Source organism: Vicia villosa, unplaced genomic scaffold (genome assembly GCF_029867415.1).
Source record: "Vicia villosa cultivar HV-30 ecotype Madison, WI unplaced genomic scaffold, Vvil1.0 ctg.001416F_1_1, whole genome shotgun sequence".
Lineage (NCBI taxonomy): Eukaryota > Viridiplantae > Streptophyta > Magnoliopsida > Fabales > Fabaceae > Vicia > Vicia villosa.
In genome coordinates, this window is record NW_026705610.1 from 6,816 (window position 1) to 78,904 (window position 72,089).

The 72,089-nt window shown below is 37.3% G+C and overlaps 2 protein-coding genes across 3 annotated transcripts; both read left to right on the forward strand.

Moving 5' to 3' along the window:
• The first annotated feature begins 8,248 nt into the window (after positions 1-8,248).
• LOC131635048 (putative F-box/FBD/LRR-repeat protein At5g56810) lies at positions 8,249-11,974 on the forward strand. Of its 2 annotated transcripts, none has more exons than XM_058905650.1 (5): positions 8,249-8,828; positions 8,946-9,432; positions 9,679-9,831; positions 9,964-10,252; positions 11,603-11,974. In XM_058905650.1, the coding sequence occupies exons 1-4, from the start codon at positions 8,329-8,331 to the stop codon at positions 10,249-10,251; spliced, it is 1,428 nt and encodes a 475-aa protein (XP_058761633.1). In that variant the 5' UTR covers positions 8,249-8,328; the 3' UTR covers position 10,252; positions 11,603-11,974. The 2 variants fall into 2 exon arrangements, with proteins under 2 accessions (XP_058761633.1, XP_058761634.1); XM_058905651.1 differs by having other exon boundaries at positions 9,682-9,831; positions 11,603-11,973.
• A 14,598-nt stretch (positions 11,975-26,572) lies between these two features.
• LOC131635049 (FBD-associated F-box protein At4g10400-like) lies at positions 26,573-30,360 on the forward strand. Its single transcript, XM_058905652.1, has 5 exons — positions 26,573-27,119; positions 27,230-27,644; positions 27,900-28,049; positions 28,178-28,466; positions 30,075-30,360. Exons 1-4 carry the CDS (start codon positions 26,632-26,634, stop codon positions 28,463-28,465), a joined length of 1,341 nt encoding a protein of 446 aa, XP_058761635.1. The 5' UTR covers positions 26,573-26,631; the 3' UTR covers position 28,466; positions 30,075-30,360.
• Positions 30,361-72,089: the final 41,729 nt, after the last annotated feature.

The window sequence follows — 72,089 nt, forward strand, 5'->3', positions numbered from 1 at the left end:
GTGTGCAGATATAAGACTGAATGATCTTCTGATCCATTACTTCTGATATACACAGCTTCTGGAGGTTTACTTCTTTGTTCTGCAGCTTCTGATAGGACACAACTGTATCTGCAGAAATTCTTAAGCTCTTTGTTTCATCAGAAACAAGTTTATCATCAAAACAGATGTTTACTGATTTGTCCACAATTAATGTTTCAATGTTTTGTATATTCTGTAGTATCAAGAATGAAACATCAATGCTTCAGAGACAGACAAAAACAGATGGTTCCAAGACTAATAAACTTTCTTTTCTGAATTCCTACAAACAAAGTTTCTTCAACAGATTTAAGAACCAGAACTTGAAAGACAATCTTTCTTCCTTTCAAGTGTTGAGACCAACTTGAATCCAGGTGTCAAGTCATGTTGAATGTTGTCTTCTTTGTTATCAAGAGAATCTGCAAAAGAAATAATCCTTTTCTTTGGTACCCACATCTTCTTGGGTCCTTTCTTGTTAGATTTTCTCAAGTTCTGATTGAACTTGGGTTTAACATTGTAAGCAATAGGAGGAACAGCATGATAATTCTTAATGTGAGTTTCATGATATTTCCTAGGTTGTGTCACATGCTTCTTAGTGTGTGTAATGTGAAAACTTTGTGCATGTGAGGTGTGCCTAATATCATGTGAGTGGCCATACTTGAACTGATCATACAATGGCTTGTATGTAATTTTCATTTCATCAACAGGTTCAAGTTTGTATAGGGTTTCACCCTCATAACCAATGCCAACTCTTTTGTTTCCAGACACAGCATATATCATAGAAGCTAGCTGACTTCTGCCAATACTTCTAGATAAGAACTTTCTGAAACTTAAATCATATTCTTTCAGAATATGGTTCAGACTAGGAGTGGATTTTTCTGAATCAGAAGGAGATCCAACATTATTGGATAATTTTAAAAGTTTTTCCTTTAATTCAGAATTCTCCAACTCAAGCTTCTTTGTTTCAAATTCAAATCGCTTTTTCAGCTTTTTGTATTTGAGACTGATCTGAGACTTGAGTTCCAGAAGTTCAGTTAGACCGGAAACTAACTCATCTCTAGTAAGTTCAGAAAATACCTCTTCAGAATCTGATTCTGATGTAGATTCTGATCCGTCATCTTCTGTCGCCATCAGCGCACAGTTGGCCTGCTCATCTTCTGAATCATCTTCTGACTCATCCCAGGTTGCCATAAGACCTTTCTTCTTATGAAACTTTTTCTTGGGACTTTCCTTCTGAAGATTTGGACATTCATTCTTGTAGTGTCCAGGCTCATTGCATTCATAGCACATGACCTTCTTCTTGTCAAATCTTCTTTCATCAGAAGATTCTCCACGTTCAAATTTCCTTGAACTTCTGAAGCCTCTGAACTTCCTTTGCTTGGTCTTCCAGAGTTGGTTTAGCCTTCTGGAAATCATGGACAGTTCATCTTCTTCTTCAGATTCTGATTCTTCAGGATCTTCTTCTCTAGCCTGAAAAGCGTTAGTGCATTTCTTGATATTAGATTTTAATGCAATAGACTTACCTTTCTTTTGAGGCTCATTTGCGTCCAGCTCAATCTCATGGCTTCTCAAGGCACTGATAAGCTCTTCCAGAGAAACTTCATTCAGATTCTTCGCAATCTTGAATGCAGTCACCATCGGACCCCATCTTCTGGGTAAGCTTCTGATGATCTTCTTTACATGATCAGCCTTGGTGTATCCTTTGTCAAGAACTCTTAATCCAGCAGTCAGAGTTTGAAATCTCGAAAACATCTTTTCAATGTCTTCATCATCCTCCATCTTGAAGGCTTCATACTTCTGGATTAAGGCAAGTGCTTTTGTCTCCTTGACTTGAGCATTTCCTTCATGAGTCATTTTCAAGGACTCATATATGTCATAGGCCGTTTCCCTGTTAGATATCTTCTCATACTCAGCATGAGAGATAGCATTCAGCAAAACAGTTCTACATTTATGATGATTCCTGAAAAGCTTCTTTTGGTCATCATTCATTTCTTGCCTTGACAGCTTCACGCCTCTGGCATTTACTGGATGTTTGTAACCATCCATCAGAAGATCCCATAGATCACCATCTAGACCCAGAAAGTAACTCTCCAGTTTATCTTTCCAGTATTCAAAGTTTTCACCATCAAATACCGGCGGTCTAGTATAACCATTGTTACCGTTGTATTGCTCAGCAGAGCCAGATGTAGATGCAGGTGTAGGTATAGTCCTTTCACTTTCATCAACCATCTTTTAAATGAAGCGTTTTTCTCTTCCTGAATCTTTTCTAAACACGGTTAAGTGCTTGCACCTTAGAACCGGCGCTCTGATGCCAATTGAAGGATAGAAAAACACTTAGAAAGGGGGGGATTGAATAAGTGTGACTTAAAAACTTGAGCGATAAAAATAAAATGCACAATTATTTTTATCCTGGTTCGCTGTTAACGAAGCTACTCCAGTCCACCCCCGCAGAGATGATTTACCTCAACTGAGGATTTAATCCACTAATCGCACGGATTACAATGGTTTTCCACTTAGCCGCAACTAAGTCTTCCAGAGTCTTCTGATCACAACCTGATCACTCCAGGAACAACTGCTTAGTTCACTCCTAAGACTTTTCTAGAGTCTACTGATCAACACGATCACTCTAGGCTTAGTTCACTCCTAAGACTTTCTGCTCAGCCAACTGCCAAGACTTCCTGCTCAGCCAACTGCCAAGACTTCCTGCTCAGCCAACTGCCAAGACTTCCTGCTCAGCCAACTGCTAAGACTTCCTAGAGTATACTGATCAACTGATCACTCTAGTTCCTTACAACTTAATGTAATCAATTCAAGAGTTTACAAATGCTTCTAAAAAGCGATAATCACAACTGTGATATTTCTCTTACAATTTAAGCTTAATCTCACTAAGATATTACAACAGCAATGTAGTGAGCTTTGATGAAGATGAAGATTCTGAGTTTAGATTTGAACAGCGTTTCAGCAAGTTTGATATGAGTTGTTTTGGTGCAGAATCGTTAACCTTGCTTCTCATCAGAACTTCATATTTATAGGCGTTGAGAAGATGACCGTTGAATGCATTTAATGCTTTGCGTGTTCCGTACAGCTTTGCATTTAATGTTATACGCTTTTGTCAACTACCTCGAGCCTTGTTCACGCTGTGTCTACTGACGTAGCCTTTAGTAGCTTTAACGTTCCTTTTGTCAGTCAGCGTAGTCTGCCACGTGTACTTCCTTCTGATCTGATGTTTGTGAATACGATGTTTGAATATCATCAGAGTCAAACAGCTTGGTGCACAGCATCTTCTGATCTTCTGACCTTGAAGTGCTTCTGAGCGTGATACCATCTTCTGATCTTCAGTGCTTCTGATCTCATGTTCTTCTGATGCTTCCATAGACCCATGTTCTGATTCTGCTTCGACCATCTTCTGATGTCTTGCCAGACCATGTTCTGATGTTGCATGCTGAACCATTTGAGACACATCTTCTGAGCGCTGAATTATGCGTACTCTTTATATATATTTCCTGAAAGGGAAATTGCATTTGGATTAGAGTACCATATTATCTTAAGCAAAATTCATATTATTGTTATCATCAAAACTAAGATAATTGATAAGAACAAATCTTGTTCTAACATATATATATATATATATATATATATATATATATATATATATATATATATATATATATATATATATATATATATATATATATATATATATATATATATATATATGTTCTCTCTTGCTAACATTTTTCTTAGCGTAAAGGTAGTTCATCATCTAGCCAGGCGTCATTCCACATTGATTAAAGGCTGCCATTAAAGTTGAGAAAGCGGTAACGTTATTGTTGTTCACTTCCAAAAATATTATTGATACTATAATATGCTATCAATTAACATGCTTATAGTGACTTCATACATATATCGCTCTTGCTCATTTGACTCTCATGCTATAACTGGCTACCTTTTTATGAATGCTAGCATTTTATCTATGTTTCTCTCGTTACTCTTCTATTTTCGTTGTATCTCTTTTTGATGTTGACAAAGGGGGGGATAGATGCTGAGTGTACGGGGGAGCTGTGTTGAGAGATTGCCTTGTTGAGAGATAGATGCTGGATGTACGGGGGAGCTTTGTTGAGTCTTTATCACTTACCACCAAAGCTTCGACTAATGGTTTGCCATCATCAAAAAGGGGGAGCATGTGAATACAAGATTACACTCAAAGATGTTTTTGATTTATGGCAAACTCAAATAAGCATTCAAACAACAAGGCGGAAGCAGAAAACTCAAAGAAAAGCAAGCATTGATCACTCATGACAGTACAGGTTGATCTATTATACTTTAGGTCGACTCAACACAAGCAGATCAAGAAGAATGCAGAAAACCAGCAGTTAGGTCGACCTACTGTCAACCCAGGTCGACCTAAAATGGAGAAAAATCCACATACTTCTGCTAGGTCGACTCACACATCATCTAGGTCGACCTAAATTGATGAAATTTACATACCAGTCTGCTAGGTCGACCTACACAACGACTAGGTCGACCTAATCTGAGAAAATATCCCCAGAATGCATTTGAAGAGGATTCTGGTCGACCTACTCCTTAAACAGGTCGACCTAACTGGGACCAAAATTCTGCAAGCTCTGCTAGGTCGACCTAAGCACTACAAAAGGTCGACCTAACTGATCAAGAATGCCAAAAATTCTGTTTCTCTCATCTCCAACTATTAAGCTATCATATATATTGTCAAAGGCTCATTTATTCAATGAAACACCAACGTCTGAAAGATACACAAACGCTTCTCATCTTCGTTCTTCATCATCTCCAACACAATTACACATAATCATTCTTGCGTTGCGGGTTAGTGATGAGTTCGATAACGTCCATGGAACGGAATTGAAGATTCCTAGTGGGTGAAGGTTTGTGGGGTTTGTTGGTGAATAAAATATGCGGGTTTTGTCCTCCACGACGGGTGGTTCTTGGGGGTTTTTATCAAGAGGCGTTCATTGAGGATTCGGCTGAGTGTAACGATTGAGGAACGGGGAGTTCAAGGAATCAAGACACTGCAGAAGGGAATCAAAGTGAAGCTCTTGGATAACCTTGATCTTGCTCAAGATTAAGGGGGAAGAAGATTCAAAGGATCGACATAATTGGTTTATCGTTTATCGCTTTGTTATCTTCTTTGTATATACTACTTTCAACATTAATGAAAGATTACCCAATTTCAATTTGGAATTGGGGGTAGACGTAGTCGTAGCGAGGACGATCGACGAACTGCCTAAACAAATATCGTGTTCTTGTCGCTTTTACTTTTTCATTTACATTCTGTTCATATTTGGTTATAATAGCAAATTGATCAACGATTCGAGTGTTAAGATTGTGAATTAAGAACTTACATAAACATCACAATCCACCACACATTGAATTACCTTCAATTTGATCATTATCACCAAGTGTTTGTATATTTGCTTCTATCACTCTTACTGCATTGCAAACATTGGTCATCATACAAAAAGTTAATCTGATTTTCAATAAGAGCAACGCTTTGATTCTGCATATACTCTTATCACTTACCTCAAGTCTTTGACTGGTTTTTAAACACATATATAATCGTTTCGATAGTGGTTCGGAATAGACGCGAGTCGATTCAGAATCACTTCCGCTGAAAAGTCGTTTAAATCCGTAAAACTGTGAACGATCTATTCACCCCCCCTCTAGATCCTAAGGCCAGCGTCTAACAGTAGTTGCTCCCGCATCACTTCCTGAATCTGAAATATGATTCTAGCATCAATTTATAATTATTTATGAGAGATATCCATATTTTCTTTCTAATGATTTCAGTCCAAATTTAACCTTGTCCTTATCTTGTGTGACTTTCGTTTTTATGACCATAAGCATTCATCTAATTGCGTAAAAGAACTGTTCTCTCTGATATATCAAATAGCTCCCATGGTTTGTATTTTGGAAGAAGATGATAACAAACAAATAAAGGAATATAAAGTTATCTTTGTTCTACATTTAAAAAGTTCTACATCAAAATAGTCTTTTGAGATAAGTGTGTTCACAATTACCATAAAATTAACAATTACAGACCTACAACTTTTATATATTATGAACTCATTAAATAAATAGCCTCAATGATGTAAAGAGAATAAAATTTCAATTAATTTTGATTCCATGTTCTACATGATGTGCAACCAACCTCGGAAATCAGGGTCTGAAAGCAGAAAATGCCACAATAGAGTTGTGTCCACCAAATCCAAAAGAATTTGAAATACCTGGTAAAAAAGAAAAAGAATGCTCTGTTGTTAATAATGGTTCAAATTAGAATTATGGTCTTAGTTGTGACGAAATGAAAACACGCTGGTCGTTGAATTATTTAGAATCTTGCCAATATTAATTTCATGTTGCTGCTTGATATTTGACACTGTATCAAAATCATCTGCAGGTTCTGGATTCTGCACTCAATACCAAGGCAAACATAATGAAAAAAGAAACACAACATCTCTTTTGCCCATCCCAATCACCCAGCAACGTAAACAACATGGCTTGACCTGAAAAGACATTATGAAAATACAGGCAACAACCTATAATTTCCAGTACTTAACTACCTATAATTAAAAATAACAATAGTAGAAAGCTCAAAAATATAAATAATTTGCTTTGAACTGATAAAAAAGTATACCTTTCCAGCAGCCTGATCAAAAGATCTAACTGTCTCCAAAAACGATGTTCCCGCTCTAGTCCCCAACTGATAAACCTCAAAACCTATATACTCACACAATAATGATCATACTATTCACAAGTAGATTTCAATGCAACATTCAGGTCATTTGATATTGGTTCAGTCACTAAACTGCAACATCACAAGCTAAACCGAATATTATTCAGGTTTCAAGTAACGGAGATTGGCTGTAGAAGACTTGGAATCAAAAATAATGATCAAAGCACATGAATGGTTAATAACAAAAGCCACACCCGGGATAATCCTTGAGAGGTTAGTTCCTTCCATTTCTTTATCAAAAGCATCTGTGTTTGTAAGAAAAAGATGAAAATCAATTGCATGGCAACATATAACAGAACTGACATGAAGAATCAAGATCTACTCACTCAGTATCGATGGGTCTCAGCCAAGTCATTACTTTTCAGATTATCAATTCGATCTCAAATCAGCTCTCCAAATTCTGAATGGCTGGATAGAATCCTAAAAAAAATTTATCAGTATTTTCCACATATAACGTGAATCATCAAACAACAAATATTTGAAAGAAAACTGATACAACAAAATGCTATTCATAATATTTTCCATAAGAAGAAGGTGACACCGAAACACGGAACAAAGAATCAGAGAGCTTACCTGTGTACCATCGTCACTATGGCTTTTGATTTGGGTATATTTTTCTTCCCTGATAATAATTTTATGTATTATCTGAGCATGCTTATTGATTCCTTTGAGCGATTCATGATTGTAATTTGCAAACATAAAAAATATTGAATTGAGGCTCGGGTGATTTATGGGGTTAGGGTTTATGTTTGTGTTTGATTGCATCTGCTATATGCTTTCGTGAACCATTTATGAGGTTGAGAGAATGGTTTGTGTTTGCCATAGCCATGGATTTTTGAGGGAAACACATATTGATTTTGAGAGAGACAGATGAAACCGAGCGAACTCCATGGTTTGTTTTTCAACTTCGTGCAATTGAAGGGAATATGGAGAGTAAAAAAATTGTTGAAGCCATTATTGTTGTAGCAGTTTAGAACGTGGATGGGCAGAGAATTAAAGTATCTGTAACTGCTGGAGGAGTGGAAATTGAAGAATAGAAGGATGTAATTGCATGAAAAGAAGTTAATTTTGACATGCTGATGTGGATTTTTGAGGGGAAAGTTGCTGATGTAGACAGTCCCATTGATCAAGAAATGGTAGACTTTTCTTATATGATAGATATGCTATTGATACTTGAAAACGGTAGGAAGAAGTTTGAAAAGAAAAAAAAAAACCTTTTGGAGTGGAGGAGAAAAATGGTGCGGAATGGAAGTGGTTGAATAGAGGAGAAAATTTTTATCTTTGAGAATTTTGAGAGTTATCTGAAGATTAAACGTAAAATATGAGATTGAAAGCGAGTCAAGTGGGACCCAGGGTTATAAGAGTCAAAAATAGTAGAAATGTTTTTTTATAAAATATAAAATAAATTTCAAATCAGCTTTATAACGTTCAGCAAGACAACATTTGGTTTTTTCATGAAAAAACTAACAAATAAAGGGAGAAAAGAGAAACATTGAATTAGAATGAATGGTCTGAAATAATTTATCAGAGTCACCGTAACGGCGGCGATGGCGCCGAAGTTGTTAACCTCTAAACGACGGAGAGAAGCAGAAAAGCATGGACGAGTCACCGATCGGATGAGTAGCTTACCGGATTCTGTACTGTGCCACATCCTATCCTTCCTCCCAACCAAAACATCTGTAGCTACCATGACTCTCGTGTCTCGCAAGTGGCGTCACCTATGGCAGCGTCTGCAGGTTTTCGACTTCGCCGACGACTCGAACCACAGTGTCAGAGGGTCAAAAAAGTTCGAAAAATTTGCGTTGTTCGTGAATGCTGTGCTCGGCTCCCGCAAATCCCGCGACATTAGAAAGTTTCAACTCAATTGCTTCATCTCTACGTCTCAACATGTTTGTGAGTTTCGTCGTCACTGCGCCAATAGATGGATCCGTGCTGCCATTAACCCCAGCCTTGAAGAACTGTCTCTCTCCATTACCGACTACTGTTGGGATTCGAACTTGCTCCTCCCTCGTTCGCTTTTGAATTGCACCAATCTTGTTTCCCTCAGGTAATCTAATTTAATGCCATCATGTGTCAAAAATGATAACTAGGTTTATACTAAAATATATTATGTGATATGTTGAAGCTCACTTTCATGATAATAGATTTTTTGAAAACAATGCAGTCTTGTTGGTGCAATCAAAATGAATGTTCAAGGTTTTGAGCTTCATTTTCCATCACTTAAGTCACTCAAACTCGGTTCTGATATTGTTGATTCCGAATTTCTATTGCTCTCTGCCTGCCCCATCCTTGAAACTCTGCAGCATGTTTGCTTTGTGCCCAAAACTTGTACCGAAGTTCCCTTGCCACCTTCCTCCGAGAGGTTGAATTTCACCCACGGGAGTTTCTCTTGGAGTTTTCTTGAAGCAGGTTATTACTGCAATGGTTACCGTGGTAAGGGCAGCAAAACTTCATTTGGCGACATTGGCAATGCTTACCTTGATAGTACCAGCAAAACTACATTTGGCATCATTGGCAACTTGCAGAGTATGGTGAACGCATGCATTGACTTCTTTCCCTCACAAGGAAGTGAATTCGTCGACCCAATTCTCAACTGCCTCCAAGACCCCCTTAATGTGTTACATATACAGTTGCGTCATTCGATATCAAAGGTGAGGCTTTATTATTAAAGCAAATTATACTAACCCCCTAAATCCTGTCTAAATGTCATAAACACCACTTTTAGGTTGACACAAACCTCTTTTATTTGGGTGTTGAAATTACAAACTCCTCCCTTAACGTAACATGGTTAACCCAGGGGAGGTCACTATAATTTGCCCTTATTATTCTGGTTTATACATATTTATGTGTGCTTTTATACTTATATTGTGCCACCACTTGATGTTAACATGGACTAGCAGTGCGCACTTCGCCCTCAGATTCTAAATTATCCTGAATTTCGCAATTTGGTTCATCTAAAGTTCATTCTTCCCTGTTTCAACTCAAATCTTCTAGTCAATGTGCTTGACAAGTGTCATATGATTCAAGTTTTAATAATCCAGAACAACAAGGTTTGTTGGCTTCTCAAGTTTAATTCAAACAGTCTTTGGTTTGTTTGCTTATGTATGCATATATTTCTATCTATTTATCTATATGGACATACAAATATATGTTTGACGCATGTTGTGTCTTAATGTTTATAGGAGGAACAACCACCTTTAAGGACATGGGACCCAAACTCAACAACAGTTCCTAAGGGTCTCAAATTCCACCTAAAATATATTCACATCGAAGGATATCAAGGATTTGAAGATGAGTTGACATTTGCTGAATATATTTTGCAGAACGGCTTTGTTTTGGAGACCATGCTTATTTTTGTTGATACTTCAATGGAACAAACAAATAAGTACTGTTCTCTCAAAAGATTAAATGACATACCCAGGAGATCCAGCAAGTGCCAACTTAAATTTGACCCAGCTGTATCTTCTTAAGGTGAAAACTCTTGCCATCTACTTTGTTTTATGTATCAAGGTTCGTTCAGCTGGCTTAGTTCTACCTTCATGACAACTATATGTGCCTTGTATTTTTACAATATGCATTGCACACATTTTCAACTATGGTTCAACTTTAATCCAATACCAAATTTTCTTTGATGTAGTTATCTTCTCATATGACAATATCTAGTTGGGAAAATATTCTAACCTTTTCCCCTATAACAATGTTTGCTTTAGGATTTCATGCTCATTGAAATTTGCAAGATTTTTAAGGTTGAAGAAAAGGATGACCTTTACATGCTTAATGAAATTGGTAGAAAATTTCCTAGATGGAATGTTACGTATTGTAACTCACTGATTTTTTTCAATGTGCTCATTATCGCAAACAAATCTTTGTTTATTTGGGGGTGTTAGCTCACACTTTGATGAATCCGGGTCACCTTTGTGAATGAACCACTCTCCATTATAATCTGATTATGATTTCTATATTCGTGAGATTGATTGATCTTCTAGAAAACCTAAAATAAAAGAAAATATGCTTTACAAAAAAAATAGAGAAAATATTATTATGTTTTAAAATACAATTAAAACTTTTAGAATCAAACTAAATCAGATCGAAATCGAAAGTGACTTGGACCGTTAATAATTTGGTTTTGTGGTCTCTCCACTTTTGATGATGTGACCCAACTTTCCGATCTCCACGGTTCCACTCACCGTCTCAAACACCTGTTCTTGATTTTTCGTATCTTGAACGAAATCTCATGGCTAACGATCTGAAGAAGCTCAATTTTGTGAAAGCAACACAGTTCCACTTTGAGATTCTTAACTTAGTTGTGTTAAATCACTGCCATGTCATTAATCACGTTGTCATTTAATAAAAAATGACAGGAAAATCTCAAAGGTTGTAAATTGGGGATTGGAATGGAAACCTGATTTTATAAGTGAGAAATAGTTATCTGTTGTATTCTCCTACTAATATCATGTTTGTGTTTGTCTAGTCTTAAAGTTGGCATAGGCTTAACATGCATGCCAAAATTCAATTTTGTGAGAAGCATTGTGAGAAGCAATAGTTTGGGCAAAGAAAAACAGAAGAGTAGATTCAAATCATCTGTTGTATGTTGCTTACATTCTCAACTTGTTTTATCTTTGTTATTAGATAGCTCAACATATTCAAATTATTATAATAATGCTATATGTTATGAATATGATTTGTAAAACCTGATTGAATAACTTGGAACCTTTTACACTTCAACAGATTGTTTAGGTATTTGCAGATTCTTATCTTTTGGTGTTGTACACAGTAAGCTTAATTGGCTTTAAATAACTTTTTCTGCTATATGTTTGGCAGTGCATATATTTGGAGTGGCATGATTTCGGATGCTGGCAAAATCATGTTTGGTCAAATACTTGGGGCTTCATTAAAAAGATGACACTAATATGATATCAACACATATAAATATGTATTTTGCATTTCAGTTAGTTAGGTTTTTTGGTTGGCTAATATCAAAACATGGTATGTAAAAGGTCATACCAATTTCGTTGAAAATCATTGGAAAATCTCACTCATCATCTTTAAATATGGGATTTTGTTGGAATCACTTGTTTAGAGTGGCTATTCATTTGTGGCTTACTTATCTATGTTTGATCACAAGAATTTGATTTTCTTTCCCGAACCTGAGCCTCCTTGTTCATAAAAATCAACAAAGCTTTAAACATTAATTTTGATAATGTTAATAATTTTCAAGCCTCTTAGAATAAATAATTGTCTAATAGTTGCTTTTGAATGCACTGTTTTCTTGATTCATTCTTGTCTGATAATTGCTTTAACACAAGCGTCGGTAATTTCGACCAAATTACAATAATCTCTTATAGAAAGATTCTTCATGAGTTTAGCCATCATGAACACAACTTTTTCTTCTCATAACTCAAAAGTTAACCTTTCTCTTTTGACATCAATGATGGCCCCGTAGGCAAGAAGGGCCTGCCTAAAATATGGGGATTTTAGAATCTTCCTCAATATTCATTATGATAAAATTCACATGGATATAAAATTCCCTTATTCCAACTAGGATATCCTCCAATACACCCGTGGGACACTTGAGCGTTCTATCAGCAAGCTGCAGGGATATGTCAATGGGTTTTTGTCTCACCCTTATCAAGCTTTTTTGCATAAAGATATGGGCATTAGGTTTACACTGGTTTCTGTTAGAACAAGATTTGTTCTGATCAATATTCTTAGTTTTGATAATAACAAGGATATGAATTTTGTGTGAGATAATGTGGTACTCTAATACATTGCAATTTCCCTTTCAGGAAATATATAAAGAGTATGCACAAATCAACGCTCAGAAGCTTTGTCTCAGAAGGTTCAGCATGCAACATCAGAACATGGTCTGGCAAGACATCAGAAGATGGTCAAGGCAGAATCAGAACATGGGTCTATGGAAGCATCAGAAGAACTTGAGATCAGAAGCAGAAGCACTGAAGTTCTCATGGTATCACGCTCAGAAGCACTTCAAGGTCAGAAGACAAGAAGATGCTATGCACCAAGCTGTTTGACTCTGATGATATTCAAATATTATATACACAAACATCAGATCAGAAGAAAGTACAGGTGGCAGGCTACGCTGACTGACAAAAGGAACGTTGGAAGCTATTAAAGGTAACGTCAGTAGACACAGCGTGAACAAGGCTCGAGGTAGTTGACAAAAGCGTGAAACATTAAATGCAATGTTGTACGGAATACGCAAAGCATTAAATGCTCCCAACGGTCATCTTCTCAAACGCCTATATAAATGAAGTTCTGATGAGAAGCAAGGTTACCAATCTTGAATAAACTTATTCTGAAAAACTTACTGAAACGCTGTTCAAACTCAAAGCTCAGAAACTTCATCTTCATCAAAGCTCACTACATTGCTGTTGTAATATATTAGTGAGATTAAGCTTAAACGTTAAGAGAAATATCACTGTTGTGATTATAGATTTTCAGAAGCATTGTAAAACTCTTATTTGATTACATTAATTTGTAAGTAACTAGAGTGATCAAGTGTTGATCAGGATACTCTAGGAAGTCTTAGCTTGTGTCTAAGCAGTTGTAATTAGAGTGATCACGTGGTGGTCAGGATACTCTAAGAAAGTCTTAGCTTGTGTCTAAGCATTTGTTCCTGGAGTGATCAGGTTGTGATCAGGATACTCTAGAAGACTTAGTCGCGGACTAAGTGGAAAACCATTGTAATCTGTTGCGATTAGTGGATTAAATCCTCAGGTGAGGTAAATCACTCTGTGGGGGTGGACTGGAGTAGTTTAGTTAACAACGAACCAGGATAAAAATAACTGTGCAATTTATTTTTATCGTTCAAGTTTTTACGACTACACTTATTCAAATCCCCCCTTTCTAAGTGTTTTTCTATCCTTCAATTGGCATCAGAGCGTCGGTTCTAAGGTGCAAGCACTTAACCGTGTTTAGAAAAGATTCAGGAAGAGAAAAACGCTTCAGTAAAAGATGGCTGGTGAAGTTCAAACAAATCCAACTGCATCTACATCTGGCTCTGCTGAGCAATACAACGGTAACAATGGTTATACTAGACCACCAGTATTTGATGGTGAAAACTTTAAATACTGGAAAGATAAACTGGAAAGTTACTTTCTTGGTCTAGATGGTGAACTATGGGATCTTCTGATGGATGGTTACAAACATCCTGTTAAAGCTACTGGTGTAAGGCTTACAAGGCAAGAAATGACTGATGATCAAAAGAAAGAATTCAAAAATCATCACAAATGCAGAACTGTTTTGCTGAATGCTATCTCTCATGCTGAGTATGAGAAGATATCTAACAGGGAAACTGCCCATGATATATATGAGTCATTGAAAATGACGCATGAGGGAAATGTTCAAGTCAAGGAGACTAAAGCTCTTGCTCTAATCCAGAAATATGAAGCCTTCAAGATGGAGGATGATGAAGATTTTGAGAAGATGTTCTCAAGATTTCAAACTCTAACTGCTGGACTGAGAGTTCTGGATAAAGGCTACACCAAGGCTGATCATGTAAAGAAGATTATCAGAAGCTTACCCAGAAGATGGGGTCCAATGGTGACTGCATTCAAGATTGCCAAGAATCTGAATGAAGTTTCTTTGGAAGAGCTTATCAGTGCCTTGAAAAGCCATGAAATAGAGCTGGACGCAAACGAGCCTCAGAAGAAAGGTAAGTCTATTGCATTAAAATCTAATGTTAAAAAATGCACTAACGCTTTTCAGGCTAGAGAAGAAGATCCTGAAGAATCAGAATCTGAAGAAGAAGATGAACTGTCCATGATCTCCAGAAGGGTAAACCAACTCTGGAAGAGCAAGCAAAGGAAGTTCAGAGGCTTCAGAAGTTCAAAGAGATTTGAACGAGGAGAATCTTCTGGTGACAGAAGATCTGACAAGAAGAAGGTTGTCTGCTATGAGTACAATGAGCCTGGACATTACAAGAACGAGTGTCCAAAACTTCAGAAGGAGAATCCCAAGAAGAAGTTTCATAAGAAGAAAGGTCTTATGGCAACATGGGATGATTCTGAATCAGAATCAGAATCAGACTCTGAAGGAGAGCAGGCCAACTTCGCGCTGATGGCTACAGAAGATGATGGATCAGAATCTACATCAGAATCAGATTCTGAAGAGGTATTTTCTGAACTATCTAGAGAAGAGTTAGTTTCCAGTTTAACAGAACTTCTGGAACTCAAGGCTCATCTTAGTATCAAATACAAAAAGCTGAAGAAGCAGTTTGAATTTGAAACTAAGAAGCTGGAAGTGGAAAATTCTGAACTGAAGAAAAAAGTTTTAAATCTATCCAAAGATAGTGGATCTCCTTCTAAATCAGAAAAATCCATTCCTAGCATGAACCATATTCTGAAAGAATATGACTCGAGCTTCAAAAAGTTCTTATCTAGAAGTATTGGCAGAAGTCATCTTGCTTCTATGATATATGGTGTCTCTGGAAACAGAAGGTTTGGTTTTGGCTATGAGGGTGATACCTCACATAAATTTGAACCTATTGATGATCTGAAGATCACATACAAGCCATTGTATGATCAGTTCAAATATGGCCATGCACATGATATTAGGCTCACTTCACATGCACAGAAGTTTAACACTGTTCACACCAAGAAGCTTGTGACACATCCTAAGAAATATCATGCTGACAAACCTAAAGAATATCATGCTGTTCCTCCTGTTAAATATTTTGCTAAACCCAAGTTCAATCAGAACTTGAGGAGAACTAACAAGAAAGGGCCCAAGAAATTGTGGGTACCTAAGGAGAAGATAATTTCTGTTGCAGATATCCTTGGCAGCAAAGAGGACAAAAAGCAAAATGTCATGGTACCTGGACTCTGGGTGCTCGCGACACATGACGGGAAGAAGGTCTACATTCCAAGACCTGGTGCTTAAACCAGGTGGAGAAGTCAAGTTTGGAGGAGATCAGAAGGGCAAAATCATTGGCTCTGGAACCATAAGTCTTGGTAACTCTCCTTCCATATCTAATGTACTTCTTGTAGAAGGATTAACGCATAACTTATTGTCCATAAGTCAATTAAGTGACAATGGTTATGATATAATCTTCAATCAAAAGTCTTGCAAGGCTGTAAGTCAGAAGGATGGCTCAATCCTATTTACAGGCAAGAGGAAGAACAACATTTATAAGATTGATCTTTCTGATCTTGAGAAGCAGAAGGTGACTTGTCTTATGTCTGTTTCTGAAGAGCAATGGGTCTGGCACAGAAGATTAGGACCTGCTAGTTTGAGAAAGATTTCTCAGATTAACAAACTAAATCTGGTCAGAGGACTCCCAAATCTGAAATTCAAATCAGATGCTCTTTGTGAAGCATGTCAGAAGGGCAAGTTCTCCAGACCTGCATTCAAGTCTAAGAATGTTGTTTCTACCTCAAGGCCGTTAGAACTCTTGCACATTGATCTGTTTGGCCCAGTCAAAACAGCATCTGTCAGAGGGAAGAAATATGGATTAGTCATCGTTGATGATTATAGCCGCTGGACATGGGTAAAGTTCTTGAAACACAAGGATGAGTCTCATTCAGTGTTCTTTGAATTCTGCACTCAGATCCAATATGAGAAAGAGTGTAAAATCCTAAAGGTTAGAAGTAATCATGGTGGTGAATTTGAGAACAAATTCTTTGAGGAGTTCTTCAAAGAAAATGGTATTGCCCATGATTTCTCTTGTCCTAGAACTCCACAACAAAATGGAGTTGTAGAGCGAAAGAATAGGACTCTACAAGAAATGGCCAGAACCATGATCAATGAAACCAATATGGCTAAGCATTTCTGGGCAGAAGCAATAAACACTGCATGTTATATTCAAAATAGAATCTCTATCAGACCTATTCTAAATAAGACTCCTTATGAATTGTGGAAGAACAGAAAGCCCAACATTTCATATTTCCATCCTTTTGGATGTGTATGTTTTATTCTGAACACTAAAGATCATCTTGGTAAGTTTGATTCTAAGGCACAAAAGTGTTTCCTTCTTGGATATTCTGAACGCTCTAAAGGCTACAGAGTGTACAATACTGAAACATTGATTGTAGAAGAATCAATCAATATCAGGTTTGATGATAAGCTTGGTCTTGAAAAACCAAAGCAGTTTGAGAATTTTGCAGATTTTGATATTGATATATCAGAAGCAGTAGAACCAAAAAGCAAAGCTGCAGAAGCTGGCAGTCTCAGAAGCAATGGATCAGAAGATCAAGTTGCTGCATCTTTAGAAAATCTCAAGATTTCTGAAGAACCAACAGTCAGAAGATCACCTAGACTTGCCTCAGCTCATTCAGAAGATGAGATCCTTGGGAAGAAAGATGATCCCATCAGAACAAGGGCATTCCTTAAGAACAATGCAGAATGTCAATTAGGTCTTGTTTCTTTGATCGAGCCAACTTCTGTTGATCAAGCTCTAGAAGATCGAGACTGGATAATTGCCATGCAAGAAGAACTAAATCAGTTTACAAGGAATGATGTATGGGACTTGGTTCCTAGACCAAAAGGATTTAACATCATTGGCACTAAGTGGGTATTCAGAAACAAGCTGAGTGAGAAAGGTGAAGTGGTAAGAAACAAAGCCAGACTGGTGGCTCAGGGTTATAGTCAGCAAGAAGGGATTGATTATACAGAAACCTTTGCACCAGTGGCCAGGTTAGAATCCATTCGTCTATTAATTTCTTTTGCCACTCAACACAACATCACTCTTTATCAGATGGATGTTAAGAGTGCCTTCTTAAATGGTTACATAGATGAAGAAGTTTATGTCCATCAACCTCCTGGTTTTGAAGACTCAATGTCTCCAAATCATGTTTTTAAATTAAAGAAATCATTATACGGATTGAAATAAGCTCCTAGAGCTTGGTATGAACGTTTGAGTTCTTTCCTTCTGGAAAATGGTTTCACTAGAGGAAAAGTGGACACTACTCTCTTCTGTAAAACATTTAAAAAGGATATTTTAATTTGTCAAATATATGTTGATGATATTATCTTTGGAACATCTAATGCTACACTTGGAAAGGAGTTTGCTGAGTCTATGCAGGCTGAATTTGAAATGAGCATGATGGGAGAACTCAAGTATTTCCTTGGGATTCAAATCAACCAAACTTCTGATGGAACCTATGTTCATCAAACGAAGTATGTGAAAGAACTTCTGAAGAAGTTTAATCTTTCTGAAAGCAAAGAAGCCAAAACTCCTATGCATCCAACATGTGTCCTATGTAAGGATGAGGTAAGTAAGAAGGTAGATCAGAAGTTGTACAGAGGTATGATTGGATCTCTTCTATACTTAACTGCTTCTAGACCTGACATTCTCTTCAGTGTTTGCTTGTGTGCTAGATTCCAATCAGATCCGAGAGAATCTCATTTAACTGCGGTTAAGAGAATTCTGAGGTATCTGAAAGGTACTACTAATGTTGGTTTAGTTTACAGAAGATCCAAAGATTACAACTTAGTAGGATTCTGTGATGCTGACTATGCTGGAGATAGAATTGAAAGGAAGAGCACTTCTGGAAGTTGTCAATTTCTTGGAAGTCATCTGATCTCATGGTACAGCAAGAAGCAAGCTACAATTGCCCTCTCAACAACAGAAGCAGAATATGTTGCTGCTGCAGGTTGTAGCACACAAATGCTCTGGATGAGAAGTCAGCTAGAAGATTATCAGATATATGAGAGTAACATTCCTATCTTCTGTGATAATACTTCTGCTATATGTTTATCTAAGAATCCTATCTTACATTCAATAGCTAAACATATTGAGATTAAACATCATTTCATAAGGGACTATGTTCAGAAGGGTGTTATATCTTTAAACTTTGTGGATACAGACCATCAATGGGCTGATATCTTTACAAAACCCCTTGCTGAAGATAGGTTTAAGTTCATTCTGAAGAATATCAGTATGAATTTATGCCCAGAATGAGAAGATGAGAAGATCTTATGTATGAGTATCTTCTGAAATGAGATTGGATTAGTCTTTTATAAGAAGTTCTGATTGTAATCAATTAAAAGTAGTGATTCAGTTATTACTAACGTTTCATTGTCTAAGTTGACTCAAAATCTCTTTAAAAGTAAAACAACTGTAACTGGCTATCCAGATGGTAAACACGTGTTCACTATTTCTGGACAAACGTGCGTGCAGTTGAGGGGACGCCTACTTAGGTAACTGTGCTAATCACTTCTTTTGTCATTATTATCTCTCCTCACGTCATGTAACATTAAATGCCATTCATCATTTCTTTTATTGTCCTTTACGTTTTTATATCCGTCAAACGTTTCCCTTCCCTAGAACGTTTCGTTCCCCACATTCCCTCTATTTATTTCTCCATTTCTTTGCATTCTTCAATCAATCTTTGCGCTCTCTCTCTTTCTTTCTCTCACTTTTCTATGAAAATCTTTTGCGTAAACCCTAGTTCATTCTTCATCGATCTAGCTTTCATCATGAATCCTTCGCCTAGTTCTCTTCATCAAAACTTTAAACCTGTTGAAGAAACTAAGTCTCAAAAGTGGATGATCTATTTGAATAGAACGGATGGAAGGGTTAATCGGTTACAGGATGAGAAACATCTCTCGGGATGGCATTCCAAGTTTTTCTCAAGTCAGATCTCTTCTTTGATGCTGTTATCCACATTTGTCCAAAGGAAGAAGACTTTCTTGAGATATTGGATGAAGTTAGGTTCCAATAAGGACTTAACTTCTATGTTAAGGGAAAGCCCATCTGAGAATACGCTCTCTCCTGGTGAACTGTTCTCAGTTCCTCTTTTGTATTCATTTACTTCTTTCTCTGGGAGCTGCTCAGGCATGCAGAGTTTCAAGATTTGATGACCAAGCAAGAGCAAGAACAACGCTGTGATTCATGATATGCTGGCTTAGATTAGGACTAGGCTAGGGTTGTAGTCCTTAAGTCTTTGTAGTTTTCTTTCCTTGTTGCATCTGTTTTCTGCATACATCTTGTGTAATCCTGCTTGTTTAAATCAATGAAAAGTTTAATTCTGTTTCTATCCTTTGTCGTTTTCTATATCTGAATCTTTTATATTCTTTTTGATGTTATGACAAAAAGGGGGAGAAAATAAAAATATATGATAAATGATTTGATTAAATATTATCAGTTACCGGGTAAAAAGGCCCCACATTACTAACAGAACTTGCAAAGTTCTATGCTTTAAGTTGTGTTGTTGCAGGAATCGAAGATTCAAGATCAACATGAGAAGCAACAAGATGAATCAAGTTCTTGGATTCTTGAAGCAAGCTGAGTGCTATGAAGCTTCAGAATCAGAAGCAAGAAGGAAGAATGTTCAGATATTCTGATGATAGAATATGATCTGATTCTAAATGTCTATTTGTTCTGATACATTCTATATGGCTTATATGGCTCTGATACATATTATGTGTTCTGAAACATATTTTATGTTCTGATTCATTCATGCTGACTTTTGTCGTTTAGTTTTGTTCTGTAACATTTCAGGATGTAGAGATGCTCTGATGAAGCTCTGGTACATTCAACAATGTTCTGATACAATCTAGCATGAAGTAATGTAAGAAGAAATTCAAGTTCTGAAGCTGTCCGATGGAAGCAGAAATCAGAAGCTGTGAATGTTCTGAAGATCAAAGAAATTCAAGTTCTGAAGCTGTCCGATGGAAGCAGGAATCAGAAGCTGTGAATGTTCTGAAGATCAAAGAAATTCAAGTTCTGAAGCTGTCCGATGGAAGCAGGAATCAGAAGCTGTGAATGTTCTGAGGATCTAAAGAAATTCAATGTTCTGAAGCTGTCCTATGGAAGCAGAAATCAGAAGTCATGAATGTTCTGAAGATCAAGCACTGTGAACGTCTCTACCGAAATAATCAGGGAAGTCTTTTATTTATAAAATTCTTCTAGTATTAATTTCAGGGGGAGATTATTCATCTCAGGGGGAGATTGTCAATCTCAGGGGGAGACATGTTCACATGCTTATGCTATAGCTGTGTAATTTGTCTTTAGCCGTCTGCTCTTTCTGATCGCAAATTCATATCATTTATATATGTTTTTGTCATCATCAAAAAGGGGGAGATTGTTAGAACAAGATTTGTTCTGATCAATATTCTTAGTTTTGATGATAACAAGGATATGAATTTTGTGTGAGATAATGTGGTACTCTAATACATTGCAATTTCCCTTTCAGGAAATATATAAAGAGTATGCACAAATCAGCGCTCAGAAGCTTTGTCTCAGAAGGTTCAGCATGCAACATCAGAACATGGTCTGGCAAGACATCAGACGATGGTCAAGGCAGAATCAGAACATGGGTCTATGGAAGCATCAGAAGAACTTGAGATCAGAAGCAGAAGCACTGAAGTTCTCATGGTATCACGCTCAGAAGCACTTCAAGGTCAGAAGACAAGAAGATGCTATGCACCAAGCTGTTTGACTCTGATGATATTCAAATATTATATACACAAACATCAGATCAGAAGAAAGTACAGGCGGGCTACGCTGACTGACAAAAGGAACGTTGGAAGCTATTAAAGGCAACGTCAGTAGACACAGCGTGAACAAGGCTCGAGGTAGTTGACAAAAGCGTGAAACATTAAATGCAATGCTGTACGGAATACGCAAAGCATTAAATGCTCCCAACGGTCATCTTCTCAAACGCCTATATAAATGAAGTTCTGATGAGAAGCAAGGTTACCAATCTTGAATAAACTTATTCTGAAAAACTTGCTGAAACGTTGTTCAAACTCAAAGCTCAGAAACTTCATCTTCATCAAAGCTCACTACATTGCTGTTGTAATATATTAGTGAGATTAAGCTTAAACGTTAAGAGATATATCACTGTTGTGATTATAGCTTTTCAGAAGCATTGTAAAACTCTTATTTGATTACATTAATTTGTAAGTAACTAGAGTGATCAAGTGTTGATCAGGATACTCTAGGAAGTCTTAGCTTGTGTCTAAGCAGTTGTAATTAGAGTGATCACGTGGTGGTCAGGATACTCTAAGAAAGTCTTAGCTTGTGTCTAAGCATTTGTTCCTGGAGTGATCAGGTTGTGATCAGGATACTCTAGAAGACTTAGTCGCGGACTAAGTGGAAAACCATTGTAATCTGTTGCGATTAGTGGATTAAATCCTCAGGTGAGGTAAATCACTCCGTGGGGGTGGACTGGAGTAGTTTAGTTAATAACGAACCAGGATAAAAATAACTGTGCAATTTGTTTTTATCGTTCAAGTTTTTACGACTACACTTATTCAAACCCCCCCTTTCTAAGTGTTTTTCTATCCTTCAGTTTCTCGGTCACAAAGCACCCTTTCAAAATTCATATTGCCTATAGAACAGGGAATAGAAAAACTTCTTGAGTCTTTAAGCTTAGCAGGCAATATATTTTGAATCATTGTGGTGCTATTGGAGGTCATGGCTAATTTCTTTTAGAATTTCTCTTGTTGGCATATGTGGGAATTTGGGTCACAACTTCGATAAAAAAGTACTTTGAGATGAATTTTTCTCCAAAGTTCTAAGAATATTTTAAATTGCGCTTCTACCTTAGCCTTTGCAAAATTTTTGCGGAAAAGGGATAGGTGGCTTATGGGGAGGGGGAGCAACGTAAGGTGCTTCCTTCTCAACCTCTTCGATAATCTCCTTTTCAAGTGGTGTCAGAACATCCTCTAAAATATCTTTAGGATTCTTAGCTTCTTTCTCCCTTCTGATTGTTACATTGTTCACACGTACCTCAGGATTTGGGCCTGGAGGGACACGTGCTAATTGGGGATTCGGGTCTCTAACGTTTTGCTTTGAATAGTGAGAGATTCAATCATAAATACTAGTTGCTCACGAGTTTCGCAAATACAACGATTTTGTTTATTAAAATCTCCATTTTGGCGTGCTTGTGTTGCAACAAAGTTTTCCATTAATATCTCAACATCGTAATCCTCAAAAGTAGTAATGGTGCCATACTGGGGACCATTTGGACCCATGGCATGTTGTGAATAGTTTATCTAAAAAAAATTCATGTGATTGCTCCATTCTCAATTATAGGATTTAAAATACGGGCTTATTACGCTATTGTTCACATAATTACCTACCTCTTGGATATATCCCCCTGCGAGAATCATTCTAAAAGAAAAGGATTTATGTGAACAATTGAAAAATATAAAAGTACCTTAGTCTAAATGGTGTTGAAATAAACTTTCGATATCACAAAAATCTCCTCGGCAACGACGCCAAAAACTTAATGTGTGTGAATTACAAGTGCACAGTTGTGTCAAGTAATACAAAAGTTCGACCCCACAGGGAGATGCGTGATTACCAAATTCTATCTCAACTATGCTTATCTAAGGTGATCGCAAGTGGTTTGTTTGGGTGCCGATTAAAAAATAAATTTTTAACAATTAATATAAAATTGAAATGTGAATTATGATACGCCCCTCTAGACTCACCCCTACGATTTGTGTATGTTTTGAATTACGAGAAGTTCTAAGCATTTTTTTAAAAGAAAATAAGAAAAATATGCGTGTCACCTACTTTTGTGGCGTGCACATCTGAACGTGTTTCACACAACTAAGTAAGTCAATCAGGAGTGCTATGTCTTGTCACATGACGACATGTCTTGATTTTTTATCAATTGAGATCAAGTCGCATTGTCAGTGGCACCTCGAACTCAATTGTTTAGCAACTCGCTTTGCGATGCTGATTCATTATCTTTCGATACATGAACAATATCTCTAATGACTTTGCTTTCGCAACCGTGATAAACGTAAAAATAATACTCGAGACCTAAGATAAATAAAGACTAAACTTCTTGTAATTTCAAAGACATAGATTTAGTATAGATTTGTCATAAGATGGACTCACATAACCCCCTTGTCTCTAAGAAACTACTCACTCATGGTGAGATGGACAACAACAATAGTAAAGCTTAAGAACATTACAAGAGAAGAAAGTAAATGAAATAAGTAAGATGAAGGCATGATTAACAATACAATTATGGAAATTACAAATAACAAAAACTTAAAGCAAAAACTTAAAAAGAAATAACAATGTTCTTCAAGGAATTCAAGTGGAAAGTGATGAAAATGAAGGATCATAAGGCTCGTATTTATACTAATTCAAAGGCTAGGATATTCATTACATGCACTAATTTCATGTTTAATGGATACTTAACACTAATCATGAAGAAAATGGGAGTTGCAAAAACCAAAATGTCACAAAAACTGCCAAAAAACTAAAAGTTCGTAACTGCTTGAGTACTGACACGGGCCGTGTCAGCCTCATGTTTAATGTATAGAGGTGGCTTTAAGGGGCAACACGATGCGTGTCATGGAATACGGCCACATCGTTTTGTCCGAATTTTTTTTTTGCATTGGAAGTGTTTCATTTAGTGCAAACTTCGACCTTCTTTGTTCCGATTCGCTTCATTGACTTCTTGTTGATAGAAAACAAGTAAACAACACAAGCGCATAAAAAAAACTTGAATGATGAAAACACACATAAAATAGATGAGAAAAAAAGCTAGAAAACCGTATGCATTTAGCATTTATCAGCAACTTAGCCAAATATTATATTATTATTTGAAAAATTCGAAGATGCAAAATAATTTAATTTTTTCTTTAAAATAAAAGCTTTCTAGAGTGTTAGACCACGTAAGAAGAAGATCATATATTATTCACTGGCATCCTAATCATATATTATTTAGCATTGAATAAAAATTACACAATAGTAGTCAATTTCTAATGAAATAACAAACAAAAATCAACTTAAGAAATTTGTCGAATACTTAGTGTGCAATCTATTCAAATAAGATTTTGCTTTAATTTTGTTGATATAAAAAATCAATTATAATCACATACTCCATCTGTCTCAAAATAAGTGTCTTTCTAGCTCTAAAAAGTTGTCTCAAAATAATAGTTTTTTTATTTTTCCAATACAACATTGATTAATTTTTACGAACATTACTCCTTATCTACATTTTTTCAAGATATGACAATGTATATCAATCAATAATAATTAAGGGTAATTTTGTAAAAATATTACCTTTATTGACTCAATCATTAACAACCTTAAACAACTTTTATTTTAAGACGGAAACACTAGATTGCAATCAACTCAATAAAAATAATTTGGCTTAATTGCAACTTTGGTCCTCCTATTTAATCATTTTCTTGATTTTGATCCCCCCACTTTAAAAACCACTATTTTAGTCCCTTTTATAAGTTTTATGTTCAATTTTAGTCCTCCTCCAAATCTGGGGGTATTTTTTAATGAGGTGGCGTTATTTTTGCTTATGTGTCAATGCCATGTCATTTTAATATAATTTTTTTAATTCATTATTTTAATTTCTCAAAATTCTCTTTTTAATAATTAATATTTTTAGTTATTTTATTTTATAAATATTTATTTATTTAGAAATTAAATATTACATATTCTAAAATATATGTTTGGGCCCAAGCTCCAACTTCTTTACAAATGCAGCCCAATCTCCAACTTTACAACAAATCAAGTGTAAAAGCATATTATATACACTAGTTTTTGGACTTAAAAATTCGATGTGGGATTTGAAGAAACAGAAAGATGCAATAATACATATTTGTTATGCATTTGTTTGTCTGTCAATGGTTTATTCAGAATTACTCTTTCTTCATCTTCATTTCCACTCTTCCATTCAATCAAAGATGCAGACTCGAGGTTCAAGAAAGAGGTCAAACGCTGAATCAATTGTTCTCAACCCTAAGAACAGAGGGTTGTGTTGGGGGATATTCCCAATCTACAGAATGCATCTGTTTTTGAAACTCAATCCAAAGAAAAAGTTCAACCTCAGAAGAATTCCAAGGGCAAGAAATCTGCAGCAACATATGTTTATTTGTTTGATAATTTTGATTTGGATAAATCGGTTCAGAGAAAGCACAACACAAAACATGAAATTCAACAGATTATTGAACCGTATGCATCTAATATATCCAACTATCTTCGCCACATGGAGTTAATTCATATTTTTTCACTGTTATTTATTATATGTAATTTCTAGGTTATTAAAGTTTTGATTTTTTGTTTGTTTCTTAGATGGAGAAAGAGAGAAGACCTGTGGATGGATACATTGAAAATGTTTAGAGATTCATTACAACAAACATGAGGGGAATATTGGTGGATTGGTTAGTTGAAGTTTCGGAAGAATACAAGCTTCTTCCTCAAACGCTTCATCTAGCTGTTTGTTACATTGATATGTTCTTATCTATCAATGTTGTTAACAGATCCAAACTTCAGCTGCTTGGTGTTTCTTTTAGTCCCACATCGAATTTTTAAGTCCTAAAACTAGTGTATATAATATGCTTTTACACTTGATTTATTGTAATGTTAGAGATTGGGCTGCACTTATAAAGAAATTGGAGTTTAGGCCCAAACTTATATTTTAGAATATGTAATATTTAATTTCTAAATAAATAAATATGTCTAAAATAAAATAACTAAAAATATTAATTATTAAAAAGAAAATTTTAAGAAATTAAAATAATGAATTAAAAAAATTATATTAAAATGACATGGCATTGACACATAAGCAAAAATAACGCCACCTCATTAAAAAATACCCCCAGATTTGGAGGGGCACCAAAATTGAACAGAAAACTTAAAAAAGGACTAAAATAGTGGTTTTTAAAGTGGGGGATCAAAATCAAGAAAATGACTAAATAGGAGGACCAAAGTTGCAATTAAGCCTAATTTGAAGGATTAGGCAAAGAAATTATCTCGTCGCTCATATGATATGGCAAAAGTGTTATTAATCTATCTTAAATATTTTGGTTATAATAATATTCGAAATTGATACCCTTTGAAGTTTAATATAGTGTAATAAATGGTCTGAAATAATTTATCAGTCACCGATACGGCGGCGATGGCGCCGAAGTTGTTAACCTCTAAACGACAGAAAGAAGTAGAAAAGCATGGAGGAGTCACTGATCGGATGAGTAGTTTACCGGACTCTTTACTGTGCCACATCCTATCTTTCCTTCCTACCAAAACATCCGTCGCTACCATGAGTCTCGTGTCTCGCAGGTGGCGTCACCTATGGCAGCATCTGCAGGTTTTTGACTTCGCCGACGACTCGTTTGATACAGTCCATTGGTCAAAAAAGTTCAAAAAATTTGCATTATTCGTGAATGCTGTGCTCGCCTTCCGCAAATCCCGCGACATTCGAAACTTTCAACTCCGTTGCGACATTCAAACGTCGAACCATCGCTGGGATTGTGCCGATATGTGGATCCGTGCTGCCATTAACCCCAACCTGGAACAACTGTCTCTCTCAATTCTCGACTACGGTCTTGACATGGACGTGGTCCTCCCTCATTCACTTTTGAATTGCAACAATCTTGTTTCCCTCAGGTAACCTAATTTAATCCCATCATGTCTTTTGAAATTATAATATCCAAAAATATTTATGTCATCCGTTCAAGCTCACTTTCATGATAATAGAATTTTTGAAAACAATGCAGTCTTGTTGGTGCAATCAAAATGAATGTTGAAGGTTTTGAGCTTCATTTTCCATCACTTAAGTCACTCAAACTCGGTCCTGATATTGTTGATTCTGAATTTCTCTTGCTCTCTGCCTGCCCCATCCTTGAAACTCTGCACCATATTTACTTTCATCCCAGAACTTGGACCAAAATTTCTGTGCCACCTTCCTCCGAGAGGTTGAATTTCACCAATGGAACTTTCTCTTGGACTTGTCTTGAAGTAGATTATTTTCCCGGCGGAACATTTGGCATCATTGGCAACTTCCAGAGTATGGTGGAAGCATGCATTGACTTCTTTCCCTCACAAATAAGTGAATCTGTCGACCCTATTCTCAACCGCATCCAAGACTCCATTAGTGGGATAGATATACGGTTGCGTCATTCAACATCAAAGGTGAAGCTTTATTATCATGGCAAATTACACTAACCCCCTTAATTCTGCCTAAATGTCATAAACACCACTTTTAGATTGACACAAACCTCTTTTATTTATATGTTGACGTGACAAACTCCTCCCCTTAACTTAACATGGTTATTCCAGGGGAGATCATTATAATTTTCCCTTATTCTTCTGGTTTATACTTATTTGTATGTGTGCTCTTAAACTTACATTGTGCCTCCACTTGTTGTTAACATGATGGACAAGCAGTGCTCACTTCAACCTCAGGTTCTAAATTATCCTGAATTTCGCAATTTGCTTTATCTAAAGTTCATTCTTCCCTGTTTCAACACAAATCTTCTAGTCAACGTGCTTGAGAAGTGTCATTTGATTGAAGTTTTAACAATCCAGAGCAACAAGGTTTGTTGGCTTCTCAAGTTTAATTCAAACAATCTTTAGTTTGTTTATGTATGTATATATTTCTATCTATTTATCTATATGGACATACAAATATATGTTTGACTCATGTTGTGTCTTGATGTTTATAGGAGGAACAACCACCTTTAAGGACATGGGACCCAAAGTCAACAACAGTTCCTAAGGGTCTCAAATTCCACCTAAATTATATTCACATAGAAGGATATCAAGGATTTGAAGATGAGTTGACATTTGCTGAATATATTTTGCATAACGGACATATGTTGAAGACAATGCTTATTTCATTTGATACTTCAATGGATCTGACAAACAAGTACTGTTCTCTCAAAAGATTAAGTGACATTCCACGGAGATCCAGCAGGTGCAAACTTAAATGTGACCCAGCTATATCTTCTTAAGGTGAAAACTCTTGCCATCTACTTTTTTTTATGTATCAAAGTTCGTTCAGCCTGGCTTAGTTCTACCTTCATGACAACTATATGTGCCTTGTATTTTTACAATATGCATTGCACACACTTTCAACTATGGTTCAACTTTATTAGAGTTTGACCTAACTCATCCTTACAAAACCGGATAGTAAGGTGAAGAGTGTCCCTCTATATATACTCTTTCAATGCTCTATCTTCCAACCAATGTGGGATTTGGTGCGTGGATATCAATGGTGGGCGGCCCATGGTCCGATCGATAGGCTCTGATACCGTATTAGAGTTTGACCTAACTCATCCTTACAAAACCGGTTAGTAAGGTGAGGAGTGTCCCTCTATATATACTCTTTCAATGCTCTATCTCCAACCAATATGGGACTTTAGGATCTTCCTAATAAACTTTAATCCAATACCAAATTTTCTTTGATGTAGTTATCTTCTCATATGATAATATCTAGTTGGGAAAATATTCTAAACTTTTCCCCTATAACAATGTTTGCTTTAGGATTTCATGCTCATTGAAATTTGCAAGATTTATAAGGTTGAAGAAAATGATGACCTTTACATGCTTATTGAAGTTAATAGAATTTTCCTAGATGAAATGCTACGTGTTGTTACTCATTGATTTTCTTCCAAGTGCTAATGTTAGTTATTTTTGCAAACAAATCTTTGTTTATTTGGGGTGTTGGTTCGCACTTTGATGAATCCGAGTCACCTTTGTGAATGAACCACTCTATTATAATCTTGTTATGATTTCTGTATTTGTGAGATTGATTGATCTTCTAGAAAACCTAATAAAAAGAAAACATGCTTTCCAAAAAATAGAGAAAATATTATCATATTTTAAAATACAATTAAAACTTATAGTGAGAATCAAACAAAATTAGATGTACTCATGTTAGTAATATGGGTTTATGGTCTCCCCATTTTTGATGATGTGACCCAACTTTCCGATCTCCACGGTTCCACTGACCTTCCCAGACCCAAACACCTGTTCTAGACCTTAATATCTTGAAAAAGTCATGAAATCTCATGGCTAACGAGCCGAAGAAGCTTGATTTTTGTGAAAGCAACATAGTTCCACTTTGAAATGCTTAAGTAAGTTGTGCTACATCACTTTCATTAATGACTGTCATTTATTAAAAAACGGAAAAATCTCAAAGGTTGTAAATTGGGGATCCGGGAAACCAGAAATAGTTATCTGTTGCGTTTTCCTACTAATATCTGTTGGTGTTTGTGTAGTCTTAAAGTTAGCATAGGCTTAACTTGCATGCCAAAATTTAATTTTGGTGAGAATAGTTTGGGCAAAGAAAAACAGAAGAGCAGTTTCAAATTATCTGTTATATGTTGCTTACACTCTCAACTTGTTTTATCTTATTACATAGCTTAACATATTCAAATTATTTTGATAATACTATATGTTATGAATATGATTTGTAAAACCTGATCATGTCTATGGCTTGAAATTGTGTGACTTACTTGGTAGCTTTTTGTATTTCAGCAAACTCTTTACATATTTGCAGATTCTTAATTTTTTGGTCTTGTTGGCTTTGAATAACTTTTTCTGCTATATGCTTGGCAGTGTGTATTTGGATTGCCATGATTTCGGATGCTGTCAAAATCAATGTTCTGTCAAATGTTTTGGGGCTCCATTAAAAAGATGACATTGATATCAAAACATATAAATATCTATTTTGCTTTTCAGTTACTAATATCAAGACAGGGTATGTAAAAGGTCATACCAATTTTAGAGTGACTATTTATTTGTATCTGTGTTTGAAGTTTCCTGCATATTTAAGAAATATTTAATGTCCTAGATTAATCTAAGGAAGGCACTTTAGCCTGATATTATATTGTTATTTGAAAAATTAGCAGATGCAAAATAATTTAATTTTTCCTTTTGGTAACTGTCGCGGGCGAAAAATCGTTTTGTTCCTCTTTTTTGTGGATGAGACACCTGATGCCTTCTTTGGGCTCGAGTGCTCATAAAAATGATTTTTCTTTTATTTCGACCAAACTTTTTATTATTTCCAAAGGAGGAAAAGGAAAAAAGCTGCAATAACCTAAAAGTGGGGGGAGATCTTGGGTAAGAGGGTTGGTTATACGAAGGGAAGGTATTAGCACCCAACGTATCTGTAGTACTCTACAGGGTTCTTTATTGTTTTTTATTCTATGCTACGGTGAAGGTTCTGTTGTGAAATAGGTGGGACCTAAGGTGTTTGTTTGATTATGCTCGCAAAGATCATCGCGATCCTCTGCATACATATCCCTTAGAGGGAATCAGAGCATCTGTAGCTCGGGGTCTACGGGTGCTAAGGGTTGAATGGTTTTTTTGTTTTGTTTTGCTCGCCAAGGATCGACCTTGTGCCTACGTATTCTCAAAGGGATGTTGAGAAAGTCAGAGCAATCGTAGTTCCCACTTATGCTAGTGGAAGCAAAGGAAAATAGACAAATGTCGTCTAAATGCTAGATGTATCTAATCTATATCATCACATACATCTGTTTGTTTTTGTTTGAAAATCTTTTCATTATAAGCCCGGGGCTATGCCACTTAGTCGGTCGCAAGGCCGGATACCAAGATTTCCAAAAAAAAAAAAATAAGCCCGGGGCTATGCCACTTAGGGTGCTTAGAATGATAAAGATGTTTTTGTTGTTTAACCAGCCTTGTGGCAAAAACTTTCAATGAAGTCAGCCTTGTGACAAAAAGTTTTGATTAATCAGCCAGCCTTGTGGCAAAAGTTTCAATGAAGTCAGCCTTGTGACAAAAACTTTGATTAATCAGCCAGTATGGTGGCAAAACGGTTTGATTGATTAGCCAGCCTTGTGGCAAAAGAAAGTTTGATTTTGATTGATTGATTGTTTGTGATGATATAGAAGAGATACTCCTAGCATAGAGATGAAAAATGTCTAATCTCCTAGGGTATTTGATTTGGATATTGGGGATGCTTATAAGAAGCCCGTGGGTCCTTGTACGAAGCCCAAGAGGAGGCTATCCGAGGGTCCTTGCATTGTAAGCCCAAGAGGAGGCTATGGGAGGGACAATCCAGGGTCCTTGCATTGTAAGCCCAAGAGGAGGCTATGGGAGGGTCACTCGTTTGTACAAAGCCCAAGGGGAGGCATGGTATAGTTGGTCTGAGCTCTTAGAGCGATTTCACCGGGAAACCATACTCTATGTCCTAACCTAAACTAGGGAGATTCTTTGCACGAAGCCCAATAGGAGGCTATGAGGAACCTAGTGTTGTGCTAAGTTGAATAAGCATATAACACAATCACAAGTATGAACAAGTACGAACAAATATGAACAAGTACATGAACAAATATGAACAGTTATACATATGACAAAGTGTGTGTATATAATGGAGTTTATGAAGGAAATATACCTGTAAGCATGATCCATTTGTATACACAGGGCTCGGGACTCACACTCGGGGAGAAGTCCACTTGAGTTTATTCAAAGCTATGTAAACAGGTATTTACAAAAGGGCTTGGGACTTATACCTACATGGAGGCCCATGGTATTTTTGGGAAGATTTAAAGAAACCTTCATTTTTGATTTGTGGTTCGAAGTTAAAAATCAAATTGAGATATGTACAAAAAGGCGTACAATGAAATACCTAATTTCATGTACTGGAATGGGTATGTACAAAAGGGCTTGGGACTTATACCTACATGGAGGCCCATGGTATATTTACAAAAACATGGTTGATTGTTTATTTACAGACGCGAGGTTTGAAAAACCGTTTGAAAGTTTGTTTTGAAAGAGTTTTCTGTATAAAGAAAAACTTGTATAAAAGGAAAAAAGGAGTGGGTCTTATACTCTCTAATATTCGAGAGGCCCCACATCATTTTGAAAATCAATTGATCAATTAAAAAGATTTAATCAAAAGTTTCAAAAAGAAATGGTTTATCGTTTTTGAAAAGAATCGCGATCGCTCGTTTTAAAACGATTTGAATTTGATAAAAGTCAACTTAATTAAGTTAAAATCAAATTTTAAAACTTAATTAAGACCTAATTGATTAGGGTTTGATCACAAAAAGTATTTACAAGTGATTAGGTTTAAAAATTTAATGAAAAACAATATTTAAAGTATTTATAAAACACTTAAAATATATCATTTTAAACCTAATTAAAAATGCATTAAATAAATCTTTTTTTTGTGATTTTTTTTGATATTCATAAAATATGTATATTAAATAAGAAGTGTTCAAAAAATGAAGCAAAAATAAATTGATTTGATTGGTTAAATAATTAAGTGAAGTTGTGTAAAAAATGAAAGAAAAATAGTGTCAAAAAAATTGGTTTTGGCCCCCATGAGTGTTGAACCCACGCCCTCTCTCTCACAACTTAAAAACTTAACCAACTGGACCACGCGCGTGGTCTGATTATCATTTGCAATGAATTAAATATATTTTTAATCAAGTTTCTAATTTCAGTTTCAAAATTTGGCGCCAAGAACACAACCCCCAAATTGAATTTGAAAATCTCTAAAACTGTGTTGTTTTGATCAAGTGATGGGTCTATCTCACTCGGTTTTTCATAAGGATCATGATGGTGCCCTCATAATTCATTTATCTTCACTCTAAGGGGGTCAATTTTTGTATGAACATGAAGAACCCTAAAACTGAGTTTGATCGTGAAATGATGTATGATTGATGAATTATGAAATTGATTGAGGGTTAATGATCAGTGATAGTGCAGAAACAAGATAGCAACTCAATTTTTTATTTATGATGCATGTATGTATGAGTTTGAAGTTCATGAGGCTTACCTTCGAAAACGGCCAAGCTGGAGATTGAATTTTGCAAAGGAGGTGTTACAGAAGTTGTTTGATGATCTGGATAGCTTCAATGGACCTTATGGAAGGTGTCTGAATGCTTGGAATCATCTGAATTCATCTGGGCATGGCCATGGTACCCGACCTGCATAAGCTTCAAGAGTGAATCGAATTTGATGATTCTGAGGTTATTGGCTATATGTGATGGATTGGATAGTTCATATGTGATATATGGATGATGTTAGAAGCATTAGTTTGGACAGAAATGAGCCTGAATGAAAATTGGCATGATAAGGTTCATTTCATGTTCATATGGGGGTTGAAAAGTGAATCTGAGTTTTGGGGTGATTTGGGGTGTATGAGTGGTTCAAACACATCCCATATGATGTTTATGAGTTGTGGGAAGCATTACTTTGGCCAGAACTTCAAGGGTTTGGAGGTTGAGTTTTCTACCTCACTTTGAAACACATGGCTTGTAATTCAAGAAAGAAGAGAGAAAACCTATAATTGTGAGGTTTTGGTGTGAATTTGAATGAGTTTTGGACCTCTATTTATAGGCCAAGAGTTCTGAATGCAGAGCTTTGCAACTTGCTTCAAAGTTTGGTGATTTGGCATTTGGAGATAAAGTGGAATCTTCACATTAAATGCAAATGGTTAAAGTAACTAAACCATGGTTATTTTTCTAAGCTTCTTATCTCTTTCCATTCTGATCTCAAACCAGAAAATATCTATCAATTATTGCATTGGTGTGTCATCACTTGGATCATTGGCCATGTAGTATAGAAACTTAGTGAAAATGGCTTGAAATTTCATGCTTAATGACCTCTAATGTCAAAATTCAAAACCATAGCTATGCTCCATATTTTTTCATGCTCTTGGACATTTTGGAAAGCTCATATTACACACTTCAAAACCCTAGTTGAAAGTTTCTTCAAGATCCTTAAGGAAGTGGGTGAAAAAGATCCATGAACTTTGAGAAAAATGAAGTTTTAAGTGAAGTTTTTCAAAAAGTACCAACTTTGAAGCTCCATATCTCTTAAATGGTTGATTTTATGGAAAAAATTTATATGTGTCAAAGTTGTTTATTGGATCAAAATCTACAACTTTCATGTTGGAAGTTTTTTTCAGTTTGTAGGTGAAATTTTGAGAAATTCCCTTTCAAAGTTTGGAAAAAAACATGAAAAACACTTAGAAATTTTTCTAAGTATGGAAAGTCAAACTTTTGACTTTTTGATTCTTGATTGATTTTCTTGATTTTTCTTGATCAAATGACTTCTCATATCATATATTGATGATTTAAAACTTCAAAAGTCATGGTTGACCAAAATTCCCAAAAGTCAAAGGTGTTCTTGTACAGTTGACTTTTTCAGACGAATCGCGTTACTGGAGATTTCAAATGAAACAGGCTATCCTCACCATATGAGTGATATGAATGGATCATATTGAAGCATTAGAGGATATTGAGCCATGGTTTGAGTTGTGGCACCATGTCCTGATTAAAAAGTCAGTTATTCAGTGAATTAGGTCAAAAACCCTAATTGTCGACCTGATGAAATTGATGACTGTGGATCTTGAATTGAGATGTAATTTCCATTGTATGTTGTCATAGGGATTATTTGAGGATGATTGAAACCTTTGATTGACTTCCTGGGGGTTTTTAGGGTTTCCCAAATGTGATCCCTGATTTCAGTCCCTGATAGTTCAAAACTCTGATCTGAGGATTTGTCTGATCAATCTTTGTGTAGGAGATGTTATGAGCCAATGGATTAGGTCAAAATGATGCACTTGTGGTCTTGAGGTCATGTCCCAAGTCATTAGGTCAATCCCTGAGCAAAAGTCAAGAGTATGCTATCTTCAGTCAAAACCCTAATCTGGTTGATTCAGAGCCTCTGAGCTTGTTGAGATGGATTTTGAGGACCAAATGTTGATTGTTGATGAAGATAATTCATTTGAGATGAAGGGAGAACAAAATCCCTAATTGATTGTTACTTGTACTGATGAGTGATTTCCTGATTAAATCCCTACTGAGTCACAAGTAGCAAACACAAACTATGCAATTTGTTAGAGATGCAAATGATGCATATGCAATGATATGAGGTGGTATCTTAGGTCAAAAATTGGGGTATGACAGATGCCCCTATTTAAGTTTCTTCAACCTGAGACTTGAAGATTGAAAATCTTCGTTTTGATAGGGTGGAAGAGACTTAAATATCAGAAGACGCGAATTTTGGACCTAAGATACCAAAATCGCGAATGATACAAGGATATCTGTACCGAGGGGATATCAAAACTGACTCCGCTGGGGAAAAGAGGTTGGGAAGGATGTCTCAATCCGTTTTAGGAAGAGAATCCGTTTTTTCGGGAAAGCAAGTGTATGCTTCACCTGGGAATGATAGCTTTGTAAGAAAAGCTTACCTATCGACATTATCGACTATCAGCTTGGGGATAGACTTGTTTAATAATGCGAAGGTGAAAGGTATGAAACTGTGTTACCGACTATCAGCATGGTGATAGACTTGACAAGGTAAAAAGAGTTTCAAAGGTTCGGTTAATATTACCGACTATCAGCCTGGTGATAGACATGTTTAATAATATAACCAGAACAAAAAGGTTACCGACTACCAGCCTCGTGATAGTGGTTTTGAAGACATGATCAATTATCAGCCAAGTGATAAAATGATTCTGGAGACTTTGCTAGGGAAATTACTGGTTATTCAGCCTTGTGAACAGTAATAAGGCCCTGATTGTCAAATGGTCTTCATGATTGATTTCCTAGAGAGGAAAAGTCTTTTGAAAGAGACACAAGCTGCTCAGATGATGAGGCTATTGCTTATGGTTCAATTTTTACGACTCTATTTGAGGAATCGGATTTTGAATCTCTGGTAAAGACAAGGTTCTAACCAAGAATGAATTGGAAAGAGACAGTCAATCAAGACTTTGTACCCATGAGGAATGAACTCAACTGGGTATTTTCTCCTTTGTTTTGAGAGGAGAAACTAAAGCAACCTTCTTCCACGAGGAATGATCTCAGTGGGGAACTGGAGAAAGAATACGTTCTTTTTGCTTATGGGTGACAATCTATTTGGAGAGATGACACGCCCATACTTGTTTCTTTTTTTTTTTTTTTTTTTTTTTGAGGATAGATATATCCTGAACCAGTGATTTTAGGCAGACATTGAAAAATGCAAGAATGCATAAATGATGAAAACATGTATGTCATGAATGTAGCATGCATGCTGACGATACTGACAGACAAAGAAGTATATACTGGAGAAAGACCAACGTCGCAATACAACCAGATACTTGGCAAATGTTCTTCAACACGGTGTAGATAACACGGGTGATGAATGATGCTGCGTGCTTTAAACTTATCTGGGGAAGATAAACATCTTTTCTCATTGAGATGGAAGAACCTTTTCACTGGAGATGGAAAATCTTCGTCACTGGGGATGGAAAATCTTCGTCACTGGGGATAAAAGACCTTCTTCACTGGGGATAGAAGAGCTTCTTCACTGGGGACAGAAGAGCTTCTTCACTGGGGACAGAAGAGCTTCTTTACCTCGAGGGATAATTGCTTCAAGAATTCTTTGCTGGGACAAGAATACCGTTGTCTCAAAAATTTTTCAGGGAGAATCCTTTTGTTCATCCTATGGAGACGACTGCTGATGTTCCTTCCGTTGTTCACAACTCAAAGGAAAATTTCGCTTTTATTTTGAAAAAGAAAAGTGAAGTAAATTCATTTAAAACTTATTTTTTCTTTTTTTGTTTCAAAAGTGAATAACACAATTAAAGCGTCATTTTGAAAGCTAAAAGAAATTAGAGATTGCAAACAAATGGGCACAAGGCTCAAATTTATTTAATAGGATGGTAATCAGCTAAAGGCGTGATTCCATGGAGTATTTACAAAAGTTGGAAATGGTAATTATGCGGAAAAGGCTACATTGAAAGCAATAACCACTATTCCCTAACAACTTTGAGTTCCAACTGTGCTTGTCGCTTCAGATTGGCGATGATTTGATCGAAGATCCTTTGATGAAGTACAGACTCTTCAGGTGACGAAGTATGGACTGATGCAGTTACTTTGTCATAAATCCCTAATTTTTGCCTAGATTGCCCTTTCAGGTTTTCAATCTACCAGGATGAATTTTTTCTGTTTATTGTCTCTAATTTTTGCCTGGACCGCCCTTTCGGGTTTTCAGTCCACCGAGACGCTCATTTTTGCCTAAGTCGCCCTTTGCGGGTTTTCGACTTACCGAGCTGTTCTTTTGTTCTTTTTTAGACAAAGTATTTCTTGACTGCATCAGCATTCACAGGATGTGGGAGTTCATCACCATCCATGGTTGTAAGAATCATGGCGCCGCCAGAAAATGTTCTTTTGACAACATACGGGCCTTCGTAATTAGGAGACCATTTGCCCCTAGAATCTGGTTGAAAAGACAAGATCTTTTTAAGCACGAGGTCACCTTCTTGAAATTCACGAGGTCGAACCTTTTTGTTGAAAGCTTGTTTCATCCTTGCTTGGTATAACTGTCCATGGCATAGAGCAGTCATGCGTTTTTCTTCAATTAAGTTCAACTGATCGTATCTGCTTTGACACCATTCAGCCTCTGATAACTTAGTCTCCATGAGGACTCTCATTGATGGGATTTCAACTTCTACGGGGAGCACAGCTTCCATGCCGTATACTAGAGAAAAGGGAGTTGCCCCTGTTGAAGTACGCACTGAAGTACGGTACCCATGTAAAGCAAATGGCAGCATTTCATGCCAGTCTTTGTAAGTGACGACCATTTTCTGGACGATCTTCTTAATGTTCTTGTTGGCAGCTTCAACAGCGCCGTTCATTTTTGGTCTGTAAGGAGAAGAGTTATGATGCTCAATCTTGAATTCCTCACACAATTCTTTCATCATTTTGTTGTTCAGGTTTGAACCATTGTCAGTAATGATCTTGTTGGGAATACCATATCGGCAAATGATGTTATTCTTGATAAACCTCACAACCACTTGTCTTGTAACATTGGCATAAGATGCTGCTTCGACCCATTTGGTGAAGTAATCAATTGCCACTAAGATGAAACGATGACCGTTTGAAGCTTTTGGTTCGATCATTCCAATCATGTCGATCCCCCACATGGAAAAAGGCCACGGAGATGAGAGAACATTGAGTAGAGTCGGTGGCACATGGATCTTATCTGCGTAGATCTGGCACTTGTGACATCTCTTCACGTGTTTGTAACAATCAGATTCCATTGTCAACCAATAGTATCCTGCTCTTAAGATCTTTTTGGACATTGCATGCCCGTTTGAGTGAGTTCCAAAGGACCCTTCATGCACTTCATGCATTAACATGTCTGCTTCGTGTCTGTCCACGCATCTGAGCAAAACCATGTCGAAGTTTCTTTTGTATAGTACGTCTCCGTTCAGGAAGAAACTGCCAGAAAGTCTCCTTAGAGTTTTCTTATCTTTGTTTGATGCCCCAAGCGGGTACTCTTGAGTTTGAAGGAAGCGTTTGATGTCGTGAAACCACGGTTTATCATCGATGACTGCTTCAGTTGCAAACACATAGGCGGGCCTTTCAAGGCGCGTAATTCTGACTTTAGGCACATCATTCCAGTGACTGACTTTGAACATGGAAGATAGAGTAGCCAAGGCGTCTGCCATTCGATTCTGATCTCGAGGTATATGATGCAATTCAACCTTGTTGAAAAAAGTCAACAGACGTCTTGCATAATCTCTGTAGGGAATCAAGCCAGGGTGGTAAGTTTCCCATTTGTCTTTGATTTGGTTGATCACAAGGGCTGAATCTCCATATATGTCGAGGATCTTGATCCTTAAGTCAATGGCTTCTTCGAGACCCATGATACAAGCTTCATATTCTGCGATGTTGTTGGTACAATCAAATAGTAATCTGGCAGAGAACGGGATATGAGTACCCTTGGGAGTGATGATGATTGCCCCAATTCCATTGCCAAAAGCGTTTACTGCTCCATCAAAAATTAGGCCCCATCTTGATCCAGGCTCAGGACCTTCTTCAGGTAACGGTTCGTCACAATCTTTCATCTTCAAGTACAAGACATCTTCATCAGGAAAGTCAAACTTGAGAGATTGATATTCATTAACTGGTTGATGCGCCAAGTGATCGGCGAGAATGCTTCCTTTGACGGCTTTTTGAGCACGGTATTCAATGTCATATTCGGATAACAGCATTTGCCATCGGGCAATCCTTCCTGTTAAGGCAGGCTTTTCAAAGACATACTTGATCGGATCCATTTTGGAGATTAACCAAGTAGTATTGTTGATCATGTACTGGCGGAGACGTTTTGAAGCCCAAGCCAAAGCGCAACATGTTTTTTCGAGCATGGAGTAACGAGACTCACAGTCTGTGAATTTCTTACTCAAGTAATAGATGGCATGCTCCTTCTTACCGGTTTCATCTTGTTGTCCAAGCATACAGCCCATGGATTCTTCCAACACAGTAAGGTACATGATTAATGGTCTTCCTTCAACCGGAGGAATCAATATTGGTGGTTCTAACAGGTATTCTTTGATACTGTCGAACGCTTTCTGGCAATCTTCAGTCCATACAACCCCTTGATCTTTGCGGAGAAGCTTGAAAATTGGCCCACAAGTAGCAGTCATTTGAGAGATGAATCTGGAGATATAGTTTAATCGTCCGAGAAATCCTCTTACTTGTTTTTCAGTCTTTGGTGCAGGCATCTCTTGAATAGCTCTGACTTTGTCGGGATCTACTTCGATACCTCTTTGGCTGACAATGAAACCCAAGAGTTTTCCAGATCTAACCCCAAAAGTACATTTGTTAGGATTCAAGCGAAGCTGATACTTCCTTAACCGTTGAAACAACTTCAAAAGGTATTCAATATGTTCTTCTTCTGTGCTGGACTTGGCTATCATGTCGTCCACATAGACTTCAATTTCTTTATGCATCATGTCATGAAAGAGAGTAGTCATTGCCCTTTGGTAAGTTGCGCCTGCATTCTTCAATCCAAACGGCATTACTTTGTAGCAAAAGGTACCCCATGGGGTGATGAAAGATGTCTTCTCCATGTCTTCAGGAGCCATCTTAATCTGATTATAACCGGAGAACCCGTCCATGAAGGAAAAGACGTTGAACTTAGCGGTGTTATCAACCAGCATGTCGATATGTGGTAATGGAAAGTCATCTTTTGGACTGGCTTTGTTCAAGTCACGGTAGTCAACACACATTCTGACTTTGCCATCTTTCTTCGGAACTGGCACTATGTTGGCCAACCATTGAGGATATTCTGAGGTGACAAGAAAACCTGCGTCGAGCTGCTTTTGAACTTCCACTTTGATCTTGTTAGCCATATCAGGGTGAGTCCTTCACAATTTCTGCTTAACTGGCGGACATTCTGGCTTCAATGGCAAGTAATGCTGAACAATATTGGTATCCAACCCAGGCATGTCTTGGTAGGACCAGGCAAACACGTCAACATATTCTTTGAGAAGGTCTGTCAACTTACTCTTGATATCAGCATCAAGCAGCGATCCAATGGTCACTTCTTTTTTGTCTTCTTCAGAACCCAAGTTGATCTTTTCTAAAGGCTCTTTGTGAGGCAGAATGGCTCTTTCCTCGTGCTTAAGTAATCGAGAGATCTCGTCCGGGATCTCCTCTTCTTCCTCTTCTTCGGCTTCGAACACAGGAAACTCAAAGTTGGGAGAGGGCATAGGGTTATTGCATTCAATGGGTTTATCAATAGTAAATCTGCACATATGATTTATATCTATTTCAGAAAATTTATGAATGCAGGAGTGTATGCAGATTTTTTTTGAAAAAGTTTTTTTTTAATTTTTTTATTTTGGTTTTTTTAGGATTACCATTTCCAGAAAAAGCAAAAATAAAACACATAGTGTAGGGAATTCCAAATGACGCTTTATTTATGATTCATTTTTGAAACAAAGCCCTAAACACAAACTCATTTGTCTTGGGCGGGACAAAGAGGGAAACTTTTAAAACAAAGCCCTATACACAAAGTTATTTGGGCGGAACATTTAAAAGCGAAGCCCTATAAAACATCTCTCTGCTTTGGGCAAGGCAGGAGGTCAAAATAACAGCGAGGTGATTACTTTGAGCGGCGAACAACATTCGGAACGTCGACAGCCTTCCAGTAGCAACGAACTCCTCTGTGTACTATGTATTCAGGAAAATTCTCCTCAGAATTATCTTCAGTATTGACATTGACCGCTGGTCGAGCAGGATTTGAAGGTCCTGGTTTGTCACCCTTGTTCTTTGTAGAGTTGAAACGGTCTTCTTCTACTTCTTGAAGAGCATAAGACGAGTCACAATCTTCAGAATTTTCAGGATGTATTTCCCAGTCTCCAGGATGAAGAGACTCATTGTCAGCGACACTTTCTGAGTCAGTTGCGGGACCATCTTCCCCTTCATCTTCAAAAATGGCATTTATGTGATAATAACCATCTTCAGGATTGTTAATCTTGGCAGATGCATTGAATCCGAAATCTCCAGTAATTTCAGGCTGCTGAGAAAATTGACAGTATTGGTAAGCCTCTTCTGGTTGACTATCATATTCAAAGGAATCTCCCCATCCAGTTGGTTGGATATCCTCAATCGCAATCTTGTAACTTTCAGGTGCAGTATATTTCACCATATAATCAAATTTTCCACTTGGTTGTCCCAAGGTGTCCCAGATTTCTGCAGGAACAGGCTCAGTTTCTTTGCCTTTGGGTTTCTCTGTCGGAGGATATGGTTCTTCCTGAGATATGTATCCCGAGTCATTGAGATAACATTTCCATTCTTCTTCACTATCGGAGAGACCTTCTTCGATGCATTCTTCAATAAGGACATTGACCTCTTGAGGAATTGGGTTAAGGAACCCTCCACTAATGAATGTTTCTTTGATCGGACGAAGGGTTTCATCCTTCTTGGTGTAGTTTGAGAATATTGGTGGACATCCGAGACCTGCTCTAGTTTCATTCTTGGTCGGGATCACAACTTGCCCCCAGCCAGTGGTAGTTCCATCTTTCACTACTTTCACTGCCTCTTTGTAAGAAGAGATCGATGCTTTCTTCTTGGAAGATTCGTCTTCTAAAGAGAGACCTTGGAACTGCGTTCCTTCCACATCATCAGCACTGATAAAAGAGAAATTGGATAAATGGCTCACCATCAAGGCTTGTTCCCCATTTATTGTTACCAATTTTCCATTTGTTACAAATTTTAACTTTTGGTGGAGCGTAGAAGTTACTGCCCCTGCTTCATGGATCCATGGTCGTCCTAACAGACAGCTATAAGCAGCTTGAATGTCCATGACTTGGAAGGTGATTTGAAATGTATGTGGACCAATTGTCATGGGAAGGTTGACTTCTCCGATAACAAATTTTCGCGATCCATCAAATGCTTTGACTACTACACCACTGAATTTCATAGGCATTCCTTGGTAAGACAAGCGAGCAAGAGTCGTCTTTGGCATCACATTCAAGGAAGATCCGGTGTCTACCAACACATTGGACAAAGAGTCTGACTGACAGTTCATAGAAATGTGCAAAGCAAGATTGTGATTTCTACCCTCCTCGGGGAGTTCTTCATCACAGAAGCTTAAATTATTACAAGCTGTTATGTTGGCTATTATCCCATCAAAATGGTCAACAGTCACATCATGATCTACAAAAGCCTGATCCAAAACTCTCATCAGGGCTTCCCTGTGGGCTTCTGAATTCAACAGTAATGAAAGTATTGAGATCTTCGAAGGAGTCTGCATAAGCTGATCCACAATCTTGTATTCACTTCTTTTGATAAGCTTCAAAATTTCGTCAAAGTCAGGATTGACATTGGTTCCACTGGATTGACCAACATCAGTGTTTGTATTACTGACAGGAGTTTCCACAGGATTCCCCACTGGTGTATTGACAGGATTTTGCCCGGTAACAGGAGCAACAGGCTGCTTTGGAGGTAGCGGAGTATACACACGTCCACTTCTTGTTACTCGACTCACATCAGCGATGTTTACAACAGATGAAAGAGTAGGCAAAGGAACTTCTTGTCCGTTCTTTATCATTGTTGCATTGTAGTTGTATGGAACTGCCTTGTCAGAGTTATAAGGAACAGGTCCAGGTAGACAAATGATCAAAGGAGCAATAGGAACCTTCGGCTTGTTATAAGTAACTTCCATGCGCTCAGGCATGTTGAAATGAGGAACGATGATGTTAACTGTAGGCATTTCCGAGTTGATATCTGAGACTAAAAGCTCATGCGGATAACATCCTATCATGTTAACTTCATTTTCATCCCTATTTCTGTAGATCTCAATAGTACCATTATCTAGCAAAACTTGGAGATCTCTTCTCACAATGGAACATCCATGGGAATCCACACAACATATGCGACATGAACCGTAGTGATGCTGGCGAAAATTCGGCCCCCGACAAAGAGTAGCGTGCATTTGTACCAAATCTGCTCTTGAGAAGTTGATATTATAGACTCGGTATTGGCCAGGACATCCATATACCATGTTTACAACATGCCCTCCATGATTGGGCAGCGGATTTGCTTGCACATTAGGATTCAAATTTCTGAAAGAGAGGAGATTAGACCTAACCAACCTCTGGACTTCATATTTCAAAGCTATGCAATGCTCAAGATCATGGTCAGGTGCTCCTTGATGATAAGGGCATGAGACCTCAGCTTTGTACCACCATGGGAGTTTCTCAGGTACGGGTGGTGGCGCTTTAGTTTGAACAAGACCTCTTTCAATCAAAGCAGGGTACAATTCCGTGTATGTCATTGGAATTGGATCAAACTGTGGAGCTCTTTGTACTCGATTCTGATTATTGTTTAACTGCTGAGCCTGTTGTCGAGGCTGTTGTTGTTGAAACTGAGGAGTGAATCCCGGATTTGGTGTTGTGTTAACGACTGGTGTGATAGAAGCAACCTGCCGCTGACGATTGACGTTTCCTCTTGGCTTTCCTTGGGATACCATGTCAACACTTTGTTCTTTCTTCTTTGGGAAACTACTTCCAAACTTTTTGATTCCACTTGAAGATCCACCTTCTTTAGTCAGACGTCCGGTTCGTACTCCTTCTTCTAAACGCATACCCATGTTTACCATTTCGGTGAAATCACTTGGAGCACTAGCAATCATGCGTTCATAATAAAACGGACTGAGAGTATTCAAGAAGATCTTTGTCATCTCTTTCTCTTTTAATGGTGGATTAATCTGAGCAGCGGTTTCTCTCCATCGTTGGGCATACTCTTTGAAAGCTTCATGATCTTTCTGAGCCATGGACCGAAGCTGATCTCTGTCTGGAGCCATATCCGAGTTATACTTGTATTGTCGGACAAAGGCCTCGCCTAGGTCATTGAAAGTCCGAATATTAGTGCTATCCAAGCCTGTGTACCACTTCAGTGCGGCACCAGTCAAACTGTCTTGAAAGTAATGGATGAGCAACTGATGATTATCTGCATAAGTAGACATCTTCCTGGCATACATCACAAGATGGCTTTGTGGACAAGAACTACCTTTGTACTTCTCAAAGTCAGGGACCTTGAATTTAGCTGGTATTTGTACACTGGGAACCAAACATAGCTCCTGGGCATTCTTTCCAAACAAATCTTTTCCCCGAATAGCTTTGACTTCCAGCTGAATCTTGTTGAATTGTTCTTGGAGATCTCCTACAAGGCTTCGCTGATTTGTGCTATCACCCTGATCATGATAAACCTCATTGTCTCCGTAAGGAACAGTGTGAACCATAGGAGTCGGAACCGTCATAGTGGGTTGAGAAAGTGCCATAGTGACTTGAGAAAAAGTTACCCCCTGATTTGGAGTGAACTGTGAACTTTGTGCAGCAGGCGCTTCAGTTGTGGATGTTTGAACCCCAGAAACATTATGGCGGAAACCTGTACCAAAGCTGAAAGGCGTGCCCCAACCTTCTGGCATGGAGAAAGATGGAATTCCGAATGCAACCGTAGAAACTGGAGTAGTGACTTCAGATGTTACTGTTGCTTGACTGTTGGGTGGCGGCGGCTGATTCTGTGCGGCCATTAAAGAGTCAACCAGAGTAGTGAGACTTTCCAACTTTTCCTGAAGAGTGGTCACTGTACCACGGAGCTCAATATTCTCTTGTTCAGAGTGTTCCATTACTCTTCTTCTGCTTGAACGAGTATTGTATCTGTGATCTGATTGCGAGCGCGGTCGAGAAACTTTGAGACGCGACAGCTTGACGATCTAATGGAGAAAGATCCAAAAGATAAGACTCTATACAACAGACTCGATATGCAGAATGATGTATGCAAAAAAATAAATTTATGATTTTTCCAAATATTTTAAAGATTATTCTCTTGCAAACATTTGTACACAAACTGATCTTTTATTCATTCATTTTTTTTATTACAATAATGGGAAATGTTACAACATTGGAGCGTAGCTCCTTACAAAAGCAAATGATAAATAAAAAGCTAAACAATCCTAAGCATCTTCATCAGACGAAGAACCAAATGCATTGTGCAGCTTGAGCTTCATGATTTCTTTCCCATAGTAAGCTTTCAATTCGGCCTTTTCGGTCTTTAGCTTGTCAACAATATTCTTCCAATCGTCAGGAGTTGGAGCGTTGCTTGTTGAACCTTCAGGTTTTTTCTTGCTTTCTTTGATGTACCTCTTGATTGCAGCGTCTTTCTGACGAATCTTCTCATCTTTACTCATGAGCCATCCATCTTGACAGTAGAGAGTTTCTTCGTGATCTTTCACTTGTTTCTTCAACCTTCTGTTTTCCATATCGGTCCTACGAAACTTGTGCTCCCAAGCGTTTTTCTCTAACCTCATCTTGGCTAAAGTGTCTTGGTATTCCTTCATAGTGGGAATGGGAATATTGGGTAGTTGAGGTACCACAAGAGACATGGGTTTTTCATAATCATAAGGCATTTGAAACTCCTTTGCTCTTTTCTTTACCCAGCAGGTGTAGGTGTCCGTAGCAATGCAATTCTTTTCCTCACCTTTTTCTTTCCATCGGACGTCGTACCAAGCTCTCATCATTCTTGTCTTCCACCTTTGAGGATCTTCCCTTTCTTGATAGAAGTAGCTTTCTACTGCGAGACCAACAGGTTTAACTGAATTTGCATACCCGAGTTGTCGTCGGGCTAAGATCGGATTGTAGTTAATTCCTCCTTGTGTACCAATGAGAGGTACGTTGGCGAATTCTCCGCAACTATCAATGGTTTCTGTACCACAACTAGCCAAGGTATACCAACGGATATCATTATTAGTAAGAGACATAAGTCTTCGAGGCCAACGCAAACCTTCTCGGTTTTTTGTGAAAATAGGAGACTCAGGTAAGTGTGAAACAATCCATTTGAACAACAAAGGTGCACAACATACAATGATTCCACCGCCTTGGCGATTCCTATGATGGACAGAGAAATACATGTCACCAAGTAAAGTTGGAACAGGATTTCCAATCAGAAAAATCTTTATGGCATTGATATCAACAAAGTTGTCGATATTGGGAAACAGAACCAACCCATAGATGAGCAAGGCTAGTACAGCTTCAAAAGCTATCATGCTACCGGTTTCGATGAAATCAAAGGCTTTCTTTATCAGGAAGTGTGAGGTTAAACCCGGGAGGTTTCCTTTGGTAGTCCAATTACTCTCTACTTCAGACTTTTTCAAATGGGTACTTGCTGCGATGACATGTGACTTAGGAATGGCTTCCAAACCATTGAAAGGTATTTTGTCAGACACAGGAATACCCAAAAGATTGGCATATTCTTCCAAGGTCGGTACCAACTGGTAGTCTGGAAAGGTGAAACAACGGTAGACGGGATCATAGAACTGAACCAAAGTTTTGAGAAGTCCTTCATCAACATGAGTGTTCAAGATAGGCAAAAGTTTTCCATAACTTTTCCTAAAATTGGAAGGATTTTGTACAGAAGATGCTAACTCTATCAGTTTTCCCACATCAGGCGCTTTGAAACCGTATTTCTTGGTATGCCTCTTTACCTCTTCCATAACTTAATCCTAATGTTTGCAAAGAAAATTTCTCTAAATCTTTGGAAAAATCATGTTTTTTATGGAAAAAGATGGTTTTTTTTTAATGAATGTATGCATGCGTGGATGCATGAATGCCACATATTCAAACATGGTAAAACAGACATGGTAATGGTAACGCAAACATGGTACACAAACATGGTAATTCAAACATAGTACACACAGGTTCAAAGGTCCAGCGTCACGAGCATGAGGTCAGAGAACCAAATAGGGATAGATCTAGTTAATCACCTGTACAACATGTTCTACTGATACGTCAGAGTCTACATTTTTCTTTCGGATATTACCGGCTTTCACAACTAAACTGATGAGCCAAAAATATTCTCAAGAAAAACTCGTCTGAGTGTGGTTCTCCGCATGACAACTATCCAAGTCTTCACCTGGATCGTTTCTGCACCACGTCCTAATAAGGCCAGGATGGGTTGGGGTTCTACGGCCAACTCAGCTTCTACAGTTCAATGCGGCAATAATGTCTTCGCTACGAAAGCATGCTAAACATATATTACCAACAAGGAACCTCCACTGAGCGGAAGGATTCTCAAGTGCGCCTGCACATGACTATACCCTCCACCTAATTTCTTATGTGTACTTAATCCGGGTTAGGATTTGTCCATAATGTATCACTTGTAACAGAACCACACAAGTAACAGAACCAAAGAATCACACATGTAACAAAAAATAAAAACAATAATTAGAAATAACCCTTCCTTTGGAAACAATAAAAAGATGGTCCCCAGTGAAGTCGCCATTTTTCTGTCGCGGGCGAAAAATCGTTTTGTTCCTCTTTTTTGTGGATGAGACACCTGATGCCTTCTTTGGGCTCGAGTGCTCATAAAAATGATTTTTCTTTTATTTCGACCAAACTTTTTATTATTTCCAAAGGAGGAAAAGGAAAAAAGCTGCAATAACCTAAAAGTGGGGGGAGATCTTGGGTAAGAGGGTTGGTTATACGAAGGGAAGGTATTAGCACCCAACGTATCTGTAGTACTCTACAGGGTTCTTTATTGTTTTTTATTCTATGCTACGGTGAAGGTTCTGTTGTGAAATAGGTGGGACCTAAGGTGTTTGTTTGATTATGCTCGCAAAGATCATCGCGATCCTCTGCATACATATCCCTTAGAGGGAATCAAAGCATCTGTAGCTCGGGGTCTACGGGTGCTAAGGGTTGAATGGTTTTTTTGTTTTGTTTTGCTCGCCAAGGATCGACCTTGTGCCTACGTATTCTCAAAGGGATGTTGAGAAAGTCAGAGCAATCGTAGTTCCCACTTATGCTAGTGGAAGCAAAGGAAAATAGACAAATGTCGTCTAAATGCTAGATGTATCTAATCTATATCATCACATACATCTGTTTGTTTTTGTTTGAAAATCTTTTCATTATAAGCCCGGGGCTATGCCACTTAGGGTGCTTAGAATGATAAAGATGTTTTTGTTGTTTAACCAGCCTTGTGGCAAAAACTTTCAATGAAGTCAGCCTTGTGACAAAAAGTTTTGATTAATCAGCCAGCCTTGTGGCAAAAGTTTCAATGAAGTCAGCCTTGTGACAAAAACTTTGATTAATCAGCCAGTATGGTGGCAAAACGGTTTGATTGATTAGCCAGCCTTGTGGCAAAAGAAAGTTTGATTTTGATTGATTGATTGTTTGTGATGATATAGAAGAGATACTCCTAGCATAGAGATGAAAAATGTCTAATCTCCTAGGGTATTTGATTTGGATATTGGGGATGCTTATAAGAAGCCCGTGGGTCCTTGTACGAAGCCCAAGAGGAGGCTATCCGAGGGTCCTTGCATTGTAAGCCCAAGAGGAGGCTATGGGAGGGACAATCCAGGGTCCTTGCATTGTAAGCCCAAGAGGAGGCTATGGGAGGGTCACTCGTTTGTACAAAGCCCAAGGGGAGGCATGGTATAGTTGGTCTGAGCTCTTAGAGCGATTTCACCGGGAAACCATACTCTATGTCCTAACCTAAACTAGGGAGATTCTTTGCACGAAGCCCAATAGGAGGCTATGAGGAACCTAGTGTTGTGCTAAGTTGAATAAGCATATAACACAATCACAAGTATGAACAAGTACGAACAAATATGAACAAGTACATGAACAAATATGAACAGTTATACATATGACAAAGTGTGTGTATATAATGGAGTTTATGAAGGAAATATACCTGTAAGCATGATCCATTTGTATACACAGGGCTCGGGACTCACACTCGGGGAGAAGTCCACTTGAGTTTATTCAAAGCTATGTAAACAGGTATTTACAAAAGGGCTTGGGACTTATACCTACATGGAGGCCCATGGTATTTTTGGGAAGATTTAAAGAAACCTTCATTTTTGATTTGTGGTTCGAAGTTAAAAATCAAATTGAGATATGTACAAAAAGGCGTACAATGAAATACCTAATTTCATGTACTGGAATGGGTATGTACAAAAGGGCTTGGGACTTATACCTACATGGAGGCCCATGGTATATTTACAAAAACATGGTTGATTGTTTATTTACAGACGCGAGGTTTGAAAAACCGTTTGAAAGTTTGTTTTGAAAGAGTTTTCTGTATAAAGAAAAACTTGTATAAAAGGAAAAAAGGAGTGGGTCTTATACTCTCTAATATTCGAGAGGCCCCACATCATTTTGAAAATCAATTGATCAATTAAAAAGATTTAATCAAAAGTTTCAAAAAGAAATGGTTTATCGTTTTTGAAAAGAATCGCGATCGCTCGTTTTAAAACGATTTGAATTTGATAAAAGTCAACTTAATTAAGTTAAAATCAAATTTTAAAACTTAATTAAGACCTAATTGATTAGGGTTTGATCACAAAAAGTATTTACAAGTGATTAGGTTTAAAAATTTAATGAAAAACAATATTTAAAGTATTTATAAAACACTTAAAATATATCATTTTAAACCTAATTAAAAATGCATTAAATAAATCTTTTTTTTGTGATTTTTTTTGATATTCATAAAATATGTATATTAAATAAGAAGTGTTCAAAAAATGAAGCAAAAATAAATTGATTTGATTGGTTAAATAATTAAGTGAAGTTGTGTAAAAAATGAAAGAAAAATAGTGTCAAAAAAATTGGTTTTGGCCCCCATGAGTGTTGAACCCACGCCCTCTCTCTCACAACTTAAAAACTTAACCAACTGGACCACGCGCGTGGTCTGATTATCATTTGCAATGAATTAAATATATTTTTAATCAAGTTTCTAATTTCAGTTTCAAAATTTGGCGCCAAGAACACAACCCCCAAATTGAATTTGAAAATCTCTAAAACTGTGTTGTTTTGATCAAGTGATGGGTCTATCTCACTCGGTTTTTCATAAGGATCATGATGGTGCCCTCATAATTCATTTATCTTCACTCTAAGGGGGTCAATTTTTGTATGAACATGAAGAACCCTAAAACTGAGTTTGATCGTGAAATGATGTATGATTGATGAATTATGAAATTGATTGAGGGTTAATGATCAGTGATAGTGCAGAAACAAGATAGCAACTCAATTTTTTATTTATGATGCATGTATGTATGAGTTTGAAGTTCATGAGGCTTACCTTCGAAAACGGCCAAGCTGGAGATTGAATTTTGCAAAGGAGGTGTTACAGAAGTTGTTTGATGATCTGGATAGCTTCAATGGACCTTATGGAAGGTGTCTGAATGCTTGGAATCATCTGAATTCATCTGGGCATGGCCATGGTACCCGACCTGCATAAGCTTCAAGAGTGAATCGAATTTGATGATTCTGAGGTTATTGGCTATATGTGATGGATTGGATAGTTCATATGTGATATATGGATGATGTTAGAAGCATTAGTTTGGACAGAAATGAGCCTGAATGAAAATTGGCATGATAAGGTTCATTTCATGTTCATATGGGGGTTGAAAAGTGAATCTGAGTTTTGGGGTGATTTGGGGTGTATGAGTGGTTCAAACACATCCCATATGATGTTTATGAGTTGTGGGAAGCATTACTTTGGCCAGAACTTCAAGGGTTTGAAGGTTGAGTTTTCTACCTCACTTTGAAACACATGGCTTGTAATTCAAGAAAGAAGAGAGAAAACCTATAATTGTGAGGTTTTGGTGTGAATTTGAATGAGTTTTGGACCTCTATTTATAGGCCAAGAGTTCTGAATGCAGAGCTTTGCAACTTGCTTCAAAGTTTGGTGATTTGGCATTTGGAGATAAAGTGGAATCTTCACATTAAATGCAAATGGTTAAAGTAACTAAACCATGGTTATTTTTCTAAGCTTCTTATCTCTTTCCATTCTGATCTCAAACCAGAAAATATCTATCAATTATTGCATTGGTGTGTCATCACTTGGATCATTGGCCATGTAGTATAGAAACTTAGTGAAAATGGCTTGAAATTTCATGCTTAATGACCTCTAATGTCAAAATTCAAAACCATAGCTATGCTCCATATTTTTTCATGCTCTTGGACATTTTGGAAAGCTCATATTACACACTTCAAAACCCTAGTTGAAAGTTTCTTCAAGATCCTTAAGGAAGTGGGTGAAAAAGATCCATGAACTTTGAGAAAAATGAAGTTTTAAGTGAAGTTTTTCAAAAAGTACCAACTTTGAAGCTCCATATCTCTTAAATGGTTGATTTTATGGAAAAAATTTATATGTGTCAAAGTTGTTTATTGGATCAAAATCTACAACTTTCATGTTGGAAGTTTTTTTCAGATTGTAGGTGAAATTTTGAGAAATTCCCTTTCAAAGTTTGGAAAAAAACATGAAAAACACTTAGAAATTTTTCTAAGTATGGAAAGTCAAACTTTTGACTTTTTGATTCTTGATTGATTTTCTTGATTTTTCTTGATCAAATGACTTCTCATATCATATATTGATGATTTAAAACTTCAAAAGTCATGGTTGACCAAAATTCCCAAAAGTCAAAGGTGTTCTTGTACAGTTGACTTTTTCAGACGAATCGCGTTACTGGAGATTTCAAATGAAACATGCTATCCTCACCATATGAGTGATATGAATGGATCATATTGAAGCATTAGAGGATATTGAGCCATGGTTTGAGTTGTGGCACCATGTCCTGATTAAAAAGTCAGTTATTCAGTGAATTAGGTCAAAAACCCTAATTGTCGACCTGATGAAATTGATGACTGTGGATCTTGAATTGAGATGTAATTTCCATTGTATGTTGTCATAGGGATTATTTGAGGATGATTGAAACCTTTGATTGACTTCCTGGGGGTTTTTAGGGTTTCCCAAATGTGATCCCTGATTTCAGTCCCTGATAGTTCAAAACTCTGATCTGAGGATTTGTCTGATCAATCTTTGTGTAGGAGATGTTATGAGCCAATGGATTAGGTCAAAATGATGCACTTGTGGTCTTGAGGTCATGTCCCAAGTCATTAGGTCAATCCCTGAGCAAAAGTCAAGAGTATGCTATCTTCAGTCAAAACCCTAATCTGGTTGATTCAGAGCCTCTGAGCTTGTTGAGATGGATTTTGAGGACCAAATGTTGATTGTTGATGAAGATAATTCATTTGAGATGAAGGGAGAACAAAATCCCTAATTGATTGTTACTTGTACTGATGAGTGATTTCCTGATTAAATCCCTGCTGAGTCACAAGTAGCAAACACAAACTATGCAATTTGTTAGAGATGCAAATGATGCATATGCAATGATATGAGGTGGTATCTTAGGTCAAAAATTGGGGTATGACAGTAACCATCTATAAATATCATCATCAGAAATAAGGCTCTCAAATAATAAAAATTGTCAAAAACAAAAACATTACTTGAGGTATCGATTTGAAACAAAAAATAAAATAAAAAAAATAACACAAGTCTGGAAAAGTTGACAAACTTCTAAAGAATTCTTCCATCTGTGTAACACATCTAAATCATTGCTGGGAAATCTGTAGGGGGTAAGATTTTTTTCTATATTTTTTTAATTAAGTGTCTCAAGCCATTAGCTAGCCAGGACATCATGATCCATCGAGAGATATGCTTTTCATGAACCAGACACAAATATCTTTTCATAGCATAAAAGACAAATATCTTTTCATAGCATAAAAGTTAGGTATTTTCTTTTCCCACTTTTATATTTTCTCCTAGTTTTTTTTTATACAATGGAGGGCCTAAACCCGAAAAAAGAAGCAACTACAACAAATTAGCAAAGAAATTGCTAATTTCTAACGAGTTCAGCGTCATAAGTGGCTAGAGAAACTCAGGGGCAACTTGGTGCACTGAATCACTCTGATCCAAATAACCTCTACTTGCTAACACGTCTGCCCACATGTTTGTGGATCTGTGAGCATACGAGATGACAACAATCTCATGCAACACAATGATCTCCTTGATCTGCCTTGGGAGAGAAACGCAATCCAAGTCTCCAGTAACACCTTCTTCTATAGCTTTCACAATTGTCTTTGAATCAACGTTCACTTCTACCCTTTTGATACCCAAAGAAAGAGTGAGCTTCAGACCTTCAAAAACTCCCCAAAATTCAGCATTAATGGCAGCACATCTCCCTAGATATTTAGAAAAACTTCCTCTCCACCCTCCAATATGGTCTCTAATGATTCCTCCTGTCGCTACCGCGAAAATTAACAGAGTCGCCACTAACATATTTATCCTGAAAAGGAAGGGAATGCCAGCAAACCACAAAACAAAACAACGGTCTCACGACCAGAGAAAAAGGGTAAGGGAGTCAGTTACGCGAGGGGAAGGTATTAGCACCCCACGCGCCCATCGTACTCGATGGTATCCACGCCTGTGTCTAAAACTATGGGTGTGTAAGCAAACTGCGCTAACCTGGACTAAAATGCATGCAAAATGTAGGAAAAAGAAAGAATTGTACTCGCACGGGCCCTACCCCGCTGCCTACGTATCCTTTTTGAGGAATCAGAGGTACCGTAACTCGGCTAACTAGTTTCTGTTTGTTTTGTGTTTTTTAGGTGAACGAGTTACATTCGCACTCCGCTGCTCGACCTTTGGAGACTTATGCTTGGGAATGGAGCGGAAATAACAAGCTCTTAAGAAAAGAAAATCAAAGAGTGTGGTTTGTGTTTTAAAGAATGCATGAGGAAGACCTAAGCTAAAGGGGAAAGCTTGCTACCTAATGTTATCATACAAAGGGTACAAGTCTAAGCTAAACTAACAACCTATGGGGAAAAGGCAAAAGCAAACAATAATATCACACAAACGAGCTCCGCTCGTAAAGCAAACAAAACCAACGACACTGGCCGAGTGATGGAAAAGCGGTCCCGCCATAGCCAAGGGGACCGAATCACCCTAGTCAACCAAACATTAGACCTCGTAAAAATGATTGGGCCATAGACAAAAGGAGCGGATCCCTCTCAGCAACCAAGCCGTCACGGATCGGAAAGGAAAATGATGCGTGCGTACACCGAGCATCAACGTCGAGCAACGCGAGCTATAGGAAATGCGGGGGTCCGGCTGCATGAACCCTTTTCCTGATATACTCAATAACAAGATCTTGTGCAGGTTTAGAAGCAAGCAACGCGTAGCGTGCGCATACTGAACGGACTCGGTGAGACTGGGCGGGGGTTGATTGCTAACCCTTTCCGCGTGCCTTCCATGAGGACTTAACGGAGTGCCATATAGGACTTATTACACCGTGACTCCCTGCCGCAAAGCACAAATGTAAACACACCAACAAAAATAGAGCCTCTTTCGAGGACTTGGCCAGATGCATGTCTAAGTCCTACTTCTCATGTTAAAGGATGATGCGAAAAATCAATAAAGTGCGAGAAAAATAAAATGAAACGGAATCAATACCAAACGGATGATGATCCGCAAACTAAAGCGAAGAGAGTGAAGAAACTAGGATCCTGCGAGCGAGCTAGCAAAGAAAAAGCAAATAGTCAGCACACCGATTAGCCACGAAAGCACACAAAGGCCGACAAGTGCGTCGAGCATAATCACAATACACCTGCAAGAGGAACAAGCAAACCAAGCAAGCAGATATAAAGTAATAGAGATGTGTCTCCAAGATGAGAACACGATGCGAGTGAATGAGATCGTGTCCCGCGAATAAAGCGGAACACTCACGTAGTAAGCGTCGATCGGTGACTATCCAAAAGCCTTGCACACTAGCACACAAGTTAGAGATAACAAACATCGCAATCGGAATTGCGTTATTGCATTCTAATCTAAGAGAAATGAATAACTAATACAAACATGAAATGAACAACAAAATGTCAAGGGGAAAACAAAGATGAATAAACCACAATCAATCCATACCAATCATCTCACGAGATAGCACGTTTCACAAGCTTTCCAACGATATAAAGAACGCACAAATCGGAGTTACGAGTAAAAAGATATGAAAGATTGAAGTTAGGAAGTAAAAGAAGCAAAACACACAACTCTAGGTCGACCTACCCTCGACCTAGGTCGACCTAAATGGTCTAGAAACGAAAGAAACAACTCCAAGTCGACCTAAACTCATCCTGGGTCGACCTAAATGGTCCAGAATAAAAAAACAACTCTAGGTCGACCTAAACTCATCATGGGTCGACCTAAATGGACCAGAAGCGCACAAGAAGGATTTAGGTCGACCTAGATGGAGCTTACGTCGACCTAAACAATGCCAATTGCCAAAAATCAAATTTTCTCGCAAGCAAACATGATGCCGTTCTTCATGAGTGTTCAACATACAAGCGAATATCAAACGTGCAATACTATGAGTCAAGAGCAAACACATTATTCAACAAATTGATTGGTCTTTAAGAGCAAAATTAAACATTCTATCGAACAATTAGCATGCAAGCATTGAATTGTAAGCATTGTGATTACATAATCAATAACAAACGTTATCAAACCTCAAATGGCATCAATTAAGCGTAGGCATCATGAATTATCAATCCACAATCAATTATCATGTGCTAGTGCACAAATTTAAGAGCAAATGCTTCACATAAACCAATTATCAAACACTTAACATGCAATTTCTTGGATTGTAAGCAATACACATGCATCATCAACAACAATTCACCGGTAAATCTCGAATTCAATCAAATAATCAAGATCAACACGAATCATTCAATCAACAAGTAATTATCATCATCAATTATCATAGATCTATCATCCACAATCAAAAATCATCAAGATCAATGTCGAATTAAGCAACAAAATCAATGATCTAGCAAGGTTTGTAGTGAATTTACCGGATCAAGCGACGAGAATGAGATCGGATGAACCCGAACGCGAACACGAACGAAATCCAAGGTATGAGAGAGGGAGAGTGGCGCGCCCTAGCCTTGGGAGAGAGAGAGATTCAAATTTTATGATCAACGAGAGAGGAGATTCTTCCCTCTTGTTTTGATCTTCATTTGTTCTTGAGATTTGATCTTGAATTGATGAAGATTGATGAAGTTTTTGTGAGTTTTTGTGGTTTTGATCCAAGAAAATTGAGAGAGAATTGAGAGAAAGTGTTTTTGATCTTTTGGGTGAAGTGAAGTTATGAGAGAATGTGAAGGAAAATAACTTATATAGCATGAGTGGTGAAATGTCCAAAATGCCCTTAATTGTCTCTTTTATGACTCGTTTTCGAGGAAACTCGGTTCGGCTCTGAATTCCGGAACGAAACCAATGCCATTCTGAAGATGACCAAATTCGTGACTCGTCGCCGTGAGAATCGTCTTAATCCGATAAGCGATGAAGAAAATACGCCCGTTTGAATGACGAGAAACGCCGATTCATCTAGCGCGACTGTGCATAACTTTGTGCGCACCGCTCAAAGAACTCGATCAAACTCCATCTTCGGCTCGAAATTTGAACAAGCATGTGTGATGAAGAATCGAAGCTAACGAAATTTATGAAAAAATGCCGCCGGAATGGACTTCATACGATAAAAATCGAAGAAGTTATGAATTTTCAAACTTGGCGCGACATACCCGAAAACACATTTTTTACCGAAAGATTACGGCGTTCATTAAAATGCTGGGAGTTTTCAATGCCTAATTGGCCTTCGGTCCGAACATATGAAATCTAGGTAATGATGGCATGGAGCTCCGGTTAAATTTTCGAGCGAATCCGACGAGCGGATTATGAGATATGAATTTTCTGAGGCTCGAAACCCTACATTCAGCACCATTTTTCATTGTGAAATCTCAAGTAATTTGCAAATCTGACAACCTTCCTCAAAGAATTGGCTTCCGAGCCGAACACGAAAGTTGTAGATATCGTCGAAACAATCGGGGCCTCAAGGGAACTCAGCTCATATCACTTTCCGAATATGACTTGTGAAATTTCTCGTATTTCCACTGTATAAACCACATTTCACACCGTACTTCCTTAAAACCTCAAGAACTCTTTATTGTTTTTTTCTTTAATTTTTTAATGACGAAATAAACGTCTTGGATAACTTATAGCTCAAATAAAGAGGGCAAATTTTGGGGTGCAACACCTCCACAACTAGATATTTAGAAAATCTCTAAATGCATGAAATGTTATTTCGCAAACGTTGCCACAAAGCAAGCAACCTGCATTTCCCAGCCCTTTCTTATGCTTGCTAAAGTTTGTCAAGAGACGATCATGCTTCAGCAACCATAAAAATGTTCGACACCTTTTGGGAACAGCAGCTTTCTAGATCTTTGCCCAGTCATCGTCTTTAATGTCTCCTTCATTATCCTCCAGCTCAGGATACATGGCTTTAACCGAAAAAGTATCATCAGTAGTACCTGCAAAACAAAAACGGTCAGCAAAACGAGTCACGCCTGGGGGCACACACGATCGTAACTTAGCAATCCGCTGGTGCGGAAGCCACAAATTAAGCAAGCTGAAGTTCCACTCTCCACTCTCATTTAACAAGTAACGCACTTTGGCTCCGCTAAGATCTTTGAGAATACTAACATCAAAGTTGTTTATACAAAACTCCTTTCTCATCCAGTTGTCTTCCCACGCCTGAATTTGATTTCTTTCTCCAACAATCCACCTACCCGTGTTCCTCATTAATGGAATAGTTCTAGCAATATCCTTCCACAGGCTAGAATCGGTTTCCTTGGTCCTCATACAATCCTGATCCTCCATGACATTATATTTCTTTCGTAAGACTAGGCACCATAAATCATTGACATTAGTATAAACCTTCCAGCCCAGCTTCATCAAGCACACATCATTAATAGTGTTAAGCTTTCTCAGACCCACCCCACCTTGCTGTTTCGGTTTTGTAACCACGTCCCAAGCTATAGCATGCATTTTCTTCTTCTCATCACTATCTCCCCAAACGAATTGTCTTTGCGGCCGCTGAATCTCATCAAGACAGGTCCGAGGAAGTCTGTTTGTCATCATCGGGTACAAAGAGATTGCTACACTCTTAGCAAGAGTTATTCTTCCAGCTAAATATAAGTTGTCTCTCTTCCAGCTAAGAAGCTTTCCCGCAACTTGGTCAATAATATATTGAAAATCACTTCTCTTTAATTTCTTACCATGTAGTGGGACTCCGAGATAATATCCAAAGCATCATGTATGCCTAAACTTTGGAGCTTGCAAGATCTTCAATTACATACTTCTCGCAACATTCTTTGAAAAGAGGATACTAGTTTTTTCTTCACTAACCTCTTGCCCTGACATCTTACAAGACGTATCCAAAGTTTGCATGACACACTGAATCTGTCTCTCAGTAGCTTCTCCGAATAACAGCAAAGCATCCGCGAACATTAAGTGCGAGATCCTCACACCGCTCTTGCCAAGCTTCAAACTCTTCCACCTCATAACATCAACTTCCTCTTTAATGAGGTGCGAAAGCTTATCCATACACAACACAAATAAATATGATGATATTGGATCGCCCTGTCGAATGCCTTGTTGAGGACGTAAAAATTCATTCTGAGCGCCATGCCAATTCACGTTAGTTTCAACACTGGTGATTGCATGCATGATAATATTTCTCATCCTTTTAGGAAAATTGGCTTCTTGCTTAATGTGCCAGATAAACTCCCACCTGAGTTTATCGTACGCTTTCGACAAATAAACCTTTATGGCAAAGTAACCATTCTTACCTTTCATCTTTTCCATAGTATGCAAAGCTTCCCTAGCAATTATTATATTTTCGTGAATGAGTTCCCCGGAATGAAACCTGTTTGGCAAGGAGAAATTAGCGTGTTCATGTGCTTTTTGAGTCTGCTTACAATGATCTTACTAACTACCTTGTACAGGTTGTTGCATAACGAAATGGGGCGGAATTGAGAAACCAGGATAGGCTTATCAATCTTCGGAATCAAGCAAATGCTAGTTTGCTTCACCTCAGCAATTGTATCAGGTTTCTCCCAAAATCTACTCACAAACTCACAAAATTTATTGCCAACTATGCAAGACCGTTGGTAGAAACCCGCCGAAAAACTATCTGGTCCAGGCGCTTTCCAGGGCTTCATATCGAGAACACCTTGCCTTATTTCAATGTCAATAACTTTGTCGTCCAAGTTGCGAACATCCTCCTCATTCACTAACGGAAAGGTATACTTGGTTTGGTACCAGCTACCTCAGTTATCTCCTAGGTTCTTGTGAAAAGTAAACAATACCTCCAGTTTTCGGAGATGTATCTATGAACGCATCATATCCTCCCTTTACATAAATTTAATTTAGAGATGTATCTGCGAATGTGTTTTAGGGTTTATTCGCAAATGCATTTTTTAAGTAACCCTTGTTTTCAAATTAAGTTAAGGTTTCAGAGAAGCGTCTCCGAACGCGTTCAATGTATATAAACGCACACCAAACCCTCCCTATCCTCCTTCATTTTTGGAAATACATTCATCCCCCATTAGAGCTCGTGAGCAAAGTTGTTCCACTCAATTTTTCAAACAACAAAAGCATCTCTACTTCAATCTCAGCAATCCCATCTCACTTCACATACTACATTCAACATTGTTCATCCTCATTAACACTTTTTTGAGTAAGTTTGTCATAATTATTTTTTTTTACTTTTAATTAATCTATTAGGTAAAATAGTTAATTTTTAATGCATTAGGTAGTATTAGAACTTGAAATAGGTAATGTTACACACATGCACTATGATTTAGTTGCACTTTGGGTTGTTAGGGCAATAGTGATAACTGTTTCTACCTTTGAAGCAAAACACAAGCTTTTTCGAAGATGCTTCTCCGAATTGGGTCTTTCTAGTTTTCAAAGATTCATCTCCAAATTGGGTTACAGAATTGAAAACTGATTCTTTTTCGCTTATTGTTTCAGGAAAATAAATGGCTGCAAACAACGACGAGAGACTGAGACTCGACTGTGAAACCCAACACACATATGTTCGACGTGAGAGGGCTAGGCTTCAAGCTGAGCAGGAAAGAGTTAGGAGAGGAACCGTCGCAAGGCCTATTGAGGGGGAAGCGTCTACTTCTAGGAATCGACTGTCACATGGATCCTCACCCCAAGGGTATGTTTCCCCTGATCACATAGGCTGGGAGGAAGCTCCTATTGCTGCACATGATGGTGTTCCTCCACTTGCGGACCCTTTCCGGGAGGTCTATTTGACACCTCCTTATCTATATGTTTATACAATTTCTCGGCGGTTGATATTGTTATATATTTTTTAACATGAGCGAGAATGTTTGAAGTTTGTTAACCACAACAGAAATATTCTAAAGCTTTATCATGCGAACTACGCATGAGAGCATAGAGTCTGGGCTTTTAGAGAGGTGGTGATGATATGGTTTCTCTACCATATTTCATTTTTATCGAGGCACGAAATGCCTTGGGTTACCGACAACAAAGGAGGAGGCGGGGGGTTTGGATTAGGCATACTGAATAAATTATGCTTTTATTTATAATTTGTGATGTTTTAATATTTCTTTATACTATGAGAATAATGTTTGTTAAATTATTGGATGTTTGTTATTGTATGTTCTATGATATTTGTGGTTATCAATGTTTGAATTAAATCATGTCAATGTTAGTTGAAGTAAATTGACTTTGGATTAAAAAAACAAACTAAGGACAATGTATCTGCCCAAGAAACATCAAGAGAAGATTTCAGAGATACATCTTCGAATTTACCCTTGAATTATTCGTAGATGCATCTCCGAACCAATTTTTTGAAAAAAAATGGAGTGACTGCTTGATTACGAAGGAAGAAAGGTGCTTTCGAAGATGCATCTGCGAATTCCCTCAAGATATATTTGCAGATGCATCTTCGAACTATATTTAAGCAAAAATGGTATTTGATGTATTTAGAGATGCATCTCAAAAATTATTTGAGGGCATTTTTGAGTTTTCAGAGGTGCGACTCATACCATAAGGGTGGGAAAAGAAATTTCCTTGAAGTAATAAAAAGAAAAAGGTACTAATACAAAAGATAAATCTAGATCTTTAAGCATTCTTTAATCATGTTCCTAACGGATTTTGGTTACCATAAATGAAAACAGATAGACAATTCTTTAAGTACTATTGCAGATTCAAGATTGCATCTCTTAAGAACCATCTCCAATTGGTAGAGCAACACGAATCATCAGCTTCTAAAGGTCATTTCAATGTTGATAATCATAGTTTTTGGAGACACAGTTCTGACCGAGGAAGCCTGTAGTTCCAATGACATGGAAACTATGATGAGTTTCAAAAAAGGAATTCACATAGACACATCGAGTTGCATAGGAAAACGGGCTGGTAAGAATTGCTGCAAATGGGAAGGTATTTTATGTGAAAATGCAACCTTTAGAGTGAAAGAGATCAATCTACCAGGATTCATTTCTAATGTTGAAGGATTATTTCAAACACAATTGATAGGGTAGATTTTCCCTTCAATAGTATTTCTCGCATCACTTGCAGTTATTGATCTTGGTGGTTTAATTGGTCGTAGTGGAACAATTCCACTCAACATTGGGAATGACTTACAAAATCTTCAAGAACTTGCTCTTCATGAAAATAAGCTATCTGGTTCTATCCCTTTGAGCATTGGAAGTTTAAAGAATCTAAAAAAATTGTTGCTTTATTCAAATCAATTTTCAGGTAAATTACCATACCCGCTAAAAAATTTGAAACTTTTAGTAGAGTTGGATGTTCACGACAACACGCTTACTGGTGGAATACACGATAAAGTCGGTAAAATGAAGGTTCTTCAAAAGCTTGATCTTTCAAATAATTTGCTAACTTGGAAGGTACCTTCTTCACTAACTAATTTAACTGTCATTTCAGGATTGTACCTTGACACCAACTATCTCGAGGGAGCCATTTCGTTTTCCTTGAGATCGAGTGAAATGTCTTGTTTAGCCTTCTTAATACTCAATAACAATTATCTAGATGGAAATATACCTTACATTTTTTGTTATCTAGTATCATTTCAAAGAGTTTCTTTATCAAACAACAAAATTAAAGGAACATTGTCATCTACTTTAGGTAATTTGGGGAGCATCCACATTAGGTCAAGAGCAACACATAAATGAAAGAGACACCGCATATTTACCAAAAACCTTAAGGTCACTTATAAATTGCTCAACATACACTCTTCCAAGAAATGTAGGACTAACAACTCACACTTGTGCATAATAATCTCCCCCTCAAGTGCGAGTTCATCCATTATGCTCCCTGGTGACACTCTGTCATTACATATATTTCGTCGAGAAATCAGAGAAAAATCAGTCAAAGAGGAGAAAATATGAAGCATAAAGGCCAAATAAAAATTCAAAAATCACTAAGTATGAAGAAATAGGGAGTAGGTGAAAATTGTAGGAAAAAATGAGCGAAAGCATGGAAGCTACTGGAAAAATCACGCGTAGCATCACACAACATCTCACACATGAATGGCAAGTAAAACGAGCATCACACGCGCGATAGATTCTATGACGCGCGCAATGATTCCTTTTTATGGATTTTCTTTGACACATTTTGACTGCTTTAAAAGGGGAATTTTGGTATTTTGTTAGGGGTTCTACGGATTTTGATCGAAAGTGACAAAAAAGAGTACTGAGACAACGATTTTGAGAAACTTGAAAGCAATTAGAGGTGTCTGAAGGTTGAGAAACACAAGAAAAAGGGGGTTTGAATTGGGTTTCAATTTTTTCCTCATTTGCGAAATTTCAAAACACAATGTTAACAAGTAAATAAAAATAAATTAACATAATTATTTTACCTTGGTTCAGTATTAACGAAGCTACTTCAGTCCACCTACCAAGTAATTTGCCTTAGACAATGACTTAATCCATTAATCATCAACATGATTACAATCTCTAAGCAACCTGCTTAGCCCTCTCAAGCATCCAGGCTACTCACTCTAGGCGCTTGAGGAAACATCACCTTTAGAAAAGGGTTTTCATGTGTACAATATATGCTTCTTTACAAGCTAATTACACAAATTAAAGCATATAAACATCTAAGCGTTTCTAGGAAGATCTGAGAAACAACTTCTTGCTTTCTAATACAAAACTAATCTTTTGATTGGTCTTCTTGAGACTTGCATCATATCAGCTCCAGTTTTGTATTCCTTAAAAGCTTTTGTTGAAATACAAGAGACTAAGAGACATTTGAATAAACCGTGTGTTTTGTAAAGCACTACGGAGATTTTATTATATATAGAGAGATTACAACTAAGTACATGATATAGTCGATGTGGGACTATTCTATATACAAATATTCTTAACACTATATATTTACAAATATCAACAATCCCCCTCAAGCTTGAGCATATAAGTCAAATGCACCAAGCTTGCCACATATATAATTAGTTCTGGGACTTCGTAGGGATTTTGTAAACACATCTGCTAATTGATCATTGGAGTTGACAAAGCTAGTGACAATGTCGCCTGATTCAATCTTCTCTCTGACAAAGTGACAGTCTATCTCAATGTGTTTGGTCCTCTCATGGAAGACTGGATTTGAAGCAATGTGCAATGCAGCTTGATTATCACAAACAAGTGTCATTGGTCTTGCCTCTTCAATTTGAAGTTCTTTGAGCAACTATTTTAACCAAATGAGTTCACATGTTGCCATTGCCATGGCCCCATACTCTGCCTCGGCACTTGATCTTGCAACTACATTTTGTTTCTTACTTTTCCAGGATATAAGGTTTCCTCCAAAAAGTACACAATACCCAGAGGTGGATCGTCTATCAATGGGTGACCCTGCCCAATCAGCATCGGAGTATCCAACTATCTGAGTATGTCCTTTATCTTCATACACGAGGCCTTTTCCTAGAGCACATTTGATGTATCTTAGAATCCGGACAACAACATCCATGTGTTCTTGGCAAGGAGAATTTAAGAATTGGCTTACCACACTAACTGCAAAAGAAATGTCCGGACGAGTGACTGTGAGATAATTCAACTTTCCAACCAATCTCCTATACCTTCCTAAGTTAGATAGGGGCTCCCCCTGATTGGGTAGGAGTTTGACACTTGGATCCATAGGAGTATCAGTTGGTTTAGCGTTCAACAAACTTGTTTCTTCCAAAATATCCATGGCATATTTCCGCTGAGAAATCACCAAACCATCTTTAGATTGGGCTACCTCAATACCTAAGAAATAACGGAGTTTACCAAGATCTTTTGTCTGAAATTGATTCGAGAGATTTTGTTTTAACTGGAGTATTCCTTGCTGATCACTTCCAGTTATGACAATATCATCCACATATACAATAAGATAGATACACCATTGGGCAGAGTGACGATAAAATACAGAATGATCAGCTTCACTACGGACCATACTAAACTGTTGTACTACAGTGCTGAATCTGCCAAACCAAGCTCTCGGAGATTGCTTAAGACCATAAAGAGACTTGTGTAGCCTACAAACCATATTTGAGGACTCCCCCTGAGCAACAAACCCAGGTGGTTGCTCCATATATACTTCCTCTTCAAGATCACCATGTAAAAAGGCATTTTTGATGTCAAGTTGATGAAGAGACCAATGTCGAATTGCTGCAATGGCTAGAAGAAGTCTAATAGATGCCATCTTGGCTACAAGCGAGAAGGTATCACTATAATCCAATCCAAAAATCAGTGTATCCTTTGGCTACCAAGCGAGCTTTAAATCGATCAATCTTACCATCTGGACCAACCTTCACTGTATAAAGCCAACGACAACCTACTAAAGATTTTCCAGGGGGTAGAGGAACCAGTTCCAAAGTACCACTGTGTTATACCCCAAAATTTACCCGCATCTTTTTTCAAGAAAACTTCAATCTAAAAATTAAGAGTTTCATATAATCTTGGATTTTCACATCCTGATTTATGAATACTTGGTTTTTAGAATTTTTCTTATACAGTATTTTGGCTCGCTGGTGGATTTATTCTTACGCAAACGCCAATTACTGTTTATTACTTCACACACGCTATTTATTTGATATTTATTTACAGATAAATAGTACTGACACAATTGGTACAGAGTTAAATCTTTTGCAGGCGCAGAGTCCGGGGATTCAGACTGTACTGGTAACAAGTAAATTATTATTAATTTTTGTTTCCCACTAACTTTTGTACTATATTCCATTATTTTCAACATCTTTTCCTTTCTTTTCAAATCTCTTTTTCAAAAATCAAATCTTAACTTTATTCTACACATCTCTTTTTTTTCCAACACTATCATACACTTTCTTTCAAATCTTACTTCCACTCAAATTTTTCTTTTGTACGGAATCACTTCATTCCCCAACGTCTCTATCCTTCTTTTCATTCTATAAACACCTCTCATTTTTTCCATAAAATCTCACATCAAATTCTAACTCATCTCTCAAATTTCTACTTCATATTCATTCTCTCTTCTTCCCCGGCAAAAATGGCGAAGCGGATAGAGACGTGTTTTCTTATGATCATCACTGTCGTGGTGGTAATCATGTCTTTCTTCTGTCTACATAGCCCGGAAAAATGTGGACCTGGGATGTTGACACTCCCAATCATCTACATGTTATTGTTTGTAGCATGGGTTATTAATCGTCATTCTTAAAGTTTGCCGTATCTCTTATTTTCTTCAATGTACCGTTTACTCGTCGTACCGTTCATTATTGTATGTAATGTTTGTACTGTCAGTATTAAATGTTGTACTATTTGTCATACTGTTGCTTAATTATTCAGATAATATTTTGTGTGTTTTCTGCCAGTTAAATATTTATTTTTCTGTGCATTAAATGATTTTCAGGGTATTATCGGTAATTTTGCTCGCATATAGTATATATTATTTATTTATTATGTCTGTGTTTTTCTAACAAGTCATGTAAATAAATTTTCACCAATCACATAAAACAAAAACAAAAAAAAGAAAATTAACTTTGACTGTTGATTTTTCACTCTAACTGCTACATTAATACCTGAACAGCCAGTTGGCAGTCAAACCGTTGACAGTGCAATTCTCCGTGTTTTGTACCATCAATCAAATCAAAATTTTTGCATTTCAAAATTCCAAGATTTTTGTTCTAGAAGTCTTCTGAATATCACATGACTAGCAGAGACTCAGCACTGCACAAAAATCAGGTACGCTCAACTGTCTCCTACACAAACAGTCCCTGACTAGGGTTTCTTGTTTTTTCAGGAGAAACAAGTTTTTGAGACCTCAAATGGATTTCATGGACCTCCATATATCTCAAAGTACCACCATACAAATTTTCAAACTTCAATTCGCTCAGACGCACCGTCAGCAGCTCAAACAGTCAACAGACGACCCGTTTGACCAAAAAAGTCAACAGACAGTCAAAAATGAAATTTTTTGTCAACATCCATATTTTGTCAAAGGATTCATCATTTGATCATTGGATGATCATAATTCATCAAGGAAAGATCAAAAATCAACAAAACCATAAGATTCAAAATTAGGGTTTTCTCCTAAAAAGTCAACTGAACTTTGACTGGTCATAACTCTCTCATCCTTCATCCAAAAAATTCAAACCAAAGCTCATTTTGAAGGAAATTCAATGATCTTTCAAATTCAATTGGTCCCATGGTCATTAGGTTCACCATTTGAAAAATATGAACCAAGACATTACAGGTCATTTTCAAAGTCAACAAAAAGTAACTTTTTTCAAAAGGACACACAAGGAGCATTAAAAAATCATTTTGACATGAGACCAAAGACATTGGTTAGAGGACTCTTTGAGGTTTTCAAAAAGTGCAAGATCTTCTTCATATGATAAATATTGAGGGATTTACACCTTGTTGAAGTTGGCTAAAGTTTGGGAAAATGCATAAAACCAACATTGATCAAAAATGTAATTTTTCCAAATAGGGCCAAGTTTTCATAGTTCAAACATATTTCCCATGACATAATGGGCCTCCCACGACCAAGACAAAGCCCACATCATTTTTATTCCATTTTTGGTTTAATTTTATCCCATTTAAGATTAAATTGAAAAAGGAAAATGGAAGGATAATGCATGGCTTAAATCTTAAGCATGACTCATCAAAGAATCTTTAATTTTCTGCAGAAAATTGAAGTACAAGGCAAGAGAAGTGAAGAAGAGCAAGACTTGGTCAAATATTCAAAGATTTTTAATATTTAAAAATCAAAGTTTCAACAAAGCAATGAATGCTTCTTGGCTTAGTTTCTAAGCACCTCTTGGCTTATAAATGAAGCTGCATACTCCATCAAATAAACACACACGAAAATAGCAAGGAGATAGCAAAGAAACTTCACAAAATTCTCAAAAATTCAAATACTTTGTAAATTTTCGTTTTCCATATTCCAATCATTATCAATACGAATAAACACTTCCAATCATCTCCTAAAGTAATATAGAGTAAGAATAAGCTTTTTGTTTGGTCCCATGAGAGTCATAATATGCGTATGATGTTTTACATGAACATACACACATAGCTTTCGTTTTCGTATGCATGCTTAACTAAAATGAAATCTAACCATTTGCATGGACTCATGGTATGATATAGAGTAGGTTTGAGTGATCACATGCAAGCTTTAACGTGGTTTTGAAGCTCCACCATTTTTGAGCTTCAAACATGTGAAGCTTTCGTTCTCCATGATACAGGCTGCAAATGAAAAAACTAACGACGTTATCATGTTCAGAAGGGTCCATTTAGGTGATCTGGGTGGCCCTTGTTCTTTTCCATTTTCATTTTGTAGGTCATTCAAAAAGTTAAAGAATTGAAAGCAAAATTCGCAGGAAAATCCGCAGGTAAGTCTGCAAGAAATTCCGCAGGTAAAAGGAAGAAGATGATGAATAGTGAGGTTGAAATTTTGACCGCACGCGTGGCCATTTCGCTCCACCTCATTCGCCAGTCAACTGCATGTGGGTCCCACGCTGGACTCTCAAAGTCTGCATGATCACATGTTACGCCTTTATCCACGTGCACCATGCAATCATGATCTGAGCCCTTGGATCTTCTTAACTTTCCATCTAACGCACCAAAACACACTTCCCATATCATGGACTCTCAGATTAATCACACAGGATCATGCCTTATTTTATTTTCTATTTTTATTTTAATTTCTTTGCAAAATTAATTAAAAATAGTTTTAAAAATCCAAAAAATACATAAAAAATATTTTTAAGTTGCTAAAATAATATTTTATTTTCTGATATATAAATATTTTATTTTTCTTCATAATTTAAATATTTTGTATAATTAATTAGATAATATGCATATATTTATCTTTTAATTATTTTCAACCAATTAAAAAATCATTAAAAAAATTGTTCTTTATATTAAATATAGTTTATATATTATAGGCTAATTTTGTACATACTTAGAATAATTTTCTCTTTAAGTTTTAATTATTTGTGTAATTATTTGTATAATTATGTATTAATTAACTTAATGATTTCAAAATCAATTTCAAAAATTCCAAAATAAATTAGTTTTGTTTTAAAATTAATTGAAAAGCATTTTGAACATATTTTGAACTTAATTTTTAGGTTTAAATTTATTTTCATCTTTTTTCCTCATTTTAATTTAATTAATCATGCATTAATTACAATTAAAATCAATCATAAAAAATCCAAAAACACTTCTTTTATTTTCTTGCAATTTGAATTCCTAGATAAATGTATAGGTTGTCAAATCCATGTAAATAGCGTAGTTTACATTTCCTACACAATCGATGTAATAGCGTAAATTTACTTTCCGCATTTTACATTTCCGCATTTTAAATTCCAGCACATATAAACTGCGTGTATGTCAAAGATAAAAATTGAATCGTTAGACCACTAACTTCAAAGATAAAATATCTGAATCTAAACACAATCACACTTGCACCTCTTAAGGTAATCCCTTTTCTCATTCTTTTCAAAATGAAAAAATCAAATTCTACTGTTTCGAGTACAAAATCAAACTTTTGTTTATATCCGGTGAAAGGATAGATTTTTAAAGGAAATAGGATAAAGACCTTATAACTCAGGGTAGACCTCCTAATTTGCTTGCTCAAATAAAAAACAAACAAATCTCTCATATATCATTGTTTTTCAAAATAAAACTTTCAAAAAAAGACAATACTTTGTATATATCCAAACAAGGATCATTACGAAGTTAACATTCTTTTTTCAAAACATCTTTTGAAAGATAAAAACACCTTGTATACATCCGCACAAGGATCATTACAAAGTCAATTTACAAAGGTATTTGAAACCACATACGAGCATTTCAAGGCAATAGAAAAGTAATTGAAAACAAGTGAGCTAAGCAAATTAAAGAGCCCATGGATAACCATGGATACAAAGGGTGCTAACACCTTCCCTTTGTATAACCTACCCCCTTACCCAGAATTTCTTAAAGGTCTTTTTTCTGTTTCTTTTATAAACCTTTCCTTAATTGGATAAAATAAAAGGTCGGTGGCGACTCTCTGATTTTCAAATACAAAAGCAGAAACAAAAAAGAGTCAGTTCGCGTATCTCTCCGCGAGAGGTATGGCAAAAAACCGAGGGCGCGACACACTGCTTTGAAGAGCACACATTTCGTCAATCATTGCTTGCCTCCACTCAGGGTGGGATAATGTTTCACCTAGAGTATTAGGAATAGAAACAGAAGACAAAGAAGACAAACAAGTATACTGCAAAGGGGACAGACGATGATAACATAAATCAATATAATGTGGAGAAGGATATCGTGTTTCACGTATACCTTTTCGAAGAGCAATCAGAAGATCAGACTCAGGTTGCAGGGTCGGATCCAATGATGGCGAAGGCGTTGGAGAAGAGTCCGCAATGACCTCAGGGACAGTTAGTGTATCAGGGATAGGTATTGCCTCAGGGATAGGTGTGACAGACGTGGGTTGGCGACGCTGATATGTTTGAAGTGGGCGAGAAGTTGGGGGGGTCAACCGTAGGGCTAGAATGATCGGGGATAATGGGAAATGGGACTGCCGGAAGAGGTGTGGGAGTACTGTCCTGAAGGGATTCCGGAGTTACTTGAATGGACTCGAAATATGGAACAGACTCGAAGAAGGTAACATCGGCCGATACGAGGTATCATTGTAGAGTATGTGAGTAGCAACGATAACCTTTTTGGGATCGATGATAACCAAGAAAGACACACTTTAGTGATCGAGCTGATAGTTTATCAAGACCAGGAGATAGATTGTGTACAAAACATGTGGACCCGAAGACTCGAGGAGCAATTGGATGAAGTGGAGAATTGGGAAAAATGATTGAATGAGGGATTCTATCGTTAAGGACAGATGAGGGCATGCGATTTATAAGATAACATGCCGTTAGCACCGCATCTCCCCAAAACTGAAGTGGAACGTTACCATGGAGAAGTAGAGTCCGAGTGGTTTCTACGAGATGCCGATTTTTGCGTTCGGCTACCCCATTTTGTTGAGGTGTATGAGGACAAGATGTTTGGTGGAGAATACCATTGCTGGACATAAAAGTTTGAAATTGTTGGGATAAGTATTCACAAGCATTATCACTTCTTAAGGTACGAATAGACACACCAAACTGAGTTTTTATTTTTTTATAAAATTGTTCAAAAATATAGAATAATTCAGATCTATTTTTCATTAAAAATAACCACGTGCAACATGAAAAATCATCAATAAAGGTGACAAAATACCTAGACTCTAGTGTAGAGACAGTACGCGAGGGACCCCAAACATCATAGTGAACTAAAGCAAAAGGGGACGAAGCTCGTTTATTGATTCGATTGGGAAATTGACTGCGAGTGTGTTTCCCTAACTGACACGACTCACAATGTAAATTAGACACCTTCGATAAACTTGGAACCAACTTCTGTAGTTTAGGAAGACTAGGATGACCTAACTGAGCATGGATAGTGAGTGGAGAATCTTTGGCTGAACAAGCCTGAGATGACACTGAGAGGTAATAAAGGCCTTGATACTCACATCCGACGCCAATCGTCCGTCCCGAACTCCGATCCTGCAGGATAACATTACTGTTAGTGAAGGTGACAATACAATCAAGAGAACGAGTTAAAAGACTGACTGAAAGTAAATTAAATGGACAATTAGGTACATAGAGAATAGGAGTAACAGAGAGAGAAGGTATAATTTGAATAGTACCAATCCCTTATGATTGGATTTGAGAACCATTGGCAGAAGTTATAGTAGGTAAGAAACCCGAGGTAGAGAGGGAAGTGAAAAGATTTTTATTACCAGTAACATGATTAGACGCACCAGAATCAAGGAACCAAGGTCCAAGAGAAGATGATTGAGAGAGACAATCAGATGAATTACCAGTGTGTGCAACCGAAGCAGTAGAATATGAGTTTTGATAATTTTGATACCACCTGAGAAAATCATCGTAGTTTGGCGTAAAGTTCTGAGGAGTAGCCATGAGTATCAGATCTGGAACAGTTGCACGGTGGAGAGTGGGGCGCTGGAAAAATCGTCAGGACCGGAGGAGGTGTTTCTGCCGGTAGGATTAGTTTGCCGAATGGTCACTGAAAACAATAGCGGCAACAGCGGATAGCGA

Excerpts from the sequence above, each read along its gene's own strand:
- LOC131635048 (XM_058905650.1), top strand. The coding sequence starts at position 8,329 with ATGGCGCCGAAGTTGTTAACCTCTAAACGACGGAGAGAAGCAGAAAAG. Across the intron at positions 9,433-9,678 it reads TGCGTCATTCGATATCAAAG|CAGTGCGCACTTCGCCCTCA; the intron begins GTGAGGCTTTAT and ends AACATGGACTAG. Across the intron at positions 9,832-9,963 it reads TAATAATCCAGAACAACAAG|GAGGAACAACCACCTTTAAG; the intron begins GTTTGTTGGCTT and ends TAATGTTTATAG.
- LOC131635049 (XM_058905652.1), top strand. The coding sequence starts at position 26,632 with ATGGCGCCGAAGTTGTTAACCTCTAAACGACAGAAAGAAGTAGAAAAG. Across the intron at positions 27,645-27,899 it reads TGCGTCATTCAACATCAAAG|TGCTCACTTCAACCTCAGGT; the intron begins GTGAAGCTTTAT and ends ATGGACAAGCAG. Across the intron at positions 28,050-28,177 it reads TAACAATCCAGAGCAACAAG|GAGGAACAACCACCTTTAAG; the intron begins GTTTGTTGGCTT and ends TGATGTTTATAG.